Source organism: Cydia splendana, chromosome 7 (assembly GCF_910591565.1).
Source record: "Cydia splendana chromosome 7, ilCydSple1.2, whole genome shotgun sequence".
Lineage (NCBI taxonomy): Eukaryota > Metazoa > Arthropoda > Insecta > Lepidoptera > Tortricidae > Cydia > Cydia splendana.
Genome location: NC_085966.1, coordinates 16,864,976 through 16,937,064, shown reverse-complemented (window position 1 = coordinate 16,937,064; position 72,089 = coordinate 16,864,976). Strand labels below are relative to the sequence as shown.

At 35.6% G+C, this 72,089-nt stretch overlaps 1 protein-coding gene across 1 annotated transcript; it reads right to left on the bottom strand.

The window, feature by feature from the left end:
- Positions 1-21,384: 21,384 nt before the first annotated feature.
- Positions 21,385-27,135, bottom strand: LOC134792238 (transient receptor potential channel pyrexia-like). The gene is made up of 8 exons (XM_063763501.1): positions 26,681-27,135; positions 25,952-26,054; positions 25,452-25,610; positions 24,893-25,058; positions 24,231-24,449; positions 22,980-24,107; positions 22,644-22,898; positions 21,385-22,401 (listed from the first exon to the last, which is right to left on the bottom strand). Exons 1-8 carry the CDS (start codon positions 26,697-26,699, stop codon positions 21,604-21,606), a joined length of 2,847 nt encoding a protein of 948 aa, XP_063619571.1. The 5' UTR covers positions 26,700-27,135; the 3' UTR covers positions 21,385-21,603.
- Between the last annotated feature and the right edge of the window lie 44,954 nt (positions 27,136-72,089).

The window sequence follows — 72,089 nt, the reverse complement described above, 5'->3', positions numbered from 1 at the left end:
AAATAAAATGTTACGAGTAGCGTAGAGTACTGAGTTACCTTGCTATTATAGCCAATTGTAAAAACCACCAATGGTGTGACTAATTGATATAAAAAAAATTAAATGGTGCAGCTATGTCGGTGCCTTAAAAAACAACGAAGTTAAATAGTTAATTGTTTTACAAGGGGGCAAAGTTGTTGTTTAACCGCTCGTGCTAATATTGATACCCGAGCAAGCGAAACATTCCAAAATTGGAATTCCCAAAAATTGAATCTTGAGCGTTGCGAGGGTTTCAAAGCACGAGGGTTAAACAAAATTTGCCCCCGAGTGAAACACAAAATTTTTCACCACACCAACCCGATGCAAATATTAAATGTAAAATATCAAACAAAATCAAACCAAATCAAATCCAAATTAATGTTATTAAATATTTATCATCCAAAATCATCATTCAATTCTACCAGCAAACATAAGAAAACAACTCAAAATTTGCATTCGATTACTTTGTCTCCCATGTGAATAAAATGCAAATTTGCTATCAGTTTTTGAAGTGCAAAGTAAGCTTTTCCGAGCTGATGTGGTGAAAACAAATATATGTGATTTTGGGAAAACAGATGGAAAAAAATGTAACGCCATTATTATTCCTTGTATGGGAATATTCTTGACATACGCTTCGAATAAATGCAAATTCCGGATTATTCGTTTACCATATCATTACCCGGGCACATGATCCAATTATGCGTGGGATACTCAATTAAAACTATATTGACCGGAACTAGTTATTTGCGAACAATTATGAGCAATTCCAACTTGTTTTTTAAATGCTCATTAATTATTGAGAATGGTTGATTGCCTTCAATGATAGCTGTTTTTACTGTAAACATTATTAAAGGACATTGATGTCCGTAATTACATACAGGGCGTCCCACGGCTATGCCACATGGAGGGAAAGTACCCTGAATATTGTAGATGGAACATTTTACTGAAAGAAGACATTATTTTAATTTAAAAAACAATTTAAACTGCATTCATAGATTTTTACATAATTACATGGTTCAACCGGGAATCGAACCCGCCACACGAGAAAAAAAAATTACCCTGTTGCTTTATCATACCGATCGAAAGGCTTCATCATAAGGATTATTTTTTGCTAAATAACATAGTGTCAGAAATAAAAGGAAGTCATTTTAAGTCATTTTCATCACCTACCAGCCGACTGTTCGGAACCGTATTTTACATTATACCTAATAGCTCATAGCGATTTTGAGGCTTCATACACACCTTCGAATTTCTTAGCTTTTATGTTTCCCTTCAGCGACAAGGAACTCGTAAATATTAAATAATATTTCAGAAGTAAATAGATATTACTCAATCGTTAAGCGTTATGTTACTCAATCGTACAAGCCGCGGTTTGAATCCAAAATATCCGATTTAGAAGCACGCCCTATGTCTCAGCTACCAGCACAAATATATCTGACCTATTTCCTAAAATCGAGATAAATAAATGTTAATCAAGCAACGGATTAGCGAGTCTAAGAACATGAGTGATGCAAGTAGTTATTATATCCATACATTGTCTAGGAGTTCATCAATAGAGACGGATAAGAGAGCCTTGTCCCGGGATTGAGATAAACGAGCGGAATAGTGTTGGATCAAATTCAATTTGTGACTCGCAAATTGAAGAGGGCTGGCGTGTGCGTTCGCGAATTTGTATCGGCTGACTTGTCTGTTTTAGATAACTCTAAAGCGCTAACAAATGGGAATAGAAGGATCAGGAAAATAAATAGGTATAGGTAATATAGGTACCTAAGTTTATAAACTTCCAAGAGACAAAATATTTAAAAAGTAGTGTTTAATTATTTACTTATATTATGTGAGGATAAAAGGAGTTTACATAAATATATTCGTTTGACTTTTTATATTACAACTACTAATATACGAGTAGGTATAGCTGCACCGTGAAGGACTACGTTGCCCAATGCTTAAGTTAGGGAAGTCAGGTTGTTTCGAAAATAACTGTCATTCGATCTTCTAAATCTCTTGGTCATTTAAATACGAGTACTTATATATCAAATAACTACGTTTTCAGATATTTTTGAATCGATTTACGATTCAAATCTACAACGATTGGTTTAAAAGTCGCATGACTGCAGCATTTGGCTACCGTAGCCCGCAGCTAAAAAAATCCGGTTAACTAAAAAGTTGAAATAGGGCTACACAAAATATTCAAATCATGCTCACAAAAGTATCTAAAAGTGCAAAAAGAAAACTGCAAATTGTATAGGTACACTTTTAAGCTTCGGAATAAATAAAAAAATCTATTCCAACACACAGACAAAAATATTTCTCAAAACACCATTCCGATTTTAAATTCAGAAGAAAAGGCACTCCATTTATCAATTTGTTGTCCCAAACCTGTTTAGACGAATGTAAATTTTATTGGCTTGTGCCCCCAAATACAGGATGTTATAGTAAAAACGCCATAACGGGAACCCCTGACATTTGCGACACACGGTAATATCGCGGGTGGGTTTCCATTGTACCATGCTGAATGAAGGGTGATTGACAGGTTGACGTAACGTAATGATTGAAATTGTTTAACATGTATTGTAATGAAGTAATGATGTTCGAAACATTCGCGCGTGTTATTACGAAACACCAATTTAATTCTCCATGAAGATCCTCTCTCGTGAGATTCTCTCGTGTAGATTAGTCTAGCATAATTTATAATGTAATTTAATATTATGAGAATAAATATCTAAATCTAAATCTAAATCATGTATTTCTCAATTAAACAGTTATACAAAATGATACCCAAATAATACAAGGAGTTATTGTTGTACCTACAACCTTTGTCAGAAAACGTTCTATATAGGGTAACAAAAAACGAGTAATTTATTTTCTTGCATCTGTTTCTTTGTTTTACCACTTTACCGCGATGGCTACTGAGTCAAAACGGTAGTCTATCTGTGTTTTATGATTGTCATGTTTAGTTCATACTAATAAAATATGTTTCTGGCATGTTGTCAGCATTACATTACAAAGCGTAATTAAATTTGTACCAATCGAAATACGATGTGTATTATAATCTTCTCATTGTCATACAACATTCTACTTGCAAATTAAATTTCACACAAACGCTAACAAACCGTAGCGTTGCTCAAAATGTCGATTCTATTTTGCAGGCGACACAATATCGTATTAATACCGTTGTATCTGCTCGGTATTAAACTCTATAAAACGTACATTGCGTCAGACCCTGGCAGCGCATCGAAATTGAATTTTCACAACCCTCCTGATATCGTCCGTGAGGATTGTTTAGAACAGGGACAATAACGTTAAACAAAAAGTTACGTTTACGTAAAACACTTACATGTGAGATGTAAATGTCACGTGAGAGGGGGAACAATCTTGCTTTTTGCTAAGATACCTATCAACACTACGCCCACAGCCCACTTATCCTACCTATAGATATATATTCCGTATTTAGACAGTGAATCATACTAAGTACGATTGATAGAATCTAAGCTGTACCCATGTAGTTTAATCAAAGATTCGAACCTACATTTGCGCAAAATTAGGCCGCTTGTGAATTTCATATTTCTTCATATTTATTTCATCACTTGATTACGTATATTTTTACGTTTTCCCGCAGTCTTTTACGCAGTCACACTTCATTAAGTCGGGTATCCAGACACACTTTAACATGACTGACTTACCTCAATGCTTTTGTTTAGGCTATTACCGCAAAATTGCTAAATAATATTTAAAACAAGCATTCCTCATCGTAACTTGTACAGGGATTCCTAAAGTCACCTGCGCCAAGACGAAAAGAGGTAAGAGTGAAATTTCTAAAAGATATTATTACAGGACTCGAGTTGATAAACGGGTTCTTTCAAGCGGTATTAACACGCTGATATATTACACAATTTTCTTTACGAGCGCTACGGATTTGCAACAACGCGTCGTTTTGAACCGACTCGGTGTGTTGATCAGGTTGTGTGTGCAAAATATTAACGCCATATGTTACTTTTAACGCAATTTTCCCGTTGTGTTGGTTGTGGGTTTTTGTAAAATAGGCAAATTTTCAGTGTACCTACATATTCTAAGAAAGAATTTATGAAATCAAATCTATGAAAATGCACTTTGACTGTAAATCAAAAAAGACACAGTGCCTACCTATTTCTCTAGAAACATATCACAGTACCAAACCTATGATCACAGATCCTGACTTAAGATTTCGTGAACTTAGAATACAATTTTAGTAGAAACAGAAAAGAAAACTTTCTTAAATTTTTTGAGTTTGCAGACCCATTTAAGGATATGAATGTATTTAGACTTGCAAACGGCAATTATATATATTTTCACCACACCAACTTGGAAAGGCTTACTTTGCACTTCAAAAACGGATAGCAAAGTTGCACTTTGCTATCAGTAATTCAGATGTGAGGCAAAGTAATCAAATGCAAATATTGAGTTGTTTTCTTATGTTTGCTGGTAGAATTGACTTTTAAATGATGATTTTGTATGATAAATATTTAATAACATTCATTTGAATTTGATTTGGTTTGATTTTGTTTGATATTTTACATTTAATATTTGTTCGGGTTGGTGTGGTGAAAAATTTTGTGTTTCACGCGGGGGCAAATTTTGTTTAACCCTCGTGCTTTGAAACCCTCGCAACGCTCAAGATTCCATTTTTCGAACCACTCGCTACGCTCGTGGTTCAATTTTGGAATCTTTCGCTTGCTCGGGTATCAATATTAGCACGAGCGGTTAAACAACAACTTTGCCCCCTTGTAAAACAAACAACTATTGTACCACTCTGTATCTTTTCTTCAACAAAACTGGGTGACGAAAATACATTCTTTTGAAATTACAACGCTGGGGTGGCAATCTTTCTTTATATGAATGTATGTAAAGACAAGTAACAAAAGGGCTGAAAATATCAAAAACACATGATAGCTTCACGTACCGTCTTAATACAACAGACAATCAAGAGATGAAACATCGTACAGGGAATAAAAACTGAAAAGATCCGGTAACGACCGAGGCCGGGCGCAACAAATCGTGGGTCATCACTCAAAGTTATTATTGCCGGAGGGAGCAGGCCTGACCCCGAGATAACTCGGCTTTTCATTTTGTGCACGAGATGATAACGTTGTTTGTGCAATTTGTTATAGATCGATGTAGCACTAGCCGCTATTAGCTTTTGGAAAGTGTTGTGGTTTATTGACAGACTTGCGAGTATGTTTTCATTCGTGTTTGATTTTAGTCAACAGTTTATCGTAAAACTTTGTTCAGTAACACTGATAAGGACTACTTCTTTGCACAAGAAGTAGGGAGGTTTATGGGGTGTGCAAATGTTCTAATTTTAAATGTACGTATAGGTATATCGATTTCTTTGGCACGGTCTGTAGCCCAAACATCTTGACGTTAAGAGTATTTCAGTAAAGTGAATTTTAAACGACAATGGTAACAAACTAATGGCATATCTTATATAAATCCTTTCAGATATGTCACGTCGTCGTTGTTGTGTAAGTCTAGGGTTCCTCAAAAAGAGTCCAGCTTATAAGGGTCGTCAACTCGTAACTGATAACCCTTGAATTGCAAACGTACGTAGGGGAAACCTGGGAGATTTGCCCAGGTGAGAGACTTGAATCATTATATAAAGAAAAGTGTCATAATCACAATATTTTTTTATTTTAGCATGCATGTGTCACGCCCAGATAGATATCGTTAGATGATATTGGAGTGCTAATAAAATAAATAATTTGATTTTTGCACTTTTTTTGATAAAATGGTTCAAGTTTCCCTGGTCAAAACTCACCTGGATAAGTGCTTCAGAAACCGTATCACACGTGTTTTCTTTGGGTCTATAAAATGATGATCGAAACAAGTGAAACAACATTAAGAAGCACAATTCCGACGCTTAGTGACAAGCGTCTCATTGTTCGAACTCCGACTTCCCAAATGGTAAACTTTTTAAAACAATTTGTCTAATGGAGAGGAAATCTGTCTCTGCCTAAAGTTATATCAAAGGAAAAGTTTACATCAAAAGAAACATTTTTCAGAGGCCCTCACCGAATGCGTTCATGTTAATCCCGTGAATCGTGCGTTAATTATTTTTCATCGTTATGGAATGTTTCTTTAATAAAACGATGCTTTGATGAATTCGTAGTTATGTGTCCGTGGAGTACCTACTAAAATAAATCTGCTGCATTGGTTGCTGCAAAATAGGTGTAGTAATTGATAATGATTACACGAAGTAGGTACCTACACTCAGTTATGATAATTTTCTAATAGAAGTTACAAGAGTGCCAAACTTTTTATTTCACACTGAAACTATTTAATAGGTAAGGGGTTTCACCAAAAACTCGTTAATGGGTAAGGTTTTTTTTTAATTGGAGCCTATACCACTGTTAAGCAAGAAAAAATATTTAACAGGCCTTTATTAGGTACATACGCCTTAGTCACGCATTTTTACAGAACGAACAAGCATATAATTACGTAGTTTTTGTTAAAATATGTGTAGGTATATTTTCCATATTTCAGTAACTGACGTCCAAACATTAGGTGAGGTTAGATGATATCAAATGCTAACAGTCTGTCATTATTCTCTGTTTTTTTGGCTCTTTCTACCAGTTGAAATGATAATATAGGTACTTAGCTAGGAGTACTTTTTGACTTCGTATTTTTAAACGTCTAACGTTATCGCATTGTCACGTTTGTTGTTTAAATAAAAACTATGCTTTCATGTATGTAATTTTAAGCGTCAGTTACAGAGCGTATGCTAAAATAAAATAAAAATATGCTTTTAATTTTACAGTATTACGAATACGACCAAACTGCCACTAAAAATATTTATAAATATTTTAACATTAAAATGTTCCATAAAATATTCAAAACTGTTTGATCAACCGCCTCGTTTCCCAGCGTTTTTAAAGTGTTTTTACTGGTTTGTCATAAAATTTAAACACATTTTATAGTCGTTATAATGTGAATTTACGATAAGTGTGCATCGTAAACATATGTTAGGCTTACGCGTTTTTCACATAGACATGAATACTGGATGATGGATTATTTCGCTAATTTTGCGTGCTACGAGTGACTTATTTGATTTTGCATTTATGGAGTTACTTAGACCAGAGCCTGTCTAGACGAATGCGACTGTAAATAAATGACGTTCTGTAGTATTATTTACTATGCGTAGGTAATCTCATCTTACTGCGCGATACATACCTACAGGTACGTTAGATTCTCGAATTCATAAATTCTCGAATGTCCTATTTTCATACCATATCAAGAAACCTACTTATTTCGTTTAAGCTTAAATCAATTTATTGAGGTCTCAATTTTGTTTACAAATAGAACGTCGATAAAACATGTAAGGGAGTTAATATATTTCTAATAATTTAAATATCTACTTGTTGTACCTATTGTATTTCAGTGTATTTTCTGAAACTAAATAAATAACATCACAAGCATATCATAGTATTACATACATTGCAGCTGGAGAGTCAATGATTTTTACAGCGCAAGTCCCTATTTATAAATCAACAGCATAAGTTTTACTTTTTGGAGTTTCTATATATATTTCATCTCAATTTCATGTTCATTTCTTCCTGGGGGCAATATTCCCACTTGCACGAGTGCGGACGAGTCGAGTTCTCAGGCAGACTTATATAACTTATCCGCAAACCTTTGCACAAACTGAGAACACACTAGCTTACAAAATTAAGCTTTCGACTCATCCAGTAGTTATTAGGCGATTGGAATGATCCTAGTATTGTGATACAATGTCAGCAATCACCGCAAATGCTTTAAAAGCCAGACGTCTGTCATTAAGTTATAACAGTCGCGGGCGCAATAAATTCTTACCATAATCTAACAAACTAAGAGAAAGTGCACGTAAAATGGGGCATTTAAAATTTATCGTCGGGAAATATGACCACTTTTGGTACGGGAGCTAGCAAACTAATGTTGCAAGCAACTTACCTTCGGGGAAAAGAAATAATGAGCTCGAGAAATGCGCCTTTGCTACGATGAGATTTTACTTGCAAATGCTATTTATTCTAGTAATGGTGTTTTATAACGTGTTTTATATCGCTGGTTGTTTTTTTATTAACGTTAGATAATTGTTACTGAGTAACAAATAGTACGATCAAAGGAAAATATTTTATAGGTTTATATTCCGTTTTATTTTATGTACAATTACAGCACATGCCCATACCCATCTCTTTTGGAATAATTACGTAGGTACGTAGTTTAACGTAGTCTTCTAAGTACCTACTTAGAAACTTATTTTTTTTATGGGTAAGTATAAGTTAAACTAATTAAAACCATTTGCCTACGCGAAATCGTGTGTGAAATAATCTCTAAAATAATGTCCAAAAAATACTGGCCCGTTGCCATAGACTTTTATTCCGTAAAAAATCCACGATTCCAAATTTGAAATCAAAAGCATCTCGCACTTCATTCGGTCGGACAAATAAAGTTGGTTGGAAAAGTTAGTGCAAAAGTCTCACGTCCTGTGCATAGTATAGGGGCGATGACAGTAACCTACCTCTGAAAAGTAAAAAAATTACGGTTGACGATCAATTTTCACACGCAACAACTTGTACCTTCTAATTCAAGTTAGCTGTACCCTTGTAGCGTGTTGTCACTGGTTGTATACGCGCGACCCGTGCATATACCGCTGATTGAAGATGGACTACGTTATTCGAGTATACTCTGCAGATGTCTCACGTTCTATGGCTCCCACTTGGGATCCGCAGGCAGCTCGGCAGCCAGATAAGTGAATTGTAGGGAGCGCTTCATACGTGACGGTCGGTCGAGGTGCACTGGCGTCATTCCCCGTTCAATGAGTCATGACTTGTCATCTACCTCACGTTGTCCGGGCTTGTTGCCATGGCACACTAGGGGAGCTTCTGCTCAGATGACCCATAGATAAAATATTTCAGTGTCAAAACTGACATTTCTTCAATCAAAAACGTCACGACTATGACACTGACAGATCATATATCCATATCAAATTCATCTATTGTTATTACAATCAGAATACAAGTTTTCTAAAAAGTTGTTAGATTAAGTAAATACTTTTTTAAATAATACATTTGAAAATTAAAAATATAGTCTTTTCACGAGAATTGTTTTAAACATAATCTAAACCGATAATGTTATGACTTTTCCAAAAAACTTATCTTTTTATTAAAAGGACGTAAAGTGCAGCAAATGCCATTTTGGTTGCTAAAAAATCCATGAAGACATAGAAGTTTTTGTGGCAAAATAAAGTGACTGACAAAATGAAATATTGACATGTCTGTTATCGATGTATTTGTTATCGACGTACTTTAACGTTATATTATACTTAGATATTTATTACATTTTAGAAGATAGCTACTAAGTAACCGCGTAATACACAACACGTTACATTATTTAATGTAAACGCTGTTGAACTCCTCTATAAAATAAAATACTAAATATATGTAATAAAAGTATTATGTACCTACCGCTTTGTAATTTATTTGCATTATTGAAATCTCGGTAACTTACCTTACCGGCAAGTAGAAGTTACATATTTTAAATATAAATCTATGAGTTATTGATAACAGATTTATCGATGTTTCATTTTCTCAAACACTCGTTTTTGCCACAAAAACTTCAATGTCTGATCCACAGCGTTTAAATGCGCAAGTATAACAGCATACGAGTCTGCAGAAACTGTGTCTTCAAGGTTCAGACTTGACTGAATAGTACCTTATCCTAAACTTGGCAGACTAAGTTAACGAACACATCTTTTATTAGCGGGACTTTTTAGTAGATTTTTATTCACAAGTTAAATTAAACCTTGTAACAAAAGAAGTATAGATAATGTACTCCTCTTTTATTGGAATCTTATTGTAACTAGGTACGTGGGCCATACTGAAAGTTTCTGGATTCTGATATATGAGACGACTTATTTTTTCTAAGTGACCAGTCCAGGAATTTTCAGTATGACCTAAGTACTATTTAAATTGATCTAAATTAGGAAGGCGCATGAAAAATACAGATATAAAAGGATAGTGTATTGTGTAGTATGATAGGGTAGACATTCATCGCCAGCGTGAGCTACGCGCTACGAGCGTAGTCGATACGATAACACAATTTTTCCCGTATGTAAAGAAAAGCAAGTGATGTTTTAAATAAAGTGCGTTAATCGGCCAATATTTTGATTTAATACTTGTCTGTTATTAAATTATTGTTATTAAAAACGTATCAGTACCTACATAAAATAAATAATAAATAAATAACCTACTAAATACATAATTACTTTGTTAGGTCTTTTTAGTGGGTATTTTGAATATAAATATTTAAATAGCTAGTTACGTAACCAGCTTGCAGCTTCGCAGCTTTGTTGCATCTTCGCTTCGCTCAACTTTCTTAGCACCTCTCTGGTAGTGGTATGTTCGCTATGTTTGCAAAGCTTCGGTGAACACTCATGCTGACCATTGTTCCTTTAGTAAATATAATTATTGGCATGCATTTTCCGGTCACAAAATTCATAACCCCCAATCGTCAAAAACTCCCCAAATCAGAATAAAGTCGGAAGCTAAAATTTTACGCCCGCAAACTTTCGGTGCCATTCAATTCTAACGACGAATCGGCAGTTTCGGAATCCCGTTTACCGGCAATCCAAAATCGATTTAATCACGGGAATCATGCAAAGTTCCCAACAAAGTTTGTACAAACTTTGGAATTGGAACAAATTGGAGCAACGTGGCCGGCGGCGAGGTATTAATGGTGGATTTATGACGCCGTCTAGTTTGGCCCGAAGAGTTTATTAGTGACGCACGGCCCGCACCCGCAGAACTGTGCGACGTGCGCTGTTCGGGTTAGGGTACGTGTAAACTGAGAACATTTGTTAGTAGATAGTTTGATTAACAGCCTCTGGTGTTATATCTATAAAACCAAAATCTATTTTTGGATTTACTCAACTATTGATAACTAGTTAGGTGATCATTGGTAACTGGTAACTAGTTATGGACGTTCATTTTGAAAAGATATTTAAAACTGATGTGTAGGTATATATCGCCGAGTTAAGCCAAATTAGTACAAGTCTGTCAGCAATGAGTACTATCATTCAGGAACAATTTCCTTTGTTCAGTCAGCATTACTGTCTGCTATACTTAAAAATCAACATATATGTTGTTTTGTCATAGCCTAGTCTGGGGCAACAAAATATTGACAAATGTTAATTTAAGGTTTTTTTCTTTTAAATAAATAAAACTCATTGTCATGTATGTCTTGGCTGAAACAAATATCATTAGATATCTTCTGTATAGTTCTAATATACTACTTATTCTACCTTTACAGAATCTACTAAAGTGGCAGAAGTAGACAGTACTGTATTACGCAGCCCCATACTGACTGACTTATTGTTTGCCGATCAAACTTGAAGATTTATCAAACTAACTTAAATGGCTTCCAATCTAACAGCACTTTGTTTTACTTGACAGTTAGACTTTCTATCAAAATTTGGATGAATCCTTCAAAATGATTTATAACCACACAAAGTTTCAGCCAACCCTTTATGGCGTGAGCAAAACTTGCCGGTAATGTGTTATTTAGTTTAAAACTATAACCGGTAGTTTTACTATAATTGGAAATCACTCTACCATGCGTTTACATTGAAAAGAAGAATCAATTGAACAACCATCCACCCCGTGCTTCGTGTAATATTGCCATACAGCAGTAATCCAACCAAAAACCAAACTATGTGGTTTGGTCAGTAATCCGACCAAAAACCAAAACATGTGATTTGTATCAAGTAATAGACATTGTAATAACATTATTCATTTGCTTTGAAAAAATACCTCCTCTTCATATCCTTATTATAGTTACGTTGCAATTAATAAAACGCATAATAAAATTAATCTAACTGCATACGTATTTACTTTTATCTCAAACATTCGTTTTATTTAAGCTTAAACCGAGAGCTAAATTGTATATTTTAATAATGCTTAAACTCAGCGCGGTACTGAAAGTATCCTCGCACAAATTTCTACATTTGTCGCAATTATTCTCTTTTATAGCACAATCACGTCCAAATCTTGTTAAAATTCTCATAAGAGCCGCGAATCAGGCTCAGCGGCACGGCGCATCTAGCACATTGTGATTAAAATTTAGACCGATGCTAGTTTGCACGTTCCTTTATGTGTTAAACGTCATCTCTTTCATTAACCAACGCTTATTCCTGCAGGCGTTTCGAGCGTATTTTCATTAAAATGGAGATAGAATAATAAAGTAGCTTTAAGTTTATGAACGGGGACAGAATGTTCGAGGCAGACACCGGGTCTGGATTAAAATTATTAGTTTTGTGTGTGCTACGAACATTTAACAAGCATCTGTTGTGCTAGCTGGGATAAACGGTGGCGTGGTAATGAAGATGAATTATTGAGTGGATTAGTCCGTACAAAGGACTATAAAGCCGTGAGTTTGACAAATAAGACAGGTTTATGTTAATAATTTGTGGGTAGATATGTCTTAGTTATGCCAGCCTGTCACAGTAAAAGAAAATTGGATTGTCACTCTTAATTTATAATCCTGATATCGTGCCACGAACTACTTGTGGACCCTCTCAAGTGTTACAACTCAAGTCAAAAACTGTTTTCGTAATAATTCTCTGACTTTAGTTTTTTCCGCTCCAGTTCGGCAAGATTAATACTAAATTATTATAAGATCAATCAATCAATCACAAATGTCAAAATGACGAATAGTGAGGAACTATTATCAACATCTGTTCTTAAACAAAACGCAACTGCATAAAAATTCTGCGCATTTCTGTCGCATAAACCAAATTCTCATTAGTCTATTCTACACGACCATACTCTCCCTGGTCCGAAACTGGCTCTATATTTCAGCCACAAATGCTCAGTCCCGAGATATCACGTCTCAGGGCTCACGTCCGGCGTCGCCAAGCCCAACAATCTAGACAAATACTCGTAAACAAAGTACGTTATTCCGTTAGCTTATTTGCCACACGTCCCCACCTGGCCCGGTTAATTGCCGGGACGCTAAACGGATTTAAGTTCGGATCCGGTTAGTTACCGTTTAACGAATTCAGTCTACGTTAGTTAGAGCCACGTGCCTTTGTTCTAGGAATGATGAAGTCTTTTTCTGTTGTATTTTGGACGGTCTAACGAGTTTAATTCGAATTGTTGTGATTTTTGTGCAGAAGCTTTGCTAAAACAACTGAAACATTTTCACACAACTAATTTTTAGTTAGTTTATGAAGTATATATTTTACCAGAATGAAGCTTACTCAGGGCAGGTCAGTCTAATAGCGGTCAATCATTTCGTAGTCTGTATTTGCTTAGTGTGCTTGCGTCACTTTCGTTTCGAGTTAAAAGTATGCTAGGTAGATTATTTCAAATCAAATGAAAACAATATCATCTCTAGAGAGAATAATCATAGTGTTCCTAGAAATACGAAGCCATCATTTGTTTTTGTAAGGTATACCGACAGCGTCCAGTCTGAGAAATACTTTTGATTGTTAACGGAGTTAGACTGTGTGAAGATCAGTTTAACGTCCTCCTGAGGTTTTTAATTTTATAAGTGGTTTTTAATATTCATTTGGTAATACTTCACAATACAAGAAGGATGGGTAAATGTTTTATTTTTACGAAACATCAACTTAGTTTTTCGGTTTAAAGAATATTTATTGTCTAAAGAAATTACAAAATTTCACTTATAAGACAACAATTATATAACTATACATTAACAATACATATATTAGCAGTAAGCAAGCATGCAGACTTATTTGATAGGTTAGTTAAATCTTTAAAGATTAATATTTGATATAGTAAGTACAAATGAATTGGTTTGGGATTCTGTATCAATTCAGATGTTAATTGTTTAAATTTGAACACAAAATTAGCTTAATTGGGAAGTGCTAGTGAGTATTTATGTGAGGCGATTTTAAATAAGGTACAGGTAACTAAAGCGTTATTATTGGATATTGTCTTTTATGTATGTTTTTAATTGCGATTTAAATTTGTTGTAACTTTTTGTATCTTTTATGGTTGTTGGTAGGCTATTATACAATTTCGCACCGTCATACATTAAATTACAAGTTCCATATCGGGTTCTGGGAAAACGTAAGGCTAGGTTATCGGCATTTCTGAGTTTCATCTTTTGGAATTTACTCTTTTTGCTAAATTCAATATCCGATTGTATTTCGTTGTTTAATATTTTACGTATTAGGATTTTTCTATAACATAAAAGAAATAAACTGAATGGTTAATGTATGCATGTGGAAATTTAAAAATTAATTCTCAGGAGCTGTCAAAATAACCCATATTCCATCGGTGTGTCTATTGTATTATTTTTATTTATTGTCTCCATAACAGGTGAATGGGAAAGCTCTCACGCCCGTGACATTTGCCTAGTTCGCCATTCTGGTCACAGTGGCTGCAGTTAAATCAGCAAAACACTTGAATTATATTTTTTTGTCGCACACTTTGTTAGTGAAAGATTGGTATTGTTTGAATCTTTGTCATCAATAAACAATAGAAAATATTAAATCAAAATCTATTGTAGCGTTTGTAAGCTATGCAACAAGGAGGCCAATTCCAATTTTAATTTTCTGGACTTAAAAATGTCACTGTAAAAGCTGACGGATCAAATCCATAACAATATAGAACAAGAAATTAAAATCAGAGTCGGGGTCATGGACACAAAATAATAATGTCATGCACAAATAATAAATATTTTTATATTTAATCGACGTAAACTTAACATAAATATTTATTTACAAAAAACTTTTAAAGCCAAGTACCTACCTACAGTTAGAATTAATTTGTAAGTAAGACGAGGCTTTTCCAAATATATGTATGTATGTATGTATGTATGTATGTATGTAAACACTTTATTGTACATAAGACAGGTTAAGATACAATTAAAAGAAAGTATACAATGTACAAAGGCGAACTTATCCCTATAAGGGATCTCTTCCAGTCAACCTTTGAGCAATATATAGTGAAATTAAAATTATTATGTACACGTATCACAAGTTATTTATTTAAATTTGACATTTGACGTTGACATGTGTAACAATATTTTCATCTTTGCTCAAAATTTTAATTAGATAAATTATACTAAATTATTACGTATTTCATCAAAAATAGCAGAAAAGCATGCCGCTGCTTACAAGTACTAAACAGCAATGCGCGGGTTGTCGGGAGGACCTACCGGATGACCTATTAAGTACCATTAAGTGCAAAACGACAAGATGCCACAAACTGTACCACATTACGTGTATTAGCGCAGTAAATTTAACCCATGTGCAAATAAATTCCTGGGTATGCCCAGTCTGCAAAGCCTCAACCAAAAAAGGGGGTGACAACTCCCAAACACCAGTTCGAGGAAACATACCACCACACGTGAGTCGGTCGCAGCTGCAATCTGACAACGTTACGGTACGTAATAAAAAAACCCAGTCCGTCCCCGGACCACACACATTGAACTCTAAACCTTCAGATACAGAAAAGTCACAGGCGCAGCTGGATACTTCTTCACCAACTAAAAAAGCTCCACTTACTCCTCCGGGACCTCCAGACAATAACACGGAAATCTCAGAATTAACTGCGGAAATCAGAGGCCTACGTTGTGAGGTGACTACGATTCAGTCCCAGATTAAAGAGGTACTAGACAAGCTTACATTTCATACCGAACGCCTGGAAAGTATCTCCATCAGAATATCAAACAACGAGTCAAAAATCAAATCTCTTGAAGACCAACAATCACAGACTGCTGTACTCCAAGAGACAGTGTCTAGGCTTCAAGACCAGTTGAACAAACAGGAACAAGTTGCTTTGAGAAATGAAGTCGAGATAGTTGGGTGCCCTGAAAGCTCTAATGATAATCCCATCCATATTGTATTAACTACTGCAGCGAAAATTGGTGTGTCTCTCACTCAATGTGACGTAGATGCTGCTTGGAAGGAGTTAACCACCGCATCCACCCTCGACCAATAGCCGTCCGCTTTATCCGTCGTGCGACGCGTGACGAGTTCCTTAAAGCTGCGAAGACTAGGCGCAACGTAACAACGGATGATCTCGTTTCGAATGACAAGAATCCCCGAAAGATTTTTGTAAACGAGCGATTAACCAGAGATAATCGACAGCTTTTTCGCGCCGCGAGACAACGGGCCACGGTTGCTAAATTTAAACACTGCTGGACATCTTCAGGGTCGGTGTACGTCAGGAAGCACGACGGTGCGGCTGCTATTCACATCCACAATCCTCTGGACTTGGATCGTATTGCTACTCCTGGTATCGGAAATGCTGTGCTGGCGACGACGGCTGCTGACAATTCAGATCATTCAGAAGAGAAGCCTGTGTGATGACATCGAATTCTCAAACTTTAGAGCTTTCTTAGGAAAAAGTAGCCCTATTTGTTCGCTTATTCTACCATACTCATTTATTTTATGTTTAATGTGCACATTATTTACACTAAAAAAATATATACAATTATATCAACATCCACTTACCTACACTCACACACCAATTATTATATACACACTTAATATCATAGGCTACGAATGCTACGATTATAAATATCAAGTGCATCCGCCGCCGCAATACTACAACAACCTCGCACTTAACCGCCGCTTTATTAAGCCATGGCCGGACTAGACATAGGAAATGAACTTGACAATTCATTCCCTGTAAACTGCCATGTTGTAGAATCTGCGGAGCACTGTTTGAATATCATAAAACCTAATTTTTCTATCAAAGTTCTTACGCTTAACATCAGAAGCCTTCAACACAATTTTGATCAGTTTCTTGTAACATTCAACCGACTAAAGATAGTTTTTGACGTTGTTGTCCTAACAGAATGCTGGCTGAAGGAGGGCTCGGTTATAGGACAGCTCGATGGTTACTCCTCCTACCGCACTGTAAGATCTCACAATCAAGCTAGCGGAGTAGTCGCTTATGTAAGGAAAAATTTAAATGCCACAGTCACCGAACCAGTTGTACAGAATGCAGACAGTCTTTTTATACATGTTCCGGAACGCTTTTCTTTGCTGGGCTTATACCGTTCCCCCTCTTTTGTAAATCCTATCCCATTCATTAACTCATTAGATTCTTTCATAAATAATTACTCTCTAAATCAAAACTGCTTTATAGTTACGGGTGATATTAACATTAACATCAACTCTCCCTGTTCTGACACCCATGCATCCGAGTATTTATGTGTTTTGGCTAGTCTGGGGTTTATGCCTGCAATTGATAAACCTACGAGGAACAATAGCTGTTTGGATCACTTCTTTGTAAGGTCAGTGAGGAATTTTGCGTCAGTGGTCTGTGTCTCTGACATTACAGACCATGACCTAGTTATGATCGGTATCTCAATCCCCAATAAGGTTAATATTACAAAGCCATCCAAAACTGTGATCAGCCAGGATTTTGAAGCCATCGGAGCGGCGCTTAAAGAAGAAAACTGGCACACAGTCACTAGTAAAACATCAGCTAATGAAGCCGCAGAAGCCTTTTACTCCATATTGTCTAACCTAATTTCAAAACATTCTTCATGCAGATCAGTTAGTAATTCAAAAATTATTATAAAACCCTGGATGACTCCAGGCTTGATTAAATGCTCTAGAGTTAAGGACAAACTACATATCAATCACAGGAAACACCCCCATAATGAAATAGCCAAAATAACTTATACTAGATATAGAAATTTTTATATAAGCATTTTACGAAAAACCAAGGATGATTATGACCGGAAACAACTTTTGGATAATAAAAAACACCCGAGGAAACTTTGGAGAATTATTAGAGACATATCTCACCTAAATCGGGATAGGCATACACCCCATGAACTAGCCACCATCAAGCCTAATTTTTCTGACTCCCTAAATTACACCAATGAATTCTTCTCCTCAGTGGGCAAAAACCTAGCAAATGTTATACTCTCTGAAAAAAACAAGAGTGAGGCCACACTTGCGACTGAAATAGCCTTAACAAACTCCCCTCTTCGATCAATGTTCTTAAATCCTACCGACGATACTGAAGTAGAAAAATTAATCATGTCCTTAAACCCTGATTGCGCGTCCGGCATTGATAAACTAAACACTCGTATTTTAAAAATCCTAAAAAACTATATCGTCAAACCACTTGTACATATTTTTAACCTCAGCATTTCATCGGGTTCTTTTCCGGAGTGCTGGAAAGTAGCTGCAGTAGTTCCCGTTCATAAAGGAGGTGACAAGAGCCTCCCCGGGAATTATCGCCCTATTTCTCTTCTCAGCAGTCTGTCTAAAATACTGGAAAAGATTATTAATAATCAACTAATCAACTTCCTTGAATCAGAACACCTACTCTCTCAAAGACAATATGGCTTTCGGAAAAAGAGATCTTCTGAACAAGCCGCCACCTTACTGGTTAACCTTGTCTCGTCCTATCTTGACAGAGGAGAATCCTGCGTGGGAATCTTCCTAGATCTGGCCAAGGCGTTTGACACTGTCTCAATCCCGATTTTGCTAAGGAAGCTTGAACTGTTAGGCATTCGCGGTATCGCATGGAACTGGTTCCAAAGCTACCTTACAAACCGGAAGCAGTGTGTAAGACTCGGCACTTTAGTCAGTGATTCAGCCCCGATAACCTTCGGTGTGCCACAGGGAAGCGTCCTCGGTCCCACTCTATTTCTGATCTACCTCAATGACTTAATCTCTCTACCCGTCAGTCAGGCAGAAATTATCTGCTACGCAGACGACACTGCTCTGCTGTTTCACGATGTCTCCTGGGCTCGTTGCTTCGCGGTAGCAGAGACAGGTTTGACTGTGATTGCCAAGTGGCTCGCTGACAACCTGCTTTCACTTAATATTTCAAAAACAAAATACTTATGTTTTCATAAAACGGCCTCTTCTGCCCCCAGCTCGCGACCAGATCTCAAGCTTTCTTGTGGCAGTGCAGAGGATGACCCAGCTATTCACTCGAGTAGAGTTTTCGATGTGGTTAGTAATTGTACCACCGTAAAGTACCTGGGCATTACGCTTGATGAAAATCTTAATTTCAAAAAGCACATCGAATTGTTGTCTGCTAGAGTCCGAAAGGTTGTATTCATTATGAAGCTGCTACGAAATTCTGCTACGAGGGAGTTGCTTAAGCTTGTATACACTTCGATTTGTGAATCCATCCTATCATACTGCATTGGTGTGTGGGGTGGCTCCACTAGCTCTGCACTACTGCCTCTCGAAAGGACCCAAAGGTTTGTGCTCAAGGTCATGCTCGGGAAACCCGGGTTGTTTCCGACTGTTTCCCTTTATAAAGACGCGGATGTTCTTAGTGTCAGGCAATTATTAATCCTACGAGTTGCAACTCACGTGCATCAAAAAACTATAAACTCTGAAGAATATATTACCCTAATCCGTAATCGAGTCTTTAGAATTCCTACGCCCATCGTAAAAACCACATTCGCGAGGCGTTTTCCTAACTTCCTGCATCCGTATATTTACAATTCAGTAGTAAAGGCATGCAACTTATCTGAAAAATCTCCTCTTGAAGCAAAACTCATAATTAAGAACTGGTTGAAAGATCTTAACTATATTCGAACTGAGATGCTGTTGAAGGTCATCACCTAATCCCTCACATGATAACCATCTCTGTAGCCTTACGCCTTACACACACTCGCACACACACACGCAAACACACACACACATACACACGCACCATTTTTTCATTCCTTTTTTCTTTCTTTGAATTTCATAATTTCCTTAATTATTAGTTTATTAGATTAGTTTCTTCTTAACCTTTTGCTTACAAATTGAAAACTCGGCTGCCACGTCACAGGCATAGCCTAGTGTGGGGCCACAGGATATATATATATATATTGTCAACAAGGTTATTTCAAATAAATATTATTCTATTCTATTATTCTATTCTAAATGCAAACCGTTATTTTGTTAACTTTACACATTAGGTACCTATATATGTAATAGGTAAACGCTATTTTTTTAATAATAGCGGCATCTGACAGCCTGGCAAGCTAAGCTTGAATAAAAGCACAATGATAATGTCATAATTTGCAATGATAATAATTTGCTTTATCCCAATATCGGCTGTCCCATAGCAAAACCCAGTAAGTGCTTCAGACCAAATTTTACAGGAGAGCGTAAAAACATAAAATGTGTCAGCCTCAAAAAATGTTTTCATTTTTAATAAACACGAATGGGTTGATTAGTAACTATTGCATGTATCAACTTCAATATTATATAATAATATTGTATTTATTCACGTTTTATGTCCCTTACTAACTTAGAAAATGTGAGCACCGATGTTTTATGTTACATATTCCCACTCCAATACCTAGTAAGTGCTCTTTTTAGGTGTGAATCTTGTGTATCACTTATCAACATTCAAGATATTTCGGGGTTTTTCCCACTAGTTAGCACCAAGTTATTACGAGTGGTAACAACTGAGATTTTTTTCTCACTTAATACCACTGTAACAACTGAAAAAAAAAATCCCACTAGGTATTTACCACCAAACTTTGGTGATAAATACCTAGTGGGTGAGATGGTGGTAACTACTGGGAATTATTTTTATCTGTATCAGTACCATACTGTAAATTATAGCATATTACGCTCTTGTAATTGGGTGTTAAAATTCTGTTTGAAACCTTACTAGGTTTTAATATGGGACAGGAGCATTGCCCCGCGCATCTGCCATGCATGGATACCCAGTTCAAAAACCTAGTAAGCCTGCTGGATAACCACCCTAAAACCTAGTATGTCTCAGTCCCTTACTAGGTTTTGATATGGGATTTGTGACTTGCTGAGTTTTACAATGGTAAACCGTCACTAGATATGCTACTTACTAGGTTTGGAGGTGTCAAAATCTATGTTATTTATGCCGATTTTTGAGCAGGTGTCTTTGTAATCGGGTGAGGACTTACTAGGTGGGTCCAAATAACATAAAAAACTAATTTTGGGAAATTTGTCACTTGCTAGGTTTTGAAATGGGACAGCCGATATGGTGGTCAATATGGTATTGCGTTACTGTTTTAATATCACGCACTGTGTTCCCCTGCAGCTAGGTACCGGCGACACAGAGCAGAATGCAAGTCAATAAACCCTCGTCGCACGGCGCTGCGACGTATTTTATACAACACGACATTTTGTTCTAATACTTGATGCGAGAATCCATTTGCTCGGGCGGAAATATGCTTTATACATTTATTCACGACGTTTTGCTCTTTTATCTGAAAATGATAAATATAATTTAATATACATAGTTTACATAAGAAAATAAATGTGCTTGATTTATAAGTCTGTGATATCAGCAAAAAAACTATCGCTTGATATTAAAATTAATTGTTTAGTTAATTCACACCTTATAAAAAAATATTTTGTGTTACACGCCCCCCGTAGCATATCATTTGTATCAGTTGAGCTCTGAAAATTAAAACTCTTCAATATTTCTAAATCATGTTTAACGTCCAGTTTGTTCTTTTACAAGTTTTGTATTCTTTAATAGTGTCCATGAGCTTCCCTCAATCTCAGTTAAGTCCTCATACTTTCGTTGTGATTCCCTTTGTAAAATTATGCACTCTCTACCTTTGCTTTTTGACTTATAATCACAAGCTAATTCTTTCGCCTACGTTTTTGTTGGCTTTCATGTCTTCCAACATTTCTTTAATAAGAAGCATGTCACATTGTAATTGATTTATCTTCTCATTCTGTTTAAGTATTGTCTCCCTCAGCCAATACGTATTGGTTTCTTTCTCTTTATCATTAGTATCAATTCCAAATCCGGCGCCTATAATAGCGTCATACACAGCATCTAGTTTAGTCTTCGAGGTGTTTCTTACATTACTTTTCATAAAACGTTCATCTTTCTTTCTTGCTATATCTATTATAGCTCTGTATAGTGCTGAAGGAAGAACCTGAGGGTACATTTCAACCGAAGACGAACATTCCACAAACCACGTCCTATTCGCTTTGATTGAATTATACATCTTTTTGTGGTACCTTTTACCGCCGTACTTATTTTTGAACATTCTGGACAATGGTCCACAGTTAACTAAAACGTCTAAAGAACTGAGTAACTCCACTTGTTTCTCAAGCCTGCTAATATTTCCTGCAATGTTCAGGTTGTTAATATCACTGACGGCCACAGCTATCATAAAGTTCACCAGAACTATTGCCACGAAAATAACAAATACCAAAAAGAGCAATCGGACGATTGTTCTGGAGTCCTGAAGTTGTTTATCATGGGCTTGTCCAAATAGGTCTTCATAGTCAAACTCGGAAGACATCATAATTAATGTTTTGACGACTGCAGATATCGGACCATCAAAAGGCGGTTCAGATTGGAATTGTATCATAAAACAAAAAGCAAATCCAACAACTAAACATATAGACGTGATGAACACCTAAAACACATAAATAATATTTCAATTATAATAATATTAAAGTATGTACGTAATAACAAAGTACTATACTTTAAACAGTGATGCGTTGGGTATTACAACATAAATTATTTTAAAACATGAATAAGATTTAAGTACTAAATTAAGATTCTAAGCATTAAAATAACACTATCATATCATATTTTTACCATTGTAGCAATTTTCACAATTAATTTACAAACGAATTATATTACTGAACTGCAAACCTTAAACATATTGATAGCGACTTTCCCAAACATAAGGACGTAATACCCCCACCCTGGAAATCGGGACAGCAAGAACATCGCTTGAAGCCAGATCAGCAACAGTGCGGCACAGGCGACATGACGTTGCCAGGCTGCCATCTCCACAAAATGCACAGTTAGTGGAAGAACGGATGCCAGGATAAGACCACTCAGTTTCACCCATGACTCCAGACTATCAAAGTAGTGTAGCCTTTTCAAATAAATATAAAAAGATTCCTGTAATGCAAACATTATTTTATTATTTATCACAATTATGTTTTATCAATCACATGCTTAAATACAATAAAATACTATTACCTGTAAACCTAGCAAACTAATTGAAACGTATATCAATGCCAATAGAAGGTAGTACCACTTGTCGAACATTTCAAACCAAGGTAGCTCGGCTGAATTTTTTGTCCGATTCGAAGGAGATTCGCTAATATTAGCGTACACCATATTGTCCTTACAATAAAAAACATTAACTACAAAAATATTAAATGAAACAAGAAATAACGCGTATGCTGTCATCAAGACGTAAAATATTGGCAAAAGTTGTCTCCACTTCAAATACAATAAGCTTTCAATAAATGGATGCATAAGTATTTTTCTCATGCCACAGCTCACAAATTCCTCTATAGCTTTTATCTGTCTTGAATCACTGCTTCTTGAAAGCACTTCATAGTTTACACAAACTACAGTTGTCCCCATGGGGTATAACCCCTTAGTACAGACGAATTCGTCAAACACCAATTCAAAAAAGCTTAGAGCATCATGAAATTTAGTAGCTATTATTCGTAATGCAGAATTTCCGTCCTGATCTTTAGCTGATAGCACTGCACCATTGCGCAAAAGTATCTCAGACATAGTCCTGTTCATAGTTTTAGCTGCTACATGTAGAGGAGTATTTCCGAGATCATCAACTTCATTAGGGTTAGCACCCATTTCCAGTAAAACTTCGCCTGTTTCATTGCTAAAATATTTTGCAGCCATGTGTAAAGCCGTACAACCACCAGATTTTTCATCCTTCACATTATTTTTCACAGATACTGTTTTTAATTCAATATTATTAAATTTGTTCAGAAGTAATTTCGCTGATTCAGGTTTATTACAATATGCAGCTTTATGAATTGGTGCGTAACCGTATTCACTGAAGGAGCTTGGACAATTTGTGTTGTCCAGCAAATATTTCAAAATAGCAGGTTTACGCACAGCGATATGCAAAGCAGTCTCTCTTCCTTTTGAGACATTATCTACTAATGCTCCTTTTTTTATAAAAAATTCCACAGCCTCTAAATTACCATTCATAATGGCCGTGTAAAGGGGTGTCTGGCCTTTTTTGTTATGACAGTCTACTACTCCCATTCGTTCAGCAACATCTAAAAGTTTTAACAACATAGCGATATCCCCCACTTTTGTTGCTAACTGAATTGGTGTTTGTACAAACTGAAATATAAAAAATATGGATAATTTAAATGTCATACATCATCATTAGGCCTACAAATAAATTGCAGTTGAAAATAATTTCATTTTCAGTTCATCTTAATATTATGCAAGAAATAAACATACTGCAAGAACGAAATCTTCATAAGAAACATGCTGGTATCTCTCGCAATTAAGTGAGTGGGATAATAAAGGTTTGCTGGCATCACAGAGCGCTGTAACATCAGCGCCGGCCGCCAGCGCAGCGTCCACACCTGGCAACCAGCGGTGCAACACGGCCACATGCAGTACTGATAGACCACGAGCATCTCTGACGTTGGCGCTAACTTTGTGTTGTAACAGCGCCTGCCAAACAATTATATAAGATCAATACGTCGTAATCTTGATATGCCGTCAGCCGAGGTGAATAGGCATAAAAACCTACCTACCACAGAATAGATAGTAGTACCCTAAAATGATTTAATGTAGAGTTGTAGACCATCAATAACTAGTATCATATTGTTACACTTAAATGAGGTTGTGATATAGTTTTCATATGTCAAAACTCTTGGAGCACAATTATCCAGTGGAGAGTTAAGTAGTTACATTTAACGGTACCGTACAAAATTCTCACAGCTTAACAAAACCGATGTCTGACACAGGCATGACACGTTCTATATTTCGTTCACTATACTGCACGTTAATTGCCGCGCGCATTCGAACAATTGAATGATATGCCTGACAGACGAGACTATAATATGAAAGCATAAACCTTATTAAAGTAGAACACTAGAGCGTTACTAACTTACTTCGAATGGTTTTATTAGTTTATGAAGTATACACAAATGTAAAGGTGTCAACCCGGAGTGGTCGAGCGCGGCGGGTGAAGCTCCATTCGAAATCAGACGCTCGATTTCTGATATGTCTTGATCAATAACTGCCTCATGTAACCGGGTATCTAACCGCTCTCGAAGCCTATAAATAAAAAAAAAGAAATGTTTGTTAACTCTAATTTACTTTCCTAGATTTACATAGTAAGAAACAGACAAAAATAATACGTTAAACTTGTCCGGTTATTGCCTCATCAAAACAGCTCACAATACTTAATCAATTTTACTTTAAGGCTTTATTTATTTTAGTTTGTACTTCACTTTCACTTTGTAATCACTTGTTTAAGAAAATTGTTTATTTATGTTCAAAAAAGGTGATAATTAATATTATACAAACATCGTATTGAAACATGCAAGGTGCCATTTAAGGGCTCATTGTTATGTCAATTTCAAGCGTTACGTCATGAAATTAAATGCGCAGGGTAATAGCAGCATAATTGAAATCATAGTTTTCAAATAAGTAAACTACTTAACATACCTGCGGATCTCGTCAGTAAAGACATCGGTGACTGTGTTGAAGCGCGGTCGAATTGCGTTTTCAGAGGCGTATTTTCTCTGGCACTGGTAAACTTCTGTCGCATCACTGGTGCGTCTTGCACTGTCTATTCCGTAGAAACTCGACAGTCCTTTGAGTGACCTGTAAGTTTTCAATGTATTTGTTAACTATGTGGGATGATTAATGAGAGTCTATACGCTGACTCTCTGATCTGCTCACCCATATAACAACTTCTGCCCGCAACTTTGTCTGCGTGGGATGATGATGATGAAGATGATAGATATAAACTCTCCTGTGTCCTTCCTGTCTATTAGTGTCTCTAACTATCTCCATACCAAAATTTATCTAATTCGTTTAAGCGGTTTAAGCGTGAAAAGGTAACAGACAGACATACAGAGTTACTATCGGATTAGTAGGGATAGGTTTTTATTAAATGGGAATTCAACCTAGTTGTAGGTAATAGTTGTAATCTAGAAACTTACTCAGTGCTGTATTGTTTGGGCAAGATACGATCTTGAATTGAATCACTGAGTGGCAGCAGAGGAACGCAGTCGACCTCATGCATACCAGCTTCCGTATCGGCGTCTAATAACATATAACAAAAATCAAACAAAAGTTATTGGAACTGAAATACGTTTATAATAACGACTTATAAAGGTTACAGTAAACAAGCATAGTTAACTGAAATGAAATTATGGGCCATAAGCCTTCAGTAAGAAGTGCATATACTTGGAAAAATTCGACCTATGCCGCTGTGGCCCGGTGCCCGAATGGCACAGGCACCTGCCGCGGTAGTAGAGGACGCTGGTTCGATTCCAGCCTGGGGCACTGGAGGCCTTGGTCACTTTTTCTTAGTATAATTATGACATTCAAATCAGTTTATAATTTATATAGTAGTACTTATGTCTACTTGAAATAAAAATAAAATTAAAATATTTTCTGAAAATCATTAGATTTTTCTAATACTTCTAAAGCATAGTCAAATGAAGTTCTATTTTTTTTTCCTTCCCTGAACGCGATTTACGCGATGTCATAAAGTGTGGGGAGAGGATGCTGGCTACTTTGCCTGTTGCGTTCTCTTTCACACCAGACCTGATGTCTAAGTTGCTGAGCTAAGTTTTACGAGCCCGGATGCAACGAAGTATACCAATACTATATCTGATACTATTTAATTTGTTTTTATTTTAAGATCTTAACTAAGAAATACGCACCTGATAGCATTGATTCCATCTTACAAAACACTCACATTTACAACAATATTCGTGCCCGGTTCGGAATGTTGACTATAATAATATGCACTTATTTAGTTATTATTCTTACAACGGCGTCAGCACGTCGCGCTGTAGAAAAATTAGTCATATTTACATGACTATAACGTTTACCTCAGCTTTGAGGTAATTCACTGACTGCACATACTAAATATCTCAAGGATATATTCAGAATAAACTAAGGATTGAGGAAAATCAACACTTATTATTATTAGTTCTTAACGCTAAATCAAATATTATAAACCCTAACCAGCTTCAAACACGTAATTGGAATATGATATTACCAAATTGAACTGGTTTTTGAAAATAGAGGGCAAATACTATGCAAAAATCACGGCACTTGAAATTAAAATGATAATTACGCGCACAACAACACTGACACAACCTGTTTATGTTGATTCGAGCGACGCACTGTAACCATATAATAATTTTAGGTGTGTCATAATTGGTCATAATAGTATGGTTTAGGTTTTCTGAGGTGACTATCATGACTCAGGCGCAAGCTACGGGGATTTTTAGCAAATTTACCATTTGCACATCACATTAGGATTTTACACCTCAGAACCAGAAAATATATAGGTACATGTATTACGAGTACAGTCGACGTCAAAAATATGTTTACAATTTTGCACTCTACTCCTTTGTAATAATGCAAAAAGTGTAAATATATCTTTGACCTCGACTGTACAATATTATACTTGTCATAAACATATTTAATAATAATTTATATGTACCTACTTTAATCTGTCCCATGGTATAATAATATACTCCGCCTGGTACTCCATTCCCGTCTTTTCTAGGTCACCTAACTGACACAAGCCTACGTCATCATGCGACAGCGCTATATGATAATATGCGATAGCGCTATATATAGCGGCCATGTTGTTGTGACGTAGGCCTGTGTCACTCTGGGAATAGAAGACCATGTTTTATTAGACTATGATCTGTCCCTATCCCATGTGACCGCCGTATATGAGGTGGGTGGGTAATGATTTATATGAAAACACATATAGGTATTCCCATCTGTGCCCGTCGGGGACAAAGGGACGTTCCACGGCAATGCAGCCGGCAGCTATGCGACTTAATGTAGTAGAAATTAGAATTTAATATATGGTACAGGTTACTCACTATCAGTTGCAGAGGGGTAGTCCATTCTATTTTACAACAATTTTAATTATTATACCTATAAGCCTACCTGATAATAGGTCATGACCTTATGAACTATATGAAGAACTATGGAAGTTTTTGTCCAAAGTCTTTGTTGCTATGCCACTTTCATAGTTGTCCAAAATTGAAATCTTGTAAATCGTAAATAGGCATTTCATATGGTGTTACTTAAAAGCGACAAGTTTTGCGCCATAAGCTCTCAAATATTAATGCTGAATTAAGCACTGCAATTCAAGCGTATTCACATCGACGGTAAGTGTGATGTCATGTAAGCTAATGGTAAGGCAAAGACCCACTTAATGATGCCTAGAAGCATCCAATGAGAAGCGATGTATAATTTTCATTTAATGAAGGAACAGTAAGTGCCGTCTCAGTGCAATACGTTGAGGAAATTTGCATTTTTATGAAAAATTTTACGGTACCGCCGTCCGCGAGCTCTAATATTTTCAGAATATCTCTGAGTACCTATGCGTCGTTAGGTTTGTCGCAAACCACTTCAGCAGGGCGACCACGAGGTGCGGTTCTGGCGGGAGCCAAAATTAGCACAATGTAAATTTTTTTCCTTCCGCGAAGGCCCAGAGTGCATAACAATGTACGTACAATCCGTTTCAATCTAATCAGAACCTTTCATAAACCAAATAAAGTAACATTTATTATTTTGCTTTCTGAAAGAAACGAAATACATCCCAATTTACCATACGACAAGATTTAAATTAAAAATAGAAAATTTTGTATTGTGGGACTTACGAGGGCCTAAACAACATTGCCGGCGTGTAGTTATAGTCTGTGTCTTTAGGTATTTAAATAAAAGTAAACAAACAATTTGTACATTTTCGGGTAGTTAGGTATAACATTTATTGGTTAACCAACCAAATACAACACCGCCTGGATCTGTCACTGAACGACCTGACTTTAACCTACATTATTTGATCACCTCATCTACCCTCAACTGGCTTAAGGAGCCATTTTAGGGTAGATTTTGTTTACTTTTATTTAAATACCGAGTACAGGCATAAGGGTTTTAATACAGAGTATAGGCATAAGGACTGAACCGCGCATCACGTGCCGCGTACATTGATCTTTTGTTATTATTAGATTTTAGGTTGTATTATGTATACATGCCCCGTTCGGGATAGGAATTACCTTTGGCAAACAAAATAAATATAATATACGACCCGCCTTATGGTCGGAGCGGACGTGCGTCATGCGCCGATCCTTTTATGAAAAGAGAACATCCTCCAGAGTTCTTTAATCACCAGTGCCCTGTTTGTCAAGAACTTGTAACTTGTAATACTAAAGCTGTCAATAAGTGGAAGTCCCTTTTTGACAGCTTTGGTAGAAAGGGACTTCCACTTGTATTACAAGTTCCAAGCTTTTGATAAACAGGGCACAGGTATAAAATACCTGTAAATAATAAGTATTAGTGGCTGTCTTTATGTTTGCTAAGAAAAGACATTTCGCTGTTATGTTCTTAAATATAGTATTTACGCATAACACAAAATAAATAGTCTCTGTAAAAATAGTGAAAATTCGGTATTCGTCATAAGTATCGGAAGCTTTCATATTTATTTTTGATAAAATGTTTCAGCGAGCTTTAAAACATGAATTTTCAGTTATTAACCTGCGCTACGGACTGTAACATCAGAACCCTGTACATGACAAGTGATTGGGCCGAGGGTTCCACCCAATTATTTCTATTGTCATTGGAAATGTCAAATCGTTTGGTTTCATGTCTGATGGGCGAGGGAGAGCCGTGGGACCCGCGTTGCACTTCGCTTGGGTTCTGTCGTATAAAAATGATCACATAGATGTTTGTCAATATTTTTCTCACCAAATTTAAATAGAACCATATACTGGGCACGGACAGTAAACGTGTTAACAGATTAAGTATATTTGATTATCGATGATGATGGAATCAGCAACGTTTGAGATTCAATGTCAAAATATTAAAAATAACAAATATTAAAAATCATTAAATTAAATAAGTACCTCCATTAAAAAGTTTCTAATATTTATTGACTCTAACATTCTGATGTTAATTGCCGAGGAAAGTACGATTATGTGTTTTTTTCTCAAATTAAAACAAAGACAGACAAAATTGTACTTTTCTTACACATTGCTAATTATGAAATTCAGAATTAAAATTGTTGTTTTGCTTGAAAATTAATTATAAGCAGTTTTTCAAAATACATTTATGATTATGTAATGATTAAAATGTATAAAAAAGTGTTTCACAGCTCCTCGTGCGGAACGCTAAAACACTTCTGTGACAGGTCTGTTTTCGTTTCATAAAATTGAATGCTTGTTATTGAACCACTCTTACAACTCTTTATTATTTTCCAGAGGTGTTACTGGAAAAAAAATTGCTTTTTTGAATTAAAAAGGAAAAATTTATAGCCTACAGTTGCTTATTTAGGTTTCTGAAGAACTAACTTCAAAATTATTGAAATTTCTTCATAAATAGTTATACTAATTCAAGAATTCGGTATTCGGGTCTGACTATATTAATTAAATTCTAGAATACTCGTTTAATTACCTTTAATAGGTCAGTAATTAAATGCAAACAAATTATGTCGTTTTTCGTTACATAAGCAGAGATCAGAGGCTTGGAAAATCTAGTTAAAATAAAGGAAAAAAGCTTCTAAAAGGAAACTTTGCACCGACTAGCACGAATATTACCTTAGTAAACAAATGTACTTACAGCATTTAAACGGCAGTTTCGTAACTTGATATCAGTCATATCATATCACATTAAAGCCAAGAAAGAACATGACTATTTTTAACCACTAAGTGGATTCTTATTTCAACTGCTTACCAAACGAAGACAAATCAAAAGATCAGGAGAACCACTGGTTTTTGTTTTATTATAACGTCTGACAGTTTTAACAAACACTAAATTTTAGAGTTTTAGAGTTGAACTAGTATCAGCAATTAATTCTACGTCTTCGGTTTATACGAAAATGATACCAAACTTGCCCTAGTAGCCACTGGGACGAGAATAGATTTTTTTTAAAGATGACGGGTGGCGGCCAGTTTTTGTATCCCGCCCTCCCCGACTAGACACACACTTCTTATTGCCTCGCGGACTAGAAATGCTTAAAATTAATCAAGGAACATAATGTGATGAAGCAGATAGCTTAATAAATAAATTTTGGGTCAACTTCATAACTGCTTCCAGTAGAACAACTATGACCATTTCAATACGTCCGTGATAATTTTACGATTTAAGGTTTATTACATAATTTAAGAATTCTATTTATGTAGATAGAATTTAAGAGTTTTTGCAAGAACAAATCCAACATTTTATGAAATTACATAAACATATAAGAAAATCAGTTACGAGCCGTTGTACCTTTAGATTCGCTCTCCTGTAAAATCCAGATTTTGTACTTGCGCTCAGTTTGCTTAGGGTAGGAGATATCGATTCATAAAGGTTGACTCACGTTAGACTGGGCCGTGCCCGGGCCGGAGCTTCCGGCGCATCGCTTTCTATGGAAAGCATCACGTGATCGCTTGTCATGTCATAGAAAAGTAAGCCCCGGAAGCACCGACCTGGACACAGCCCGGTCTAACGTGAGTCATCCATAAGAGTTTATATTAAAGGTAACTTTAAAGGTAATTTACAAAGAAAAAGAAAGTCCTTAATTGTCACTTTTCCATATTAGTGCGATAGAGACAGACAGCTATTGTCACCTTTACTAGGACCCTGATCAGTTGATCATGTAGTTCAATTCTTATTCCGCACACACCGACAACTCAACTTTCCACACAATTATTATTGCCTAGATTAATCCATGAACTAGCTTTACAAGTTTTTTTTTAATGTTTGATTTTTATTACATCTTAAGATCATAAATACACTAGTTCATCTTACCATTATACTCACCTACCCTTCTTAAGTTTTAATAGAAATCTCCACTTCTCCAGTTTCATTTCCACAACACCGCGTATTTACCCCATTAGGACGGAAATTACCCGAATGTCCATGCTTATCATATTTTATCCCTTTTTATCACTTCCGCCAGCACGAATAAGACTGTAGTATTCTTTTTTCAATGACAAAGCTCGCCAGTTGAATAACAAAGCGGTGAATCTCACTTGCGGGTTTTTCCTCTTGGTATTCCTACTTATACTATTATATCGTATATTATTTATTATATAATGCTAAAGTCATCTGTTACCTCTTCACGCTTAAAACGTTAAACCAATTTAGATGAAATTTCGAAATACCTCGAAATATATCGAGCGATAATTATATGTTTAAACAGATACCGTTTAGTTTCTAAATATTATTTACCTACTTACTTATATGACAACACAAATTAAACCTCTCATTTTTCTGTTTTATCGACATTGTTATTATTTATAGACTGTTTTTAATTTACCAAATCTGTGAGGGCATTCTGCACACGTACGTACATTTTTTATAAGTAAAACAAATGCTTAGGTGTCTTCGTTACAACAAATAATTATGATATTATTGTTACGAGTATTATGTTTCTACTCACAAGCGAATAGGCAGAATTCAGTTTCAGAACGCTAACCGCGTGAAAAAATTGGGTCTATTAAGCTTTAATTTTAAAAACAATAGTGTAGTGGACGTAGTGGTGACCAAGAGGATTTTAAATAATATAATTAAACATGCCAAACATTGAGAATATAGTAAAGTAACCTACTTTATTCAAAATGTCTTTAGTTTAATTTTAATTATAATTATATGTTCAACTACACCTGTCTATCCAACTAACAACAGGTTTTTTTTTATTAAGAAAAATAATCAGGTAAAAACTCGAAGTAGGTACCAAGAGGAGCAACCGTCACTTTTTTCAAGTGCCTTGGGTCGTTTCGCTTATCGATCTCGTATCGCACACGCGGATAGAATCGCAATCAGCCTTGTATGTATTCGCGACCGTCTTTGGGGTATGATCAGGATTTTCAAGACAAACGAATGCTACATTACTTAACTACTTTATCGAGGTTTTGTTCTGTTTACATGTAACAAACATGGATGTAAAAAAGTTTATTTAACACCACAGAATACTCATATTATAACAAACATGTAATCTTAAATTCTACGGTCATGGTTGCTGAATTTAATAAAGTTTGTATTAATATTGTCTATTCTGCTAATTCTATGTATGTTTTGGCTGATAGAATTCTTTTGTCATTTTCTAGATAAGAACCGATCGCGATCCTTTTTAGATGGGTTCGTGCATAATTATATATACAAAAATAGGTACCTATTTCAGCTAAAAGTATCACAATATATATTTTTATTAGAATTAAAACAATTATTCTCATTAGTTTTGATACCTTTATGTTTAAAGATTTTTTTTAATTACCTATAAGCAACCGCGACGTACATCGTTGATCTATCTTTCGATTCTAACACTAGTAAAGGATGACTCACGTTAGACCGGGCCGTCTCCGGGCCGGTACTTCCGGCGCTTACTTTTCTATGACATGTCATGACGGCCCGGTCTAACTTGAGACATCCTTAATTTGATGTTGCTCTATCTCCTGATACTAATACTAACCGATGATTACAAAACAACCGCAAACGGCCCGCAGTAGGTGCAGATGCAGTTTGTCAACACGCCGACGTGCTCCATTTATCAGCGTCACGCGTCACGACTGTGACGTCACGTCACTGATCACCTAATGATACGCGGCATTTGATTAGGCTTGGAGCGATTATGCACGCGATTGGATGGAAAATTAACTTATAAGCCCTGCGGGTAAAATACCAGTAAAAATGTTTTTCGTTTTATAATTAAAACAAAAGCTTTAAAGCTCATGAGGAAAGGAGGTACGATAACTCAATATGTACCTATAATAATTTTTAGAAACATACAGCCCAAAAGCTTCAAGAAAGTCGGCTGAGGTGGTTTGGCCATGTCAAAATAAGGCCGCCTGAATACGTAGGCAATAGAGCCCTTAGCTTCGCCTTACCAGGCCCAGGAAGGGCAAACCAAGGCAGCGGTGGCATAACGTCATCGCCAAAGATCTAAACGTCTGTGGGTTAGCGGAAAACGATGTCCAGGATAGAGCGAAGTGGAAGGATATGTAAAAGTAGGAAAGCAGACCCCGTCACAGTACGGAACAAACGCTAGGAGGATGATGATGATGACAGCCCAAAATACTTGTCGATTTTAACTTTCTTTTTATACGGATATACGTAAACAAGCGCAAACGCAGTAATAAATTAAGACATTATCGTCATCAATTTATCAGCATAAAGATATCCTCCCGTAAAAGCTTCCCCCAAGGAGTTACGTGATGTCCGGGTGAGTTACAATATGACTTCAACACTCGTGATCTTGAGGAAGACCTCTGCGTCGTCATATATACTTATAAAAACACATATATAACCTATGGTTTACTAATTAACTTCTTAGATTGGTTTACATAATATAGTTAACATTACCCCAAAGTATCACGCCGTACCCGCAATGAATGGGGAAGTAATTTAAGTTGGGACATAAAACGCGCCCCAGTTAAAGAATTCACGGCCAACCTTCAGACTCTCGATAAAAATTTACTTTAATGAGATCACGTAGAGGGCCTGAGTGTTCTTAGATAAATTGTAATAAAATTTAGCGAGAATGTAATTTAATGAAAGTTGCTAAGTAAGGCTCGATTTAGATTTCTACGACGGCTTGCTTTTCCAATTTTAATCATAAAAACATTTTCCTATTTGATTAATTTTCTTATATGAATCTTTATTACAAACCAAAAGTAACAATTATAGTTAAATAACATTAATTTGAAATAATCTAGGTACTTGCTTGCTTGTTTAAATGAACTGTAAATAAGTATTTATTAACAAAGACTAAATCAAAAGTAAATACCTAGTAGAAGTAGGTATAGGAAAATGTCTAATTACTTATTTCTGACTTGATTGATAAGAACATGACAAACTTAAGGGGCCCACTGATTAACAGTCCGCCGGACGGTATCGGCCTGTCAGTTAGAACTAAATTTAGACAGTTCCGAACAACTGACAGGCCGATACCGTCCGGCGGACTGTTAATGAGTGGGCCCCTTTAGGCTTACGACTAATGAAAACGCAATATTTTCATGACAGTTTGCATCTAAATACAGTTACTATAGTACAGTCATTATAGATTTTGACCCGTGAATAATTAGTTCTTGGATTTTTTTTTCGTAGGTCCCTCGGGGGGGTCACTGGGAGTGTAAATTCAAAAAGTAGGCTGAATCAGGCTCCTGCGTATATTCGAAAAACGGTTTTTTTTTTAAAAAGCGGTTTTTCTTCAACAACTCGGCCATTTTTGATTTTACAGTAAAACCGTAAGGACAAAAATTGTAGGAAATTTGATTCTCTACAAGTTAGTCCAGTCATTATATCCAAAAAACCGACCCTTCCCGTGAATAATCAGTTCTTGGATTTTTTTTTCGTACGTCCCTCGGGGGAATCACTGGGAGTGTAAATTCAAAAAGTAGACTGAATCAGGGTCCTGTGTATATTCGAAAAACGGTTTTTCTTGAATAACTCGGTCATTTTTGATTTTACAGTAAAACCGTGAGGACAAAAATTTTAGAAAATTTGATTCTCTACAAGTTTGTTCCTCACAATTTTTCTTCTAGGATCGATAGTTTGGAAATAAAATTTGAAAAAAGCGACAAATTCAAAATATTTTCAACATCTCGTTTATTTTCAACTTTACGACATAAATGAAGAGGACTAAACTTGTAGAGAGTGAAATTCTGAACAATTTTGGTTCCCACCTTCTTTCCCCCAAAATCGATATTTTAGAAATTAAACCTGAAAAACGCGACAAATTCAAAATATTATCATTATCTCCTATGTTCTACGCTTTAAGGCATAAATGAAGGGAAACAAAGTTGTAGAGAATCAAATTCTGAACAATTTTTGTTCGAACTTTTTTTCCACCAAAACGATATTTTTTGAATTGGACCTAAAAAAATGCGACAAATTCGAAATATCATTATCTCGTTTATTTTCAACTTTACGGCATAAATGAAGGGAAAAAAACTTGTAGAGAATCAAATTCTGAACAATTTTGGTTCCCACCTTTTTTCCCCCAAAATCGATATTTTGGAAATTAAACTTAATTAATTACCCATTAATTAATTACAACTTAATTATTACCCATTTCAGGTAGTGGGACTTGTTTCACCAGTGTGCCCCAGACGCTGGTCATAGCGTCTTTTATACCACGTGTCCCAAAATTTTACGATAAGCTGGCACCAGAAGATGGACCTGCTCATGACTACTCCAGGAAAAATAATAAAAAAAAAAACTCAATTTATTAATGAATTACACAAAAATTAAAATCGACACCCCTAATGGTATTTTTAACGACCATGTCTACAATTTTTGAAATATATCTGTTTTTTTTGTATCGGCAACCTAAGTAGCACTGCTATTCACCACAACCCTTAAAAATACCAGAATACATGTAGTTACGATTTTAATTTTTTTTTGTAACTCCATAATAAATTGAAATATATTTTTTTAATTTTTTTCCTCGAGTATTCATGAGCAGGTCCATCTTCTGGTGCCAGCTTATCGTTGAATTTTGGGACACGTTGTATACCTAACCTGAAACGCAGTTCAGTCAGTTCGTCGCAAGTGATGCTCTTTGGAGTAGACGTATTTAAATAAAATGTCGATCTGTTTTGTGTGTGGAGAAGTTACTACGGACGATAATGTGGTGGGGCGGAAAAGAGTTTACGCTCTATCTCCAGGGTTGGAACCAAAATTGTTCAGAATTTGATTCTCTACAAGTTTGTTTCTCTTCATTTATGCCGTAAAGTTGAAAATAAACGAGATAATGATAATATTTCGAATTTGTCGCTTTTTTAGGTCCTATTCAAAAAATATCGTTTTGGTGCAAAAAAAGTTCGAACAAAAATTGTTCAGAATTTGATTCTCTACAACTTTGTTTCCCTTCATTTATGCCGTAAAGCGTGGAACATAGGAGATAGTGATAATATTTTGAATTTGTCGCGTTTTTCAGGTTTAATTTCTAAAATATCGATTTTGGGGGAAAAAAGGTGAGAACCAAAATTGTTCAGAATTTGATTCTCTACAAGTTTAGTCCTCTTCATTTATGTCGTAAAGTTGAAAATAAACGAGATGTTGAAAATATTTTGAATTAGTTGCTTTTTTCAAATTTTATTTCCAAACTATCGATCCTAGAAGAAAAATTGTGAGGACCAAACTTGTAGAGAATCAAATTTTCTAAAATTTTTGTCCTCACGGTTTTACTGTAAAATCAAAAATGACCGAGTTATTCAAGAAAAACCGTTTTTCGAATATACACAGGACTCTGATTCAGTCTACTTTTTGAATTTACACTCCCAGTGATTCCCCCGAGGGACGTACGAAAAAAAAATCCAAGAACTGATTATTCACGGGAAGGGTCGGTTTTTTTGGATATAATGACTGGACTAACTTGTAGAGAATCAAATTTCCTACAATTTTTGTCCTTACGGTTTTACTGTAAAATCAAAAATAGCCGAGTTATTGAAGAAAACCCGTTTTTTTGGAAAAAAATCATTTTTCGAATATACGCAGGAGCCTGATAAAGCCTACTTTTTGAATTTACACTCCCAGTGACCCCCCCGAGGGACCTACGAAAAAAAAATCCAAGAACTAATTATTCACGGGTAGGGTCGGTTTTTTGGATATAATGACTGTACTACTATGTATTTAGAGTGGTTAGTAGATGTTTATTTTAGGTTTTCTATCCAATATTTAAGAGAATTAATGATAAAATAAATACTTTATATGTGATTTGGTAGATGTAGATAGATTTTGTATAAGTATAATGCATTACACTTTTTTGCAAAATTCTTGCAAGAATTGCGTTATCTTCCCGCAAAGCTTATTAAGTTTAAGCATCAGCGTAGCTCGCGAAATTACTATCGGAAATTCTAGTTGTTCGCCACAAAATATTAGTATTTGCAATTTTGCATGCTCGGAAACTTGCTCAGGAGCTTATCTCGTACACGTTTCGCAGAAAACTTATAACACAGCTGAATGAGACCCATTTTCTGAGATAAGAGGCCTTGTTCTACGGTGTGCATCAACAAACACAAAATGATATTAAAAATGTGATGGCTAAAAGATCACTCGCTCGCACTACAGGTGTGCAATATATCTGCGAGTGTGACGAACAAAAATTCAAATTAAATTCGTATTAAGTTGGAGTTGTATTTTGCTTTTCTGGATGCAGCTGACGCTGATAATAGGTACGACACGCTAGAGGTAGTTCATAGCATTTTCATTTGTGAATTATGAACTTTGTTGTAAATTAATATTATGCGCGCTAATGGAGAGTAGTTAATTAATTTATAGACTGTTAATGAGCATGAATAAAGATTAAATTTAACTTTTATTGCACTACAATAGATAGGTACAATAATATATTATTTAAGACTCGTTTATTTTCTGTAACCAGCAGATTGGGAAGATAACGTTTGTGATTTTGTCGGTAAGAAAATTTGCTTTCTATTATCATTATTCCAAACCATTTAATGATAGTAATTCGTTAGTTATCGCAATTAATTGAGCTGTGAAAAGTGTAACCTTGTGATCAAACGATTTTTTGTTATTAATTTTTACTTATCTTATCGGTAGAAATGAAATATAAAATTCTGTGATTCTTCTTCTTTCTGTAGAATAAAAAATCCTACGCTACGTATATTAACAATTAACACAGGTCAATTTGTTACAATTATATCGAACTAGTAAAGTAAGTTAAAGCTTAACAAGAACTGGAAACCGCTGCAGACAAACTGCCCGATTCGAAATTTAAGATACGTCAAATATTAAGTCAAATGTGACGTTTCTTCAAACAAAAACGTCACTTTTGACACTGTTATATCTAATCCATATCGTATCTAACCGTAATATTTGACGTATCCTGAAGTTCGAATCGGGCCGCAACTGTCTTTAAGTGAGCAAGCAACATCCATTGAGCGGTACACTTGGCGGTCGCGTTCGGTCGCTAGATAAGCGTATCGTACGCTTGGACAAATAACGCTAAGCGTGGAGTGGTGCCCGATTAGCTACATCTGGCTAGTACATTACAGTGTAGCGTGTACATGCGTAAAATTGAGTTGCATATCGTTATTTTTTATCTCAGCAGTAATTGGTTCTACCAGTAATATTGCCGATCTGACTATTTACTTCACTCTGACCTATAATAATTATGTCTTAGGGAGCTTTTTATTTCTGATTGGCATTATACCTGTATCCATGGGCGGTATACATCGTTTGTTCTACCGGGACTACTTGTAAGCAGGTGGTCTGTGCCGTTTATTGGAGGTCTTTTGTGGAAGCGGTTTATAGGTAAACCTAGCCACGACGGCTGGATATACAGAGCTTTGTCACATTGTCACATCTACAATATTGGCGGTTAAAATTCTGATGAGTGATGTTTAACTTTCATCTCTACCAGGTATATTGATGATTCGAATGCACATTTAAATGTATGTATGTATGTAAACACAAAAAAGCAATATAATTACTAATAGTTTACCTATTGCTATAAGAAAACTAGCATAAAAAAATAGAATAATAAAAATATATGATCTGAACACAGATCATACGATCTATGTACCTAAACATGGAACCTACTGCCTTCTGTAAGTCGGTCAAAATACACTATATTATAACCAATAAACTCTAATGAGACAACACATTATTAAGGTGATTGACAGTTCATTGTCTATAACTGAACCGTAATGAGATAGCTGAGGAAGGAAATGGCTCCTTCCTCCGCGACCTACCGATATTAAATTTAATATCAATATCACGCCCCGCAGAACCCTCGCGAGGAATAATTACTGACGGTTAAATACTCAATTTACTGGTTAATTTTAAATTTGATTTCAGTTGCAGATAACTCCTCGGGGCATGGGGTATTTGTAAACGATTTGCTTAATTTTGTCGTTTATGAATAACTTCTAGGGTGGCGTGTATTTAAATAAGAAAATATTAGTAATATCAATGTGTACGATAAAAAAATAGTTAATTAGTTACTTAATTTAATTAAGACTACGTTTTCGTATTTCTTTAAAACTTTAGGTAAGTGTGGCTGCGGGTTAGTTAAGTGTGGCTGGCCTTTACATTGAGGCCGGAGGGCCTACCGCGAACCACGTTCGACGTGTTACCTCTCTGTCGCACTTGTAAATTCATACAAGTGTGACAAGGAGGCAACACGTCGAACGTCGTTCGTGGCAGGCCCTCTGATCCACATTGATTAGTGTTTATAACAAGATCACACCTTTGTCACTAAACGCAAGTAGCTGGACTAGCTGGTAGCATAAAATTGTAGTTGTTAAATGCGGGTTTTATTTTGTTTTGCTTAATATTATTTTGCTTGTATTATTGGCGTTATTACTTTGCTTTTATTTTGCTCCGCTTATCATTGTATTAATGATAAATACTTAATATAAACAAGATTCTTAAACCTGTCAAAATTATTATTTCATAATTAGCTTAGGCTGGCTAAAACTGGCTACAGTTGAGGTTGAAAATAAATTTTTCCCGCTTGTTTGTCGTAGCCCGCCTGCAAATCTTGTTTATACGCGGCGCAAACACGACAATATTGTCTTAGGCCTCATAAATAATAACACAATAATTAGACTAAGCCGACCTCGGACTAGATTTGAGAGAAATACGACTGTAAATATACGAAACGACACGAAAATTCTAGCGAAAAAGGGCTTATTGGAGCTTTTGAGCTTTATTTTATTTTACTTCCGTATAAAGTTTTCTCTTTCCAGGTAAAATTTATTTATCACCGCAATATCTTTACATTTAGGGAAAAGCGTGAATTCAATTGCTATATTTGTAGCTCAGATAATTTTAGTAGTGTTGTAATTTTAAACCGAATTTGTAGATTTAAACCGACATTTCTTTTACAAAAGACGCCGATTCTTCGTCAATACTTGCGCTACGTAATAAACCGTAGCACATTTTATCGCTATGGAGAAAATCGGCAGAACTTACTTAAGCGGCGTACTGATTTTAAATTTTGTTAAAGCTTTGATATTGTTATGTATGACAGGGATTTGATAAAAACTCGCATCTCTTGCGCACTAATAAGTTCCAGCGATCATGTCATACTAATATCAAAACGATGATAGCTTTTAATCTCTGGACACTGCTCCTCGACTCGCAATGAACCTCGATTAGAAGGGGTAAAAATAACTACATATAATTGAATTACCTTACATTCCATTCCCACCGGTAATTAATCGTCACCACGAAACGATTTGTTAAAGTTTAATAAGTGTAACACAACACTCCATTAACGGTTTTCATTGGCAGCCTTCTTACTGTCGCGGGAAGCGTTAGGGGCGTGTATCGCTGTAAATTGCCTACAGTAAAAATGGAGCATCTTTGTTTAGATTATACTAGAACTGGCATGAGCGCACTAAGTGTTATTATTATTATTATCGACCTAGAACGGAAGCAAACCAATTGTTTTGTGATATCCAGACAGGCAGTAGCACTCTGACATTATATATATATATATATATGCATATATAAATACAAACTTAATCATAGGCAAAGATAAATAAATAAATAAATAAATATTGTAGGACAACTTTCCACTGATTGACCTAGTCCCACCACAGTAAGCTTAATAAGGCTTGTGTATGTAGATAGTGAGTAATGTAAGTATTTATAGGTACTAAACGGCGATATACATAACATATAGCATATAACTTAAGAATATTTTATAATTATTTGCCTGTAAGTAAGCGGGTTTACAAAAACAGTTCTAAGTATTGATTTTCCCTGGGATTTTGATATATATTTTTTTACTCGACAACTTGATTTTAGTAGATAAATACTGTACGACAATTCCTATGAGATTTGGCATTATGTATATCCTAAAAGTCCATCGCTTCCAGTAACGCCAACACCTACGTAATACCAAAAGCTGAGTTAGCGAAAGGGAAATAAGGCGGGAGGGGGTCAATGGAATTAATGTTTACGTTTAATTGTGCCCCGAACCGGGAGAGACCCTCGCGATGTGACGCGAGTTACGATGAAAAATAATATAGGTAAGCATTATTTAAGGGATAACTTGCGGGGATTAATTTAGAAAGGGACAGAGAGCTGAAACAAAGTTATAATTACATTCAGAGATAATAATGACGTTTTTTGTCCCTCGAGGGAAAAATAACCGTAGGTATATTAATCGCCTTATTTTGAGTTTGAGAACGCTTAAATACCAGGAAAAAAACATAGAAAAACATTATTTTGATATTGATTCTATTTTAAATGTATACAGGGTGATCAATCCAAATAGGTCAGTATGGAGAAGTCAGAAACTATGAGAGTTCGATTCCCGGTTATGTATGAGAGTTAAAAAAAAAGTTTGAATGTCATTATTATTAAATCTAAAATCGACGCCATGGTTCCTACGAACAGATTTCGCTATCTCTCATAGTTTCTGACTTCTCCATACTGACCCATTTGGATTGATCAACCTGTATATTATTTGTGATTAATTTTTGACTATCATTATTACAATACAATACAAAGAATACAGAATAGAAGAGATTAAACAACATTATTCATACAGCCTAAAAATACCTGATTAATTAAGTTTGTTAATAAAACTACTTTAAAAGTTTTTCGAATGAAAGTTTCTTTTACGATTGTTTGAACTTTTAATATTGGCCAAAAAATTACCATCTTTGAATTAAACCCTAAATTTGTAACGTATTAATATTAACAATCAATTAATTGTGACTTAAAATTATTTATAATTTTATTTAAAGTCGTTCGAAGTAGGTACAAATTACTGTAATTGCTTCATTTCAAAGGCTCTCAGCCCAATTATGATTTAACCAAATTCCGACCGCTAAAACGGCTCGGAATCTCAAAAACAATTCCATTTGTATTTCTACACCACGGTAATTATTAAATGTATAAGTTTCAAAACTCAAGAAAGCTAAACAACGATAAGTAACTTTAACTTGAAAATCTGAATATAAATGCTAATGCTTAATTCCGTCTGATCCATACTTTCAATTCCGTAGCTTCTTTGGAGAGATTATTATAATTTCATCCGAATCCTTTCAAGGAAAGTTACGGTCTCACCACTTGCATGAATAAATGTTTAAGTACGATTGAAGTTTAATATCTTTCTTAAAGAAGTAGCGATTTCAACCGCTTGAACTGTTTTTTTTAGATCTAAGTAAATTAAATAACATTCGGTTGGTTTCTTCAACTTCAACTAAGTTGTTTGTTTAATATTTGTCTCTTCTCTTCCAGATATTTTTTTGACCATTCATATTTTGTGTTCGGTAATTAGTATACTCTAACATCATTCAAATTTGGGCTTTAACAAAAACAATTTGGAATGTCATTTAACAAACCGATTATTTAGGTAGGTAGGTACTGATACCTAATATTGTTCTTTTCAGACCATACAATGACAGGTTAGTTAGGCAGAGGCATCAACTACATAACAACGATTATGAAAGAATAAAATGGTTTAAAAACACTGATCATTCATAATTTTAGCGCACTAAATAACAAATCACATAACAAACTTCTTTAAAAAAATATTCTCTCTAACGCATATTGTTCCACTTGACAAATAGTTCCCTTGCTGAGACAAGGCAGCGATAACGTTTTAAAAGACGCTGAGTAATTCTCCGTATGTGATCGAGAAATGTATGAGAAAAAAATAAATGAACCGAGTGTCACCTAAAGGAGATTCGAAAAGCTCGTTATTCTGATAAATTACTTCGCTCAGACGTTCGCTTTGCTATTTTCTGCCCCTCTCGCTTTGTGGAGCTAAATTGATATATCTTTTTTTTTTCAAAATTGAACGCAGTTTTCTGGTCATTGGTGTAAAGAGTAGACTTTTGCGCAAAGAAGTATTTTTAATAGATTGCGCAGATTTGCGTATTTTTAGGTACAGTCAGTGTCAAAAGTATGTTTACAATTTTGCACCTTACTCCTTTGTTATAAGGCAAAAATGTAAACAAATCTTAGTCTTCCTATACTTTATATGCATTTTAGTCAGTTTGAAGTTAGTTTTGAGTGTGCAAATAGGACATTTTTAAACCAATGTTCAGACTACAAATAACATTAAGAATGCCGTCACTGCATACCGTTATTTCGGGAATAAATGTGCCTACATGATGAAAGGTACATCTCACAAGAAGCCGTGCATTGAAGTAAATATGGCGGCTCGTTAAAATTGTTAAAATACCGTGAAATATCTCGGGACGTCGGACTCGCCAGGGACCCGCTCCAGATTCTCTAACGATGAGCTTTATCAGTCTTATATTTTTAATACTTATCTTATGGGACATGTTGCGGTCGGGCAAGCTTGGAGTGGAATTGAACTAATTTGGGATTCTCTATCTTGTATGCGGTAGTTTAAGCTCAAAGGACGTTGGGACTCCCTCTGGTCGCATAACAACTTTTGTCATATTTTAAATTGTCATAACACTTTATGCATAAAATTGTAAGTCATAAAAATCTTCAGTCAGAATTATTCCTGAGCATAACTGGGTTTTTGTCATAAATGAGTTGTCATAATTTTTATAGTCATTAATTTAATTCGCATACAATTTTAAGTCATATGCTTGATATCCATAATTGTTTTTCGTTCGAAGTATTGCAGTGCATAGTATTAATATAGACATAAAAAGTTAAGTCATATATTTATAGTGGTCCTATTTTTTTCATAAATCAAAAGTTTCAAAATTTTTGTAACCAAAGCATGAATAATAAATATGTATGGTTGTGAGCAACCTATGAAGCAAATATTACTTTAGTCATAAATGTCATAATCGTAACCACACAAAGACCGTATAAAAGAGGAGATCGAAGGAGAGGAGCCCCCTCCAGTAGGAGAAACGGTTTTATAAAAGAAACTAATCATAATAGGTAGGTTAGGTTCGTTAGGTTTCTTTAGATGCCCGAAGGGCAAACTACGCAGAAATAGGAGCCCCGCGTGAGCGGGGCTCCGTCGAATTAAGTGTTTGGACGGATATTAGGGAAAAGGTTTTTTTCGAGGAGTTGTTGAGAGGCTAAAATTATGTAAACCATTATGGTTGAGAATTATTATGCTACAAAACGTTATACGTAGAAACATTACAAGTATCGATAACTATGCTTTTAGCTGGTATGACATTTGATTCATTATAATCAAAACCTATATGCACAAAAAATATATGACAAATGCTGAGTATGTCACCAAATATTATGGCTAAAAATGTATGACACATAATAATATGACTTATAATTTGTATGCGCAATGATGATTATGACACAAGTTGTTATGCGCATCGAAGATATGACCTAAACTTGTATGCAACCCAATATGGACCCATTAGGTAAGTATCTAAGGTGCATTGGCGTAATTTGGTCATTTTAAAAATGGCAAATATCTATAAAACCAGAAGCACTTCACACTTAAGCAATACTTTCGCTAAAGCAACCTTTACCATTGCACCTTGCCGACTGTAGAAAGGCTTCTTGTGGAGTAGATACCTATTTGCCATTTGAATAATTGCACCTAACTTAATTTTAATATTAATCTATTGTTCGTATTTTGTTTGACTACATATGGCGTCCGTCTATTCGCCTAATACATTTCGGGCAATTTGTTAAAGCTGTAAGAATTACGAATAAGGTCTTACCTAGTCTCACAAAACGCTAATATAATGAAAATCTTTATAGCACGGTCTATTCCAGTTCTCTTTATAAACTATTCAAGGTTCATTGTTAAACCAATTCGGTAGCAACACGAAGGGTCTCTCATGTCAGCCGACAAAGGATGAAAGAAGGTACCAAGCAAAGTACATACGTGGCCGGAATACACACGTCCGCACGTTTTACAATTTGTTACATCGCTTAAATTGTAATAAAGCTCCAGAGTAACACCTACATTTGACTGAAATTTCCGTATACACTTTTAGTAATCTAAATCCAATTGCGACTCTGCAGTAAACACTTAAGATTCAAAATTAACTAGCACGTCGTATGGTTGTGACGTTTCGTTTTGATGTAGTTTCACGTGAGGCTTACAGAAAGAGGTGTACGGCGAATCCCGAATGGATACTGTTCGTATTCTATTTACTTTAACAGATGCCCTCATTATTCCTTAAGCATTTCTTACGACGGTAACGTACTGCGAGATAGACAAAGCGAAGAATCTTTAAAGGAACTGAAGGGCTTGCTTTCATTTATTTCTTCTGACTTATTTGTTAAATGATATATTGTGACAATTTGACACACACTTTGAAAACACCTCACCGTCGGTCTGAAAACGTAATATGCGTATCCGTACATTTGGAAATATATGTACCTATAACATTGAAAAACAACAGATTATCAGGTATAGAAACAGTCCTTCTTCGTTACACAAATTTACACTTGATATGAAACTGACTGATATACTTATGTAAACTAATTTAAAAAACCGAATCAACTATTACTTTACTAGGTTCCTACCAAACAGAAAGTATCTACAAGATGATTGTGTTCTATTTTTAAATTTAACTCTTAAGATACAAAATGTAACAAAATAGCAAATTAGAAATTGGAAAATAAAATAAAGGGTCACGCCAGTTTTACGCCGAACGGGTTCATTAAGCAACCACTTCCATTAGCAACATAGTCTTCGCAATTACAGATATACAGCGATAGATACACAGACAAATTTGTATGCGCAGAAAGATCATTTTTGATTTCAACTGCTGAGGAGACAATTGTATCATGCAATGATCTCGTTCGTAGACGATGGATCATTTGATTCTGATAGGAGAAAAAAAGTAGGTATCGCAAGATAGGATCCAAATACGTAGAGATAGAAATACGTAGGTAACGTAGAAATTCTCAAATCTGAAAAAAGTGTAGTGTACCACTTTAAATAACATATAACCCATAGATTATATACATTAATTGTTGGTACAAGCCAACTGCCGTATTCGAACTTCAAGATATTCACAAGAGACGACACGTACCAGATCCATTCTAGATACGTTATAGTTTAGATATCAACTAGTTCTCTATTGCAGCGCAATTGGGGCAACCAATGTCACTTTTACGTTAGATAGCGTAAGATATCTATTAGATGTGAATTGGATCTCTAAGTCATATCCTGAGGAAATCGTTCAAGAGTATCTCCAGAATCGCGCAAATGTCAAATTTGACACGTTAGATCTTAAACATATCGTTATCGTATCTTGGTGATGTCTAAAAGATATCTAATAGATGTCTATTTCAAAATCCGAATCGGGCCCCCAGTGTTCTGATGCTCAACTTAATTAATAGTGTACTGTCTTGATTTACACTTCTGGGGGGCAGTCCTTGGCAGCTAAGGAAATAAACGCTCAACAGAACGGCGTCTGCGTTTAATAGTCCGAGGCTGGGTGCTTTTAATTACATATACATCACTATGTCTATCGGTTCGGTAAAGTGAACGCTCTGTATTCATATAGTGTACCTAATACCAATTGTGAAACCATGCTATATATTTTTTCCTCGGAATATTTTAGCAATAAATTACTAGAACCATTCCACGGGATTGAAAGATTAAATTAAATCAGGTCATCATTAATTTTAGACAAGTATTTGTCAATAATAAACTAGTGCCTATGTCAATTCTTGGGATTAGTTGTCAAGCGGACCCCAGGCTCCCATGAGCCGTGGCAATATGCCGGGATAACGCGAGAAAGATGATGATGATTTGTCAATAATGGTTTTTTGTTTGCATGGTTTACAGCACCGTTTCATTTCTGACTGTGCCGTTCTATGCTTACTTGCACAGGTATCGATTAAGCCAGAAATAATGTACTAGATTAACATTGTAAACGGGTGCATATTTAGTAAAAAAAATATCACAGACGCAAATAATATCGTGTAAACATCTCACACTTAATTAGGAATCAATTAGCTGTATAAAAAGTGAATGAAGCTAATAAAAATTCAATGCGACAAAAATATAAGTCTAGGTAATTTAAGTAGGTATTCATAGTTATTAATAATGTTAACTAAGTTTCATAACCGACTAAGCAAGCTTAGGGCGGAGAAAATTTACTATCGCAAGGCTCAGCTGTACAATAAAGGCCAGAGCTGGCAAACTAGCCCGCGGGGCCCTGGATTGATGACCCCTGCCCCCAGGTGATCCCGGATATATTGCTACAAAAACATTCTCACTACGTGCGCTTTTTGCTTTATGACTGGCTGTTTCGGCCGTATTATCAAACGGCGTAGGCCGTTTTCAAGTCGTCCGCGAGTTTCATTTTTGGCGATTTTTAGGGTTCCGTACCCAAAGGGTAAAACGGGACCCTATTACTAAGACTCTACTGTCAGTCCGTCCGTCCGTCTGTCACCTGTCCGTATCTCACGAACCGTGATAACTAGACAGTTGAAATTTTCACAGATGATGTGTTTCTGTTGCCGCTATAACAACAAATACTAAAAACAGAATAAAGTAAAGATTTAAGTGGGGCTCCCATACAACAAACGTGATTTTTGACCGAAGTTAAGCAACGTCGGGCGGGGTCAGTACTTGGATGGGTGACTTTTTTTGCCGTTTTTTGCATTATGGTACGGAACCCTTCGTGCGCGAGTCCGACTCGAACTTGCCCGGTTTTTTTATAATAGCAGGTTGGTGATGTAGAGTATTGTAGAGCAACAGGCTGTGCTTGGCGACAGACAATTTTTTTTCATCTTCATCCAGGGTAATGAAAACCACGTATGAAATGAAGACTTCAAAATAATGTTTTAGTTAAAAGACGCAATTGTTTGCAATATATTTAGTTATAACTGCCACAGAAGGCATAGCAATATTTTAAAGAGTTTTAAATTATTTACTGCTAATATCAAAATCTATTTTTCGTTTATAAGTCATACCAAGTCATACTTATTGATATCCGAGTTCCAAAATAAATGAAATCTAATTTTAATATTGTAAAGTGTCATCAAACCTTGTAAGTTTGTCAATATAATTTTTAAAGGAAAAGTTTTAAATCGTGTTACACGGTCGAATTGAGAAGGACCCCAAGGGCTGAAGACTTAGTTATCTCGACTAAGGGTGAGTATCGATTGCCTGGCCCTCCTTTCACATCGCTTGCAGAGCACTGCGCGCCTACCCAAGATACCAATTGCTTGCGCTACGGCAACAAAATGCTTTGTGTTTCTCTATCCCTTTTCCATATTATTGCGACAGGGACAGTTGCGTTTCGTTCGCTACGGAGCTTAAACGATTTGCATGTTGGCTACGCACCCTGAACAGCCAAGCGTTTACTTAGGAGATTTATTTTAATTGTAATCCTCTAACAATTACGGTTGTTATGGTTCTGGAGGTCACTCGTATGGCTTTATTCCTGAATAAACGTTGAACTTATATTAGGTATGGCTCTTCTTCGCTAGACTTCCGAGATGCAATGCGCTAGGCGTGTGTTCTTATGTAAAATTTTAAAATTCATATTTTTCAGGGCGAATAATAAAAAAAATAGATAGGTACCTTTTTAATACTGAAAAAGGTACACGCAAGTAATGTAGGTATAGTTATTAAGCGAGCAGTATACGCTAAACAACTAGGTACCTAAACTTAGTTAGTTAGGTACCTACCTAATACGTTTTGGGCAACTCTGTATTCAAAATAAAAGTATGGTGCAAACAGCAAAAGCCTCCATTTAACACTTTTAAGAACATTCATTTGTTTAACCGTCATCTGCTGACACGTCACAAAATTTAAAAATACAAATGACTCGTTTCTGTTTTAAACTGCTGAAGCCCCGCATTGGGTCAACGGTCGGTACAGTGGTCATGAATCAGGATGTCCGTGCCAGTTCATCGCAGTACGGAGATATACTACGTTGTTTTTGTCCCACTCTATGAAACCCGTAAGTGTCATAGAAAAATCAGTTTGCACTTTGAATTTATTGAGATTTTTTATGAGTTTGCAAGGTTGTATGTAATTTGTACCAAAAATAATCTCTTCAGTAGGTATTTATTACATATATTATATTACACCATGTGGTGGTCGGTTATGGCTCGCCTGATTGCCTGATATGAGCTTAGAGCATTTAGTAACTGGAGACGTCATGGCTGTCATTTACTGTACGAAACAGTCTGCCGATTTTTGCGGGGGAAGGGACGTCAATTGTATTGCTATTTCTACATGATTTGTACGTAACATACAAATAGCCATGTCAGTCCATACAATAGTTTGCACAATTATGCAAGTTTTTCGGCAGAGAGGTAAGCTCTTAAAGGCGACTCCAGTTATTAAATGCTCTAAGCCTATGAGATCTTGGAACTCTAGAGATACATGAGCCCTTTGGCTCGGCCTTGATAAAAGCTGTGTTATATTAAACCCCAATACTTTTTCGAGAAAAGTATTTATTTGCAATCGTCACTAATCATTCTACAAAATGCACATACTGTTTTCAACAGCGGCGCTTTAACCTATGAAGGTATATTAACCTATACGGTCATTATTTTTCCCAGGGCTGTCACTCACAGTTAAATGTTAACATGGAAATAGGAAGGCTGCCCCAAAAATGTACGTTCAACGATATTTTCAGTTTTGTTTATGCATTTCAGCGCTGCAAATAAAAATGGCTGCCGTTTAACTGGGTATATTTCACATTCACTATAAAATGCTAAGGAACTAAAACATTCGTTTCTAAGTGTGAATGTTATTTTAATGTTATCTAACGACTTGGAATGACCACATGCTTTCTTGTATCTTTATTAGATTTTTTTTGCTACAAAAACAGTCTAGATTTCGGACCGCTTACTCCAAATTTACTTGGGTTATTATAAAAATCTGCCTATGCACCCCCAGTATCAGTAGACATTTATATCATATAAAGTCCTAGAACTATACTAAATGTATGTGCACTTTTTAGGGCTATGTTCTATAGCTGGTCAAGCAAATCTTGTCAGTAAAAAAACCGGGCAAGTGCGAGTCGGACTCGCGCACGAAGGGTTCCGTACCATAATGAAAAAAAAAACGGTCACCCATCCAAGTACTGACCACTCCCGACGTTGCTTAACTTTGGTCAAAAATCACGTTTGTTGTATGGGAGCCCCATTTAAATCTTTATTTTATTCTGTTTTTAGTATTTGTTGTTATAGCGGCAACAGAAATACATCATCTGTGAAAATTTCAACTGTCTAGCTATCACGGTTCGTGAGATACAGCCTGGTGACAGACGGACGGACGGACAGCGAAGTCTTAGTAATAGGGTCCCGTTTTACCCTTTGGGTACGGAACCCTAAAAAGGCGCGAAATTCAAATTTTCTATGGGACGATATCCCTTCGCACCTACATTTTTCAAATTTGCCGCCTTTTTCTACTGACAAGATCTGCTTGACCAAGTATATTATGTTATCGTTGGAGTTCAACTATCGGTCACAAAATAAATCTAAAAAGAAAAATCCAACCCATAAACAATAGGAACGGAATAAATAAAATTTCATTGCGTCTTAGAGAGCTAAACAATAAAAGTTATCCTATAAAACACCGTTTACTGCCCAATGGCTGTCCTGCACAGTCTCTTCATACAATATTTATGCGGTATACGGCACGGCGCACGGCACTCTCAGGGCGTGGGGCAAGTTATGAGAGAACCTCTTTTTCTTTATTTTGTGAACCTAAAAGTAAAGGAGCTTGATTTACAAATTCCGGGACTCAGGTAGGTTAGGTAAGTTGGGAGTTAGCTTGTACCTAAGTCCCAAACAGTTTGGGACCTGTAGTCCCGGGGACGCTACCTTTGAGTTTTTGCGCATTCAATGGAGAGCATTGGTTAACAAAGCAACGATCTCATGACATTGTATTACTAAGAAGGTTTAGAATTCAAAATCAAAATTTACACGATTTTCGAAAAATATTCGGAAAGCATAAATATATCATTTTTAAAACAATTAAAAATGACTAAACTAGCAGTCATTTTTTGAATTACAATATTATGTATTAGTGGCCTTTAATTCAGTTTGTAACGCGAACTTTCCCAAAACATCAATAAGCTATGTTTAGTTCACATGGAGCCTACTAGATGGCGCTAGTAGTCCTCGATTTCGACGTAAACATTAGCGATATTTTATCTTTCCCGTAATGTTAAAAATCCAAAACCTTGCGTAACTTGGTTATGTGTTGCCTAGATTTTTATGTAAACATAACGAATGTGCAAACTAAGATTAATGTAAATTTGATAGCTTCCAGTTCCTAGGCAATGTTTAGTTCCTTGCGCCTCACAAGATGGCTTTACTAGTACCCAATGTTTTGTTCTTAACCCTTATCTTGGCATTGTAACACCCGTGATACATGGAACTTTAAAAAATCTAGCAGGTTCACTTTATTACCAAACAAAATAATTCTTTCATCAATATGTCGAGCTACCCTCCTTTTTTATAGAAAAAAATAATAGACACAAGTGTTGTTGTAAATTAATTAGTAATAATCAACATGGAGCCACGGAAACAACAGATTTCGGTTCGCACTGGAAGTTTTGCATTTATTTCTTAGATTAGTATATATTTTTCCATAATCTACATTTTGATGCATTTACTATCTGTTAGTGCATAAATATTTATAATGCATTCGAATTTAAAAACATTTAATACACAGAATTTTACATGAAACTGTTATGTATTATATTTGATACATTGCCAAGAACTCAGAAATGTCCATATTGAAAGGATTGTATTACATTTAATACATTGCCAAGTTGTCGTCAAAATAGTTTTACATGTTTTTATATATTTTTTTATATTTGTGGGGTTACAAAACATGTTTCAAGTATTTTATATTAGTTGTCGTATTATTTAGTTATTGAACTTTGATTTTTTTAAAGTACTAGATGTTATTTAAGTGTATATTCGCACGCCGTAGCATTATTGCTACGCCGTAGCCCGTAGCACGGAAAAATATGTGTATGGAAAAAAATGCCCCCAAAGTAAAAAAAAATATTTATTTTGACTTTTAATTATTTGTTTACTTTTCATATTTTACTCAACTTTTTGCTGACAACTTTTTTGAAACTTTACGGGATCAAATTTCCCGGCCATGTGATCAGGTATTCGTAGATATAATTTATTTTTACAGGTGTAATAGTCATCTGATGCTTTAGATTGCGTTTAATTAGCAATAAATGATAATTTCTGTTGCATTACATGTTTTATTTTTATTAAAATCCACATTTTTCTTCTAAAAAGTAGGTAACTATTTTGTCGAGGGATTGGCATTGTATCAAATATGATACATATGATTTTCCGAAACTGGAAAATCCTGGATTTTTCCCTTATTTTTTTACAGTCCAGTATGCTCAATAGGTGACGAAAAACTAAAAAAATGTTTATATTTAGCATATTTTGAGCCTTGCCAAGATAAGGGTTAAACCCAATGTTCCTGGAGATTTAATATTATGATTTCAAGCATTTCATAACACTTGTATTTTTAGTAAAACATAGCAAATGTATAGATTTGGATTAACGTAATCTTGAACACTCATACATGTATAGTTCTACTATATGCACAGAGATGGTGTTAGTAGGCCTATCATAACTCGTTTCTGAAACCTGTAAAAAATACAGAACATCATGTAACATATATTGAATGCATCTAAATATTTTAACATACATAAAAAACAACGAGCATGTTCGTACAATTGAACTGTTTACCAATTTGTCACTAGATGTCACTGTACAGCGCGCATACTAATCCTACATGGCGGTGTTAAGATTTTTCCTAGAATAAGGACCCGATGCACCGAATATTGTAAATGTGGAGAATTAGTTAGGAGTCGAGACTGCGAACACTCTGCGTACCATTTGGACCTTAGTGGGCCTTCTTGACTATTTAGTAGTAAAACCTAATTAGAGTATCCCGCGTTTCCTTAGTGTTCGGCAGTTGTACTTATTGGACGCTGTTCGGCCTTAGGAGATACGTTAGTTTAGTTATTATTAGTGTAATTGTAATTAGCGCTGACTGGAATAGACTCCTGCCATCGTAAAAACGCCTTTAATTTCGCCTTCATCCCGCACGCCCCACCTCTCGGAGAAAACTCCCCCACAAGTTGAAATAAAATGGCGGTATTGGCGGTAGTTAAGATTTGTTTTTGCACATCATTTTCGATTACAATTAACCATGAGTTGTACTTAGGACATCACCGATTTCGTAGGCCACTTTGTTTAGTTAATGTATTATATTATTACAAAATGCAGTACCTACTATTAATTAATTTATATGCAGTGTCATAATTTTGCATAGAGTGAATCGCCCGTGACTTGCAACAACATTTCCAAGGGTCTGTTCCTATTCCTTGTCTCTTATATTATTTATAAGATTTCGGAAAAGTACCTGCGGTATAATTATTTATTGGACACTTTTTTCCTTTCAGAGGCAGGGAATTTTAATGAGCAACATTAACGATAAATCTTTGTAATTGTAGAATATACATTCCTATTGATAAATTGATGAATGTGTTCGTTTATATTTTAGATTCTACTTTTATTATTTCCTTTTACGCGACAATCAGTAGCGTATTTTTTATCGTCATTAAAATATATCGGGACACCTCCTAATTTGGGTGGTAACTAACGGCTCGATTCCAACTTTAAGATACGTCGAATATTACGTCTAGATACGATACGGATTAGATATGTCAGTGTCAAAAGTGACATTTCTTCAAGCAAAAACGTCACTTTTGAAACTGACATATCTAGTCCATATCGTATCTAGACGTAATATATGGTGTATCCTAAAGTTCGAATCGGGCCGTAAGGTGTATTACGATATATACGGCCACTTTGGTCGTCAATATCTACATATTATGATGCTGATTATACGTATCACTGTATCGATTGTCAATATTATGCTACTGAAATAAAAATGCAAGAGGTCTAATCAAGAGTAATAAAAACGGGTCACATTGCATTGTAATTTATATGGAACCCGACGTCCATAGTGAAAGCAAATCATGCGGAAATCTTACAAATGCTGTTTTTTTTTCACATGGAAAGTCTGTAATTCGTATCCGGAGGTAAAAGACGATTGTCGGTGCGTACTTATTAACACATTCACTGCCAATAATATGTATGTGTTTTAATTTGGTAGGTACTGGAAACGGGGCGCCTGGCACCAAAAGTGTTAAGGCGTAGGCACTGTACATTAAATATAACAAAATGAAAGTATAGAATTCCAAACGAAATTATTTCATGTACATTGTACAAACATACACTTCTCGCAATTTATGAGAATTAACGGAACTGAGACGCAGATGTTCCCGGGTCTTAATTACAAAATCTTAGCTAATACTTCTCGGCGTCCAAGAAACTGTTTATTTTATCTCGGCTACCCTTTGTTTTGCTCCAAAACTCGGCGAAACAAATAAAACGGTAATGGATAAGCCAAATTGGCAACAATTGTCTTTCATAAAGCTCTAATTGGATTTTCACTTTTTTGGGGCGTTATAATATAACAGTAGACTGAAATAACTATGATTTGTAAAAGACAAAATAAACTTTAAATATTGGATCCGTAAAATGTTACGTGTCATTTTATCGTGGATGTATTTAGCTTGTTCCAACTGATAGTAGTTTGTCGTAAACCATAAATACTGCCTTTACCCCTATCTGCTTTGCAGCGGAGGGCCTACCGTGAACAAAGTTTATAATTATAACCTACTTTCCAAATTTGTATTTTATTTTGACTTGTAAAATGTACTTTTATTTTACCAATAAAAGTCTGTATCCTGCGGGCGCAGCACGGTTCCATATTTATCGACTATCACTATGCGCGTCCCTTTCGCACTTACATACTTGTTAGAACGTGACAGGCATGGTGACAAGCGATAAAAACGCGAAAGTGCTACGCCGCCTGTACTTTATTACTTATGGGATAATTTTCGATATTTTAAATAACTATATCTTTATTTGACTTTTATTTTCGTATTGTATTTTGTTAATGATTGTGTTACAGAGTGATCTAAGTTAATAACTGTAGCAAGATAATGAAAGATACCTATGTGGTAACGATAATATACGAAAAAACGAAACATCTAAAATAGAATCACGTCGAAAATGAAATGGAACACAAAGACTATCGCAACCAACATAGGAATAGAGATACCACGTTTCCCGATAATCAAAATGAACACAACGTGCAAGCTCCAAACTACACATTTAAAACCTCACTCCGCTTGCATACAAATACGACTCCCAGGCAGTATTGAATGTTTTACTCATCTTATAAGAATGCAAATTTTACTGTTTTCACTGTTTCCAAGCAAGATAGCCCAAAGGTGCACTTTCATACTGTCGGGTACCTATTACTAAGTTCCATTGCCGAATAATGTTGGGAATAAACGGTTTTCAGCGACCTTTTCCCAACTTCGCCTACTTACCCGGGACAAATTTAGGCTGTATTTGAATAGTGCTGAGGCGTGCTTTCCTGGTAATCGAGATGTGAATGTCTCGTTATTGGGCTGCTTAAAAAACCAGCCAAGTGCGAGAAGGACTCTCGCGCTCCGATGGCTCCTTTAGCATCTCTCGTTTTTTATAACGTATTATTTATTTTCTTAAGACTGACTTACGCTTGACCAGTATTATTTATTCGTTGCTATGCAGTTTCTTATTACCTATGTATTCAGCGGTGTCATTCGAGTGACCTTACTACAGACGCATCGAAATATCTGAAGAACAAATTCATCTATTAATAGGTATTAATGCAAAAAAATGAAATATCAGTTTTAAAGTGTCATTATGTCAGTGTGACTTCTTATTGAATGAAATGTTTTGCACGGAACCCTCGGTGGGCGAATCCGACTCGCACTTGTCCGGTTTTTTTAATTAATATCCGGTCTGCTGATTAACTGTCTGTGTCTTGTTGAACTGGTTTGGATAAAAATTCAACTAGAACTCGAAACGATCGGAATACACAGACAGCACCCTAGTTACGCCTGTTTGCTTAGGCCTGCCGTCGGTTAAATTATTCCGAAATTTGTGTAATGCCAACATATTTTACGGCACTTCTAACACACTCTATTTTGTTTTGTTTTTATTTTATTCCGCTACAGATTACTTTTGAGTGTTATTATAATTTTATGAACGTGTTAACGAACTGAGTTATAACGTAATTTGTATAAATATATACTTAATCATTTCTTTTTATTATTTTTCATCAGTTAAAATGTTAACACCATGTGAATAAGCTGTGCATATAAGCCATTTTTCGTTGTTTTTTTTAAAGCGGAATACCAAATAATGAAGAATATCCGATGAAACAATATTACAATGCATAAAAGATTCTTTGACATTTGTATGTCAACCGGCAAAACATAGTGATCCAAATGTATAAACTTATCTAAGACCTATGTGTACCTGAGAATTATGAATATTATGATTATTCAATCCAAGCCTTTTACCCCTTTATCACTCTTGCATTCAACTCTTGCATAAAACTCAACTACATACAATTTTATAAGTTATTAAGTTAATAACTAGAGACTGATGACCCCACAGCAAAAAGAATAGATAGTATAGAGGGGTCCTGTCATTGTCAATTTTGTAGTCACGGTACGTTTACTGCCATCTATCGACACACGATTAAAACTTAAAATAAAATGAGTAAAATAATCAAAATATGTTTACGGATAAATGATTCTTAATTTTTATTGTTCCATACTGACCCATGTTCTTTCACTGATATGTGTTAAAATTGTTAAATACCAAACGGTGTCGTTAACGCCATCTAGCCGAGAATAGGCCAAAGGTAATGGCGCCATCTATTCGAGAATTTCTTTTCCTTGGCCGTCCGAGGCACGTTTTTTTCTTAGACTTTATTTATCTTATACGGAGTTATATATATCTCTGCCCCACAGTCAAGCTCATTGTTGAGTTTTGCGGGGCTATGCCTATTTTTAAGAATAACTGTATTTTTATTAAATAAATAAATAATAAATGATAGGGAAATAATTTCTTCGCTGTTGACTGGACTTGAAAATAACTCTTGCAAATCGTATTTTACTTTAAAAAATACATAGTAAAAATAACACTAAGCTCATAAACAATGCCCAAAACGAGAACTATTCGTTGAAAGTTTAAAACAAAAGCCTGACATAGTGTTGCAAGTCCACTTTTATCTTTTCTCCTACTAAATTCAGTAAATTTGCGAAAATGCCGGGCGGAAGGCATTGTTACAGTAATTTCAGCCCATTTCCTGTTAGCCACATGGCAATTACACTGGTTCTTTGTCTTTACATTTGAGCTCAAGAATAATTAAGCCAAAATCTATAAGGCTTTATCCCTTTCCTTTTTAAGGCTTCATTTGTGTCTGTGATTCGCTTCTCATTTCCTTTAATTGAAAATCTGTATTTCCAGGAACATTTTTCTTTTTGAATTTATATTTCATCTTGTTTTTCATTAGGTACTATGAAGATACAAGAAAAAACTAATATTTTGGAAATAAAAATTTTAAACACCTGCACAATTTATCTTCAAGAATTCCGTGCCTACTGTAATCTCTTGGGAAACCTCGGCTGAAAGTTCATTCCAGACTTTAATTCTAAGGTCTGCCTTTCAACCAGCACCATCATGTACACACCGTAAATTTCGTCGGAACAAAACACACATGCGGAATATGCAGTACTTTTGCGCAGCGTTTTGTTCGGCCTGCGTTTAGCGCGCTTACGGAAATTCGTGAGAATTCTGCACCAACCGACCGTACCCGGTTAGTTCAAAGCGGAATGTCTAAATTCACCTGTTTTTGCTTTGTTCCCGTTAAATTAGAACCAAACTATGTTTAGTGCTGGCTTCTGCTCCAGTGGATACTGGTAGTGTGTTTGCGGCATACGATAGTTGATTTTTAAACGCTGCTCACTGTTTGGGAGCGATTTTCGATGTTGTTTTGTTGTCAGTAGATGCCGTGATGTCGTAATTGCTGTGAAATGTTTGCTATATCTTGAAAGCGGAAATTAAAATCATTTCCAATTTATAAAACTTTGTCTTCAGATTTTTATGGTTATGGTTTTACCCAAGAGTCAGGAACAAATATTGTTTATTAATTATTATAAAATGTGTCTGTACAATGTACAAACCGCTCTAGTAACTATCCCTAAATAAGTAGGTAGTTACAATCCAAATCGTAGTGTAAACGACCGATGAATAGATAATACTAATTATGCCATAAAATGCTCAACGTTACGATGTTCTCCCAAACAACCTAACTTCGTTCATCAAATAATCTATATTCAAGCAGTCGTCTAAACATTTTGAATAAGCATTCGGTAAGTCGGATAGTTAGCAAGTCGGCGCCGATAGTTTGTTCAATCAATCGCAACTTGCACAAGATTGTGTACGCTTCCAGAAAGTTGCCGAGCGCGAACTTATCCAGAGCCGAATGTGAAAATGTTATAATTGAACTAGTAGGTTTACCTTTCCAGTTTAGATTTATATAATGGGGCACGAATCACGGATATATACCTAACCTTACATTACCTTAGAATAACCCAATCATTCAAATATTATAGGTTAATGCTTCCTAAATGTATTGGTTCCCTTCCCTTTAATATTCTGATTGTATTATTATATAAAATAGTTTGTTTTGACTGACATTCTCATAGAACAACGTGCAACGTAGTGTTGGAAAATTGTAAAATCTATTGACATTTTTAATGAAATAAAATATTTCATGTTGCCCATTTCCGAATGCATTGGTGGAAATATATGTGCAAATATTTACCCAACTGTGCCAGATTAAAAATCGAACAATGAAGTAATTAGTGCAGTGGACGGTGAGTCAGTGATTGCACATTTTGTGTGATTAAACATACATTTTCTGATTGCGCTGAGTCGTTCCTGCGGTTTTCAATTTTGAGATCGTCAAAGCGAAAGGATGTTGATACTCGCACTTTGCACTTCAAAGAAACTTGCTCGGTTTTTTCTTTAGGTCTTTTATCTGAGACGTAACTACGTTTAAGACACTAAACTTTGTCACGATGAATTAATTAATTTAGTACATTGTTCCGTTAGGTCTCAGCAGAAGTTAACTACCCACAGCAACTACAAGACTACTTTTAAAAGAATATTTTCGGAATATAACAAGGCATATTTCGAGAATATTCTTGGTGTTGTTTATTTCTGTAACATATACAAATCCGCCATGATATTCAAAGGTCACTTTTTAAATGACATGCAATGTTTTCCAAAATAAATAAGGTACTAAAAACAAATTGCTCGTATAAATAATTACGCAACTTGCAAAATGGATTAAATGATACATGTACAAGACACTTGTTACCCAACCCATTTGTCACCTTTATCACTTAAGCTATTTAGAGCCCAAATAACGCACGCCCACCACGGTCACCTATCTAAGAGGCCATAAAATTCCTTCTCCCGTTGCCGAAGCAGTCATCATAAATATGTATAGTGTGAATCAAGCATGCGTCGCGTATAAAACGACGCCGAAAATGCGATCTCGCGGGAGCTGCCACACGGCGCAATAGATTTACTGGAACTTACGTTTGGTACAGAAACAGGAAACAGAAGTGAAACGGGTTTTACAGGGTGCTTTTATTATATCTAGCCACACTCTGCAAAAAAAACCTGCTGTCTCATCTTGGCGAATCAGATGTCAATGTTTTCTATTGAACAGCAGATTTTTTTTTTTTAGTTTTCGTGGTTGGGCCCATAGTGAAAGTTGTTCAGTATAAAATACATATGTGTTTATCCCTCAAGAGATAACAAAATAATTTTATATTAAACAATGAGTACACAACAAAGTGACAAAACAACAATACGTACTGCGAAAAATAATCTCGAATTCAGCATAGTTAAGTTCAGCACGTTTAAGTTAAGTATTTTCCAGTTGCAAAGTTTAATCGCCTGCCTAACCCCGAGTATTAACGAAAGCACCAGTTTTAACGAAGTTTTGTAATGTGCACAACTATCATTAGGCCAGCCTGGAGATTATAAAGATCAATCCTTTTCGTACAATAAGTAAAGTCTGTGCCCAAAAGTCGGACGTAAGTTAATGAGGAGCCTCTTCCACCTTTAACACATTCAGGGCCAAGAACCCGACTGTCGGGTACACTGTTCGTAGTGAATATGCGCTACGTACGGCGAAACCGTGGCTACGCGCTCCGAGCGTAACCCGTTACACTTAATGGCAATGAATGTGTTAAGAGTACTAACACCTCTTCCATAGGTTTCTACCTCCGCGCTCCGTCGACTCGCGCCCGGTTTATTTGCCCCTATTTGCATAGAAACGTTTTTGTGGGCGTCCTTGTTTGTATAGTGGATAGGTGCGGAAAGCTTTCGTGCCTCGCGAAAACTTGCGAGTGTCGTCTCCGACAGATTTGTTTGAATTGAATGTAGTGGCGTTTTTTATTCTAGTACCATTTTGAACTGAAATGTAGGTGAAGCGTTATAAGAATAAAAGTGTTCGCGTTTAGTGCGTATTTTTATTCAAAGTATTTGCAAACAGAACAAGTGCGCGGGAAAAGAGATTTTATTTTAGGAAAATTTTGATATTTTTGATTACACTTCGTTGTAGTAATTTGTAAACTGTCAATTGTATTTTCTCAAATTATTTGTAGTATTTTTTGCACAATATTGCTCAACAAACACTTGTAGCACTTAGGTAAACTAGCAAAAGCTGAGTGTGTAAATAAATAAAGTCGCCAAATATTTTTAAAAGTAATTTTATTTGGTAAATTCGTTCAAACATTTGCAATTGCATTACAACATTTTAAGCCTACTTTTACCAATATTTGACTGAATTTAACTAAAAATAGATTCCACATAAAATGTTTTTCATACATTTTATAATATTTCAAAGTGTTCATAAATATTTGTTTTCGAAACGTTTAATGGTATAAACGGGGTGTAAGAATTAAAATGTAAAAAAAAGTACAAAAAAGTTAAAATGTTTATTTTGAGTTCGACAACATTTAAAAACATGACCTAACTAGTTGGGTCATCGAAATATCTGTTGCTCCAAGCGTAAATTCAAGTGCCCCTGTTTTTAATATAAGCCCGTCGCTTGTAATGTTAATTTAATTCGTGCAATCCCTAAATCCTGTACAAGGATTCTAGAAGCATTCTAATTACTGGGGCATTGTCCTCCTCAAAAACGTCGGTCGGACGCGCCTTCATCCCTGCATTTGTACCGTAATCCCTTGGAAATTAATTACCGACCTAAGGTACGCAGTACGTAAATTACTCGCCCTTTTCGGCTTAGGCGACGTTTTGCTGAACTTATTGAAATGAGGGAATGTTTTGTCGAAAATACTCATAGTAGGTCAAGGTAAGATCTAGAATAATGGTGCAATAAAATTACTGTCCGGTAACTTAATACGGTTTTGTATGCTTCACATATATCTAGCCCTAACAAATTATGCCTTCCTATTTTTTTTACAAAATGATGGTTTAGGGCGGTTTCAGACTAGTGTTTTATACGAGCGGACGCGTACGTGCGTGTAAGCTCGTACAAACCAAATGTAGGGAAAAGTAACGCGCGTGTATTAAGCTCGTATAAACCAAATCCAGGGAAATAAAATGCGCGTTTACACGCGCTGAAGCCCTTATTGGATTAAAAAATCATCGTAACTAAATATGTTATCTTTATCAACATTTTTTTTATTTATTGTTAAATCTAGTGTTAAGTTTATGTAACAACTCAATAGTCTTTAACACCTTAATTATATTCCTTCGATGATACATTTTTAACCAACCAGTATATAGACAAACTGTCTTAGAACATATTTCTTATCTGTGAAAATGTTATTATTGCATAAATATAACATTAATATAGAGATCACATAGAGAGCTTACAATATGTGTAGATAAAACAGTGTATGTAACTATAGGTGCATAATTAGGCATTAAAACACTCGTGTTATCCAATTGTGAAACTCACTTCATTTGTTTCATAAACCCACACTCGTATTTTAAAGTCTATCATTATGAAGCATACTTAGCAGTCATATTAACTATTATCAATTAATAACACATTTTTATGAAATATACATTTGTATTTATTTTGTTAAAAAACCCTTGAACTCACTTTGAGAACTTACCAAACTAAGTGTTCAGCGCACCCAGGGCGAAACCCAAACATTGCGGCTGTAGTATTATGTTAAGGAAGCCCTTTGGTTAAACTTTTTAATAATTCAGACGATTTGGTGTAATTTTGCTCGGATACCGCATGTGAGTGTAATCTTACGTGCTCTGTGTAGCTACTATCGCTAAACATGACGCATTAGATCCTTTGCTTACAAATAATTTTATATAACAACATTATAACACTGCGGCATCGGCACAGCAGTTGTTTCGGGTTCGTACCCTAAGGGTAAAAAATGGGACCCTATTACTAAGACTCCAATGTCGTCTGTCCGTCTGTCTGTCACCAGGCTGTATCTCATTTACCGTGATAGCTAGGCAGTTGAAATTCTCACTGATGATGTATTTCTGTTGCCGCTATAACAACAAATATTAAAAATAGAAAAAAAAATATTTAAGTGATGGTCCCATACAACAAACGTGATTTTTGCCGTTTTTAGCGTAATGGTACGGAACCCTTCGTGCGCGAGTCCGACTCGCACTTGGCCAGTTTTTATTCGTGAATTAGGCATAAGACAACTTCCGTACCTCAACCATTTAAATGTTTAAATGAAATAATGGTATTTTACTGTTGTAGAAAAAGTATCATCCATAATTAGGCCTAAAACACTCGTATACCTAATTCTACACACTCTGTATCGTGTTTTAGGGCCTATCATTATCAATAAACTAGGTAGGTACTATTACAGGCTAAGAAATTAAAAAAAAATCGGAGACATAAAATCATCATCATCATTGGCCTAAAGAGGTATTTTGAGGAGGTAGTCTACAGCCTACATCGACTGCGATGGCTGTATTAAACCAATGGCCGATCGGCATTTCTTGCCGCATCGATCAGAGATATATACCTATTGACTCCTGGGGTGGTCCAGCAGCTCTGCTCAAGCATTTGAACATTTAAGTAGGTACTTATTCATACCGGGTGTGGCCTGTAACATGAGCAAAAAATTAAACTGTAGGCTGTACTCCTCATACTGACCAACATTTGTTCAGCGACTTTTAATAATAACTTTTGGTTTGATTTTTAATACACTTTAAAGTTTATTCTAAGACGCAATGTATTGCGAATTTTGTAATGTTTAAGGCGTGACAAGCAACGTCAATCACAATGTTATGGCGTGGCGATGGCGTCCATTGAAGATAATATTTATTTTGTATGAAAAATAGGGAGGCTAAATAGTTCATAATTTTTAAAAGTTGTTGAACAAAAGTGTCACCGTTTGAGGAGTACAATCTATGTTTTAATTATTTGCTCGTGTTACAGGCCACACCCGGTATAATATAAGGATAAAGTATCACAACATAGTGTAAAATCAAAGACCTCTGCACCAGGCTTAATCAGATGTCATCAACCCGAACGTTTCAAAAGTAGATCCCAAAGGTTTGCAATACCTGCAGAGCTCCTTACAAGCTTCCGTTGAGAGGGTGTGGTCAGGGGGCCCTAACTTACCTTGAAAACCAATTTGTTAAATATTTAGCATCCCTCGGTGTAAGAGGCTTTGAGGCCTCTAAATACAGAGGTATTTTATAGGAAAATTTGCTATTGTAATGGATCGAGCTTTAAGGGTTATTACAACCCGTGTCTACAAACTATGTAACATCTTTTCGATAGTAGGAACCAACACCTGTAATTATACATTTTGAACTAGAATGGTCCCAGGCACAGCCTGTTTACAGAAATTAAAACATTTTGATCACATAGGCACTGTCATGTAATCATTAAAACTACGAAAAAAGTATAATTTTATTTAAAAACATTAAAAACTTTTTAATTTGCCAAGCCAGCCATGACACTTATTATATACTTAATCCTGCACTAGCGCTCTGAAAAAAGGAGCGAGCGCCCGAAACTCTCTTTTGTATATAACAACAAAGAAGCTCAGTTCACCTGTCTATGACAAAAAAAGCGAAACATTCACAAAAAAAGTTAATTAATTAAGTAGGTATGCGAATTCACGAAAGTCGAGCCGGAACGAGTGGCAGGAGATAACGAGATTATGCCCGGCACGTAGAACTGTGATTAAATCATTGCTTTATAATGTTTTCTTTTATCTCAGAGTCATTTTTTATGGGACTGTGAGTCAGTTTGGTTTGCGCGACATTTTTGTTGGCATAGTTCTTGTGGGAAATACTTTGCCGTCGCGTCATTGGCATATAGGTGCCGTGTTTCAAATAATGTTGTTAATTATAGTTTCTCTCTGCCTTTGATATCCTAAGCGATTTTGTTGTTTTTGGGTATACCTATATTGCAAAACTTAATATCTAGAATCGTCGGTTCAGGAAAAAGTGGTAAAATACCGCAGTACCTAATCATGCTTAAATAAAATGAGAAATGTAAGTATGTCGTTTTGAAAGCTCAAAATAATTTTAACAAAAACAACTCCCGTATTTTGCGAAATTAAACTCTCATTCGGTAACACAATTAAAAAACGTCATGATGGGTCTTCTGAAAGTTTCATTATTTTTTACAAAAGTCTGAAACTCATTGAATTTGGTTCTAAAGTAGACCGAATGTAATTTTAATGATTTCGTGCTCTACGAGGTACTTACCGCTTAAGTTGGGGTTAATTAATACGACACAGTATTTAACGAATACGAATGCGCTCCGGGCGAAATTTTATTAAATTTACCATACATTTGGTAGTCTGACAAAAATCACGTTAGGGGAGAGAGTTTAGGAGACTAGATACGGCTGATGAATTTTTTTTTTGCATCAGGGTAAAATTGAAGGCACATCCGTAAAGAAAATTTAGAAAGTAACCTAATTTTTTATAGGTTACACATGCAATGCGTATTCAGACTACATCAGACGTTACTTTGCGATACGAGTTATATAACAGAAATAATACTCTGTACATTCTTGATATATTTTTTTTACTTCCGTCACCAAAGAACCTAATGAGCGATAGCGCTATGGTTAAACATAATTATTCCAAATTACAAAATGATATCTTCATAAGGATATCAACGTTTACTCAAAGCTCAATGTCGTCATCATTTAACATACTTAATTATTTCATGACCATGACAGTAGGTATGACTCATTTCTTCCACTTTCTTCTTCAAGCGACCTTATTTTATTTAGTCTATTTTGTCATTTGATTCTCTTTAATTTACTTGCATGAATTGAAAAAGTCTTAATACCTACTATATAACATCATTATCAGCGTCGGTCTTTATAGCATCGTTGGTGCGCTTATTTTTTCATACTTCAACAGACTGAAAACGAAAAATATTTTAAGACATATCCAGTAAGTGGGCATCTTCGCACGCGACGAATATGCAAGGGGGGTGTAGGCAGTCTCGAGGGCCGTCTGCCGTAAAGTATCGCTTAATGACGTGTAACGAGCGTGGTCTCATGCCTGCATGGCGCAGTGCATAAAAGGATCCGTCGCGAGCTGTCTTAATGAATCAATGCTTTCTGTCTCTCGGACATTTGACGAATGACGCTAATGCTTTCTAAAAGAAAAAAACTGTTTTCTAGTTTTTAAAAGCATTGCTACGTTTTTCTACCGTAGAACATTTTGATTCTACGTTCCTATATAGATACTAAGCAAGAGTCAGAACTGGCTTAGATGATCACTGCTGAAACGAAAGCTAGTGCTTTCTGAAAGAAAGAAATTGCCTTCAAAATCTTATATGGCAAATAATCTACACTTCCTAACTCTCATTTAAACATTTGATAGCTAAAACGCTTGCCTATTCTGAAAGTATTTGGCCTTACGTAGGTGAAATTAGAAGGAAATGCTATTTGTTGCCTATTCGAAGAAAAATATACAAGCAAATCCCGTCATTATGGTAAGCGACAAAGGGGGACATTTGACTAGACTTCGACACGTTTAAATATTTACAAAGATAGTAACACTCAACAGCATCTTTGATTTATCATCATTTGACTACTTTACTGAATTAACTGTCTCGGTTTAATTCACATGACATCTCTCAGATCAAATACCCGTTTTTCAATGTCAATCTATAAACTCACAATCTGGTATCGACCGGTGCTATAACATCTTCAGCACTTGCATTCAGTCTAATAGAGATTATGGTGTAAGGATAAATTTTAAATTTAAACTACGCGTTCTTCATTTTACAGTGTGTTACAACCATAGACATCCTCCAGACTGAGCACAGTAGCGCTACCCCCTCTGCCACAAATATACGGTAGTTTTACTCCATTTTCGAGTCAAAGTGTCTTTGTGTGACGTCCGTGTCTTTGAACGGACCAATCACGGCACGGGACTCGCTCACCTCGTCCCCCGCACCCCAGTATTTTTGGCTGCATCGGTTTTATGAAATAATTGCTCTAAACTCCGTCTAGAGGATTCCTAGTCTATGGTTACAACTGGGCATATACTTGTAGCTCACCAAATATGTGAATAAATCATATTTTAAGTTTAGCGCTACGTCTGATCTATTAAATTTACCGATGACATCTCTTTACCTTATTACCTTTCAATAAAAACCGTTAGGATCATCTCATCATCTCATCTCGATTTTTCATTTAAATAAGTCGAATCTGCCTCCTTATTTTGCGAGAACCAATTAAAGATTCTCAAGCGTTAACGCTCTTAATATCTTACTTTATACAACCTTCCTCGGTCGAGATAAATTTATTTGCATCTGTCATGTCCCCTCCGAGAAAATGACTTATTTCGCCGAAACCCGCGGCTTGCATCCAAATTAGGGTTGTCACTGCATAGCATTTCAATGCAGAGGGATATTGTCCGGGCGCTCAAAGACTCCGTGTTTCGTGCCTGTTTGAAGGTGCAAAGTGTGTATCTGCATGGTTGTGTTTTGTATGAGCATATGCGAACACAGAATGCTTAGCAAATTATACAGAGGATAAGATATCTACTTACTTCGTATCCCGAGAAACATACAATTTTTAATCCAAATTTTATATCTTACTTGAATAGTTTAAGCACAGACCAGTGAAAAATATAAAACCTGTAAAATGATCGGAGATCTGTTGTACCGACCTGAACAAAATATATCATTCGTTTGAATGTATTTTTGCAGTTCTATTATTTATGCTGTTAAATAAACATACATTGAATTCATATAAAGACAGAAGAGAATACCTACAGTGTTCGTATATCTAGTTTTAATACGACTGCTATACCAACTTAAACTAACTAGTATTCCAACAATACTTGCACTGAATCAACTAGGTAGCCTAAACTAAGCCTGCTAATAAGCGGAAGGCTGTTACGTGAAACTCAGGCATCTTAGCAAATATCTCAGAAGACGCCGCTTCTATTTCAACTATTAATACCTATTAATGACCAAATACTCGTAGTGATATGTAGCCATTTAGATAAATAGGTACACTCAACAGAAATGGATCGGTAAACTCGTATGATAAGTAAATATATTGACGTTCAGTGCAAAAGACGGTCGTTGTTTAAAAAAGTTTAATGGTGTTTAAATAAAAGCTCATTTGTTAATTAAAGTTTATTGGTGTTTAAATAAAAGATGCATAATCTTTGATTTGACGTAGGTAATTTCATTATAATTCGAATATGTAACGTTTTAAGTTATTATCAAACTTTTAATTAAATATTTCACAAATCTGTAAGTTTACTGTCACATGTTTTTTTTGTCACTGAACGTGTGTTATTAAATCGAATCGCATAATAACACACTTATATTAAATTCACTTGTAAAAATGTAATAAAATCTTGCAAAGTCCTTTTGAACCTAAAAAGCGGGGGCTCCATCGATTCAGGGAACGAGACAATGATTTTCACGTTTCACGATAATGCCTAGGAATTTCATGTTCTGGCGGATTTTGCGATCGGCTGCTGACATATAGATGACAATATAATTATCTGATACCAACTACAGTCGCAAATGATAAGGCTTTTTTAAACGGCGTTCTCAACAGAAACTTATTGAAATGTTGAGTTAGCCTTGCACGTCAACGTTTTCAAACGAAAATACGATACAAACTCACTAATGGGTCTCACTTGGAGCGCTTACGTTGAGCCACAGGGCTAAACAAACGCGAGCTTAAACCCCCTAATACAGTAGCAAGTTTAGTGAAACTCGGCCGTCTTACCAACTACTGGCGCCACAGAGTACTGTCACTGTAATCCCTAAATTAATATGAATCTCTAATTTGAACGGCACACGTGTTGCGAGCTCACAACTTTCCAGACAACGCCAAATTGGATAAACATGGGCGCATTACGGGGTTGAGAATCTGAACACGGCGCGCTTACTAACGTTGTGCACTGAATTAAAGCGCATTGTTTTGTTTCAATTATTGCTTTCTTCGTTATTGTGATGCAATTTTATGTTCTAAAATTAATTAAGTTTTCTTGCACAGCAGGCTGTTGAAACAAGTGATAATTCAGAATGAAAACTTTATTCTATAAATGAAGTCAAATTCATATTTGCTTAGTTGTCGATACTTAAGCAAATATGAATGTATTTATTTTTTCTAATTTTTAAACCTTATTAAACCTTCTTTTTAATATTGACCACCTATTATTCTTACCTAATAATTTAATTTTTATTTGTGGTATAAAAAAAATGCCAAAACTTGAGAAATAGGAGACAATCTTGTCTAGATAGATAGATAGAATACTCTATAATGGCACACCTCAGTAAAAAGATACAAAAGAAAAGAAACAATTGTATAACTTAGAAGCAGACAATTAAGAGGCGGTCTTACCACTATAAGGAGTCCAGGCAACCTTTAGGTAGCGGAAACAGAGAAATTAATCAAAAAAATAGGTGTTGCAAAGACGTTATGAAACCTACATTTACATACACAATTACGGTGAATTACAAAAATTACAATGTCTAGTTGTGGTACGCTCAACCAAGCTTTAAGGAAAAATTGGAGCGTGGCCGTCCAAAATATCTGCTTGTATGTTTCGGAACCCTTCCAGCTGGCGTGTTTAAATGAACATAATAGGTTATGATAATGACAGAGGTTGTGCGTTACGCAGATGACACTTAAGTTTCTTAGCGATTGTGGAAATTATATTTATGGTAATCTTGAGCCCGTAAACATATGACTAGCTTTTTGTCACATATATTTAGTTAGTGAATGGCTTTATGATATTTTGTTGGACAATTATGTTAATAATAAAAAAAGATTGCTTACGTGCGAGAGCAATCTATTTCGGGTTATAAACACTTTCGAGGATTCTCAAAACTATCCTACGTTTAAATATTTTTCCTTACTGTAGTATATATATTACCTATGTATAATATGTATTATGTAGTCTACTAAGGTGCTCTTTATTGGTATGATAGTTTCAAGAGCTATAACATAGCAACTTAGCTCCCGCCTTGGCAAAACCCCATATTGCACCGGTTCAACTTTTTGCTCGTACATTAAAACACCTTACCGGTTTCGCGGAACAAAAACGTAACTGCAATAGATTTAATCAGTTTCTACGAGTGCAATAAATTCAAGTTTAAACTAAGATGAATCGCATTAAGGAGCTGAGTGAAAAATTCGCTAATTCCAAAGTAACGCGGGCTTCAAGACAGAGGGAAGAAACTTTATACTGCGGTTAAAACACGTGCGTTATAACAAGCAACCTAGGTATATGCAAGGTTAAACTTGAACTATAGAGCTCTCGCCTCATGATCATGATAATCAGTTAAAATAATATAATAGGGTGCTCACAAATATCTGAACACGTCTGTATTGTCAAGGCATTAGAGTGCGGTTTCAGATATTTTTGAGCACCTCGGCCGCTCCGATATAACTGATGGCGGTTGTACCTAGACGACAAAGTGCTGGTCACTGTCATAGTAAATGTCATCTTTAAACTTACGGCATTATGGTGATCCCACATTGGCTGTTATAGAATGTTATATAACATTGTGTGACAGGGACAACATAATTAAACACTATCATGTTGTCCCTGTCACACACGATGTTTTGTAATGTTATATAACAGCCAGCGTGGGACCACCATTAGCAATAGAGAAGACGGCGGGGTGTCAACTATTGGCTATTAGCCTGTTGAGCGTACGGAAAATATTCGTATTTTAAACCAGACAAACCTTGGTTGAAATATCCATTCATATCCGTTATCCAATGGATGCAGGGTTTAACCATAACACTATAAACGACTGACAATATGCCATACGATTAAATAAATATCCGTGACGACAGGCGAAAGTTTCAACACGTGAAAAACGCTATTGATTTTAAACATGTAAAAACGTTGTTTTCTCTAAACCTGAAGGCACGGACTGCAGACTGAGCAATTCATTTTCATTATCCAGGAGCCTTTCTCATAACACGGCGGAATCGCGGCCTGGGGATCCGGCGAGATGCCTTGTACAATGCATTTCAAGTAGCGGTTTAACGTTATGGGTCTAACATTGAAAAGCTTAAGTTCTTTGTTAATAAAAAAAGTTCCTAAAAGTACTTAGCATAACTACACAAATATCGGCGTGTTTTCTACTTGCCATTTTGCCGGTATATATTGGTTATTTTACTTACTTATAATAATATACTGAGTTGCAATGAAAACCGGTATTATGCATAGAATTTTCATAATAAAATATCATATTTATTTCTAAATAATATGAAAGTAACTGATATATGTTACTTAACTTTAGATAAAGAATCTACAATCCTAGAGGAAGGAATACCTATTTAATGTTTACCAATATATTCAGAACTAAACCTTTTCAAAATATTCTAAATCATAAATATTAATATAGGTATGTAATTAAATAGGTAGTCGCATGAAGTTAACCCAATGTATAACCAATAAACTAAAATGCCGCAATAAGACGGACATAAAACTAGACGTCCCTCGAAATACGGCACAGCAGTTGGGCAATGTGACCTTATTATTAAACCCTAGGCCTGCTTGAGCCATAAATCCATTGGAGCAAGAAGCCTACCCGACTAATTAAGGGTGGTCAGGGAACCAGCAGCAGCGTAAGCCGCTCGTAAACTTCAATTTTGAGTTGCATTATTTTGAATTTAGCCTCGTTGCGTTAACTTCGATTTAAAAGCATGCAGCTTAAGAGCTGCTGAGTTTAAAGAGTCACATTCTGTTTAGGACTGAAAAAATTGTA

Coding starts and splice junctions, on each gene's coding strand:
- LOC134792238 (XM_063763501.1), bottom strand. Junction 25,611..25,951: donor CCCAAACAATACAGCACTGA/GTAAGTTTCTAG, acceptor GAAAACTTACAG/GTCACTCAAAGGACTGTCGA. Junction 22,402..22,643: donor TCGCTATCAATATGTTTAAG/GTTTGCAGTTCA, acceptor TATGTGTTTTAG/GTGTTCATCACGTCTATATG.